Genomic DNA, 70,041 nt, shown 5'->3' with positions numbered 1-70,041 from the left:
CAGAGCTCAGTTCGCTCGCTCTCAGCTTATTGACGCCCTCTCTCCATCAAGGGGAGCAAGGGTCACCAAGGTCACCTGGGCGAGACCGGCCCGATGGGCGAGCGGGGAGAGCCGGGATTCGTCGGACTGAAGGGGGCAAGGGGGACGATCGGGCCGGTGGTGAGCTCTCTACCGAAGTACTTAAGGACTGACAGACTTAATTGTTTTTTGCAGAGTGTGGGCTAAATTTATATTTATTTCCCCAGGGTGCTCCGGGGAGAATGGGCCAACAAGGAGAACCAGGCATACCGGGCTATGAGGTAAACACTTGTGGTGTAATAGAACTGTGACCCTATTTTAAAGTAATTCCAAGTACCCCCATTCATTCACTCAATAGTTAGTTCACTCTGGACTTCAGCAACACAAAGCACCGAAAGGAGGCTTTGTCTTCTTACCAGGGGTTGCCGAGCCCCCCTTTGCTTTCCGCCAGAATGACATTATTGGCTTGAGTAGTCACCGCGCTTGTTCGGGAGCGACGAATTTTCGGGCGGACGCCCGTTCTTTCGCGTTTCGGCCCCGGCTTTTAATTCTACGGTCAATCCCTTCGAGCACTTTGACGGATCACCGCCACCTTTAATGTCATATTACAAATGCATTTTATTCAGTATCAAATCACAAAGTCTTCGGCTCCGGGTAGTGCCGACTTAATTTTGATTTCCAAGGATTTCGGTCTTTTAAATAATCCACAATTTGACCGGCGAATCACGCGTTAGTCTTCTCGGGGGTTTATAGAAAGGACGTATGCCCGATAGTACCGAAGCGTTACCGAAGTGATTTGATGTAGTGCGTAGCTCTACGTTATGAGCCTAATGTATCAGACGGCGAAGCGACAGTTGTTAATCCCCAGTCCTGTAATAAATCTGAGCTGCAGACGTCTCCCCTTCCTCCCGTTGTAGGGTCACGAGGGGATGCAGGGCTCGCAGGGACCTCCCGGGCCAAAAGGTGAAAAGGTACATTCTGACTCTCATTTGCTGTGATCCATTAAACCCCCCCTCAGAGCTCATTAGGCATTTTAACCGAGTCTAATGAGCTCTGGGGGGCTGTAATTGTGTCATTGCTCAAACCTTCATTAACTGGATTTTCTTTTCTCTTTTTTTTTTTTTTTTTGTTTTTTCGCCTATGGTCGCTGATTGCGGCACAGCTACCTTTGCTAATGTGGTGAAAATGTTGCCAGCGGTTACTTATTGCCATATAAAGCTCTCTTTCGCACAGCTACAATAAAAATTACACAATGAAAACAACGCGGGGGGTTGAACCAACACAGTAAAGTCAGCGCCCGGACAGCTCTGACATTTATCTAATGTTATTATAAAAAGTAGCTCGAAGGCCTCGGGAGTGCGATACTGACAAACAGGCCATTGTGATACTTGGTCAACTCTGGATGCCAGGGGATTTTTGCCTGTCTAATAAGTATCTTTCTGTTTTTGTTCTGTTTGCTGGTGCTAAATTTATCTCTTTTTGATCAGGGATAGAAATTAGGACACATTCATTCATCTTTGATCCGTTGCCTCCGGACCTTTTTGGGGGCATTGTAACACAATGAGTTGCGTTTACTCGACATGAGTGGCAGACAATTCAACACAGCACACCGGACTATTGTCTAACGCTAATTTGCATGTTTGCAGTCCCCTGGCAGAAGCCATCTGGATGTGGTTATCTGTTTTTTCCTCTTTGCCAGTATGCTTGAAATAATATCTTCACTTGTTCTCTAATTAAATCAATATTATGCCGTCCAGAATGTATGGCTACCAGAAGTAAGGAGGAACAAAAAACAGACAGGCCTTGCAAAAAAAAAAAAAAGACGGAGCGACTAAAAACAAAGCTGTGTTGAAATAACGAATGTTGCAATAACAATTTCGATCAATGTGAAATTCATTTATCAAAGTGTGAGATTTGCCGGGCCTCAGGCCATTGCTAATTATTCTCATTTAAGTATCCTGTTGTCCTCGCCGATTTATTAGATTTCACACACGGATAACACATGGCTATTAAAACCCTTGACACATCTGTGTTGACTGTCTAATGATCCCCATAAAGACCATGAAAAACGCCGAAATGGGATCATTCGATGTAATGGTTTACCATGAATATCGAGTGGAAAAATGTGCTTCTATTGTCTTTCGGACAAAACATGGATTGATTTTGCACAAGCCGGCCGACGGATACCGCATCGATTGCAGTTTTGCGTCCGTTGTTTTTTTTTTTTTCTCTTTTTTATTATTATTTCTTTTTTTCCGCAGGGCGAACCCGGAGACGACAGCAAAGAAGACGGGGTCCCGGGTCCCCAAGGTGACAGAGTGAGTCACATGTTTTCCGGCTCTCACCGAGGTCCTTGTTAGTGGTGGCCTGGAACGTTTGTTGAATTAATTTGTTCCCACGTGAATTCAGGGCCCTCCCGGAAAAAGAGGAGACCGAGGAGAGCCAGGCGACCTTGGAAACAGTGTAAGAGAAACAAAAAAAAAAAAAGCAAATCCAATCGTCAGTCCATGTCTTACGCAGTGTAAGCAAAGAGTTGCACTTTCCAGGGCCTGATAGGTGTTGATGGAGAGAGGGGTGAAGCCGGCGGCCCCGGGCTCCCTGTAAGTATCTCCTTGTATCCCTTAAATCCAAAGCTAGCATTGACAGAGGCTCGGATAAGCGTGAATCTCATCCGTCCCGATAATTTCAGGGGAATCCTGGGCCGAAGGGACATCCAGGGCTGAAAGGATCTAAAGGTGATCAAGTAAGGACATAAACTAAAAATGGCAGGATTTGAAATTGTTTTGTTTTAATTTCGCCTCGGGTTTTTGAGAAATCACGCATGTTTGGACCGCATTTTCTGTCGTGCACTCGTGTTAGAGCTCTGGAACATGAACTCTTTATGCTCCAGGGTCAGAAAGGAAAATCAGGGGTGACAGGCGCACCTGGAACCAAAGGAATACCGGTGAGTTGGATGTTTAAAATGAAATCAGACAAAACGGTGACATGTTTTATAATTTGAAATAAATGTCACGTATGCCCCCCCCCAGGGTCCAGAGGGTCCTCCAGGCCCTCGGGGCGTTGTGGGAAGAGAGGGCCTTGAGGGGATGCCTGGAATTGATGGAATGCCCGGTAAAGACGGCGTAATGGGAATCAAGGTGAAGCGACCGAAAACGTCGTACCTGATTCTCATCGAAACGGACGTTCGCTTTGACCGATTCCGATTTGTCCGCAGGGGGAGCAAGGAGAAGACGGAGAAGTGGGATTTCTCGGCAAACCCGGTCTGCAGGGTAAACCCGGGCAGACGGGACTTCCCGGAAATACAGGCTCCACCGGGCCGAAGGTGATAATAAATGCACACTATTACTCATTTCAGTTGTTTGAGCTTAGGGGGCAATGTTTTATTGTAATAATAATGAAATCCGGTATGTACCTACTCTGTGGGTGAATCTCATTCACCTTTGAGAAGGACTTTGAGAAGGACTATTCTTTTTTTTAGACAGCAGAACTCAGTCTTGCCTTCAACTTTGTTTCTAGTTCTATTTATAAATCAGTTGAAAGAAAATAACATTTCCTTGGGATACTACAGACGGCTGTATTGACACCAATCAGGTAACGGTTAAAGTGAAACAAGTAGCTGTAATGTTCCCGCAGTAGTTTCGGTTGTAAATATTTCCTCTGCAAACGGGACTAAGATGAAACAAAAACCTGAAAATCTCTGGTTTAAATACAGTACGCATCGATATTGGGTGGTGCGGTGGTGTCGTGTTAGCTCTTCCAGTTAGCGCTTCCGGCTAGCACCATGGAGGTCCCTGGTTGGATTGCAACAGAGTGCCTTTCTGTGTGGAGTCTCCAAGTGTCTGCTAGGTTTCCTCCGGGCTCTCCGGTGTCCCCCCACGGTCCAAAAGCCTTCAGGAGATCCCTAAATTGATGTGTGAATGACAGCTTGTATGGTTGTGCGGCCCTGCGATCGACCGAATGGCAACCGGCCGCGGAGCGACCCCCGCCTCTGGGCCAATAACAGCCGGGATAAACTCCAGAACCCCTTCTCCCGATCCCGCCTGCAGGATAAGCGGTATAGATAATGAATGAATGAATGAATGAATATGCATTGATATTCTCTGCTAGCATCTGCACAAATTACCGCCGGCTCTTCACCCTGACGAGATGTGATGTACGACATCTGGGTACGAAGCTATTTTATGTCCCTTTCTGACAGAGCACCCGCCTGCAAAAACTGTAAACACACCTCTCACCTTGTCGGTGTGTTGCAGACACACCGGAGGTTACACAGCAGCTCATGCCGATTAAACGTGACGCGGCACTGTTGGGATGGAGTGCGGGTTCATTGAGTATTCTGCATGGAAACGAGTTTTTCTAAAACAAACATTTATAGGCCAAAGGATGCAACACAGTTACACATCACACGCACACAAACTGAAAGGTAATGTGATTACAAGCAATGCCAAAGGAGTCAGTTACCTATCATATCGACTTCACCCATTTTAGAAAATCCCGCATGCATTACTTTTGGTGATAAATGATATCAGGCACCGGCGTTGGTCCTTGTTCTTTGGAGCTACACGTACTTTGTCTTCCCATGACTCAGACGCTGTAGAGCAAAAGTTTGTTTACTTTGTCTCTTGTTGCACTGCTGCAGCCTGTGAAGTACGGCCTGCCAGCTGCTGTCCATCAAACAGACATCAACACATCCTTCTCATTTCAAGTGGAAACTGCCATCTCAGCTTTATGACTAATCTGTCAGGGCCACCTCCTCTGACAGCATAATGCAGCCTTAATATATCAAGCATTCTCCCGATTCAAAGGCCAAACTCTGCATTAAGTCTTTACAGCATCCCTCAGCAGACTCCACTTGCACAGCGGGAGTCGGCACAAGTCGGTGTTGCAAGACGTTAATGACCTGATTTGCATCGCCTTGCAATTACCAAATGAGATTTACATATGCATTGCTCAGAGAGACAGATTCGCTTACCTCCAGAAGTGTTGCAGACTTTCACACCATTGTTTGTTTTCATTTTGTCATGCAGCATAGTTGTGCGACCTTGGTTCGACCACTTGTTTTCATTTTTCAACTATTACAAATACACCTTATGGCCAAAAGCATTCGTTAACCCGTTCAAATAATCGGAATCAAGGGTTCCAATCACGTCCATGGTCACAGGTGTATAAAATCAAGCACTTAGGCACACAGACTCTTTACAAACATTTGTGAAAGAATGGGTTGCTCTCAGGAGCTCAGTGCATTTCAGTGTGGAACTGTGATAGGATGCCACCTGTGCGACAAATCCCATTGTGCGACGAGGTCGCCGACTTGTGGCCTTCAGATTAGCTAAAGAACAGTGCGCAGAGAGCTTCATAGAATGGGTTTCCATGGCCGTGCAGCCGCATCCAAGCCACACATCACCAAGTGCGATGCAAAGCGTCGGATGCAGTAGCGTAAAGCTACTGGACTCTAGAGCAGTGGAGACATGTTCTCTGGAGTGACAAATCCAGTTCCCCATGTTGCGATCTGATGGACCGGTCTGGGTTTGGCGGTTGCCAGGAGAACGGTACTTGTATGTCTGGATTGTGCCAAGTGTGAAGTTTGCTGGAGGGGGGATTATGGTGCCAGGTTGTTTTACAGGAGCTGAACTTGGTCCCTTAGTTCCAGTGAAAGGAGCTCTGAAAGCATCAGCATACCAAGACATCTTGGACCATTCCATGCTCCCAATTTTGTGGGAACAGTTTGGAGCTGGCCCTTTCCTTTTCCATCATGACTGTGCACCAGTGCACAAAGAAAGGTCCATAAAGACATGGATGACGGAGTCTGGTGTGGATGAACTTGACTGACTTGCACAGAGTCCTGACCTCAACCAACCCCACAGAACACCTTTGGGCCAGGCCTTCTTGTCCAATATCAGTGTCTGAGCTCACAAATGTGCTTCTGGAAGGATGGTCAGAAATTGCCATAAACACACTCCTGAGCCTTATGGAAAGCCTTCCCAGAAGAGTTGAAGCTGTTGTAGCTGCAAAGGGTGGACATACGTCATATTGAACCCTATGGATTAGGAATGGCATGTCCCTTAAGTTCATATGCACTTCAAGGCAGGTGATTGAATACTTTGGGCCGTATAGTGTATATGAAATACTGGTTACATGGTGGCTAAGGGGTTAGCGCTCCCGCCTCACAGCAAAGAGGACCCCAGTTCAATTGCGACAGGGGGACTTTCTGTAGTTTCTGGCACTTGCGTGTTGTCCGGCTTAGCCATAATATTAGCCACAATATGGGTAATATTGAAAGCGCATGCAGCGGGTGCACTGGGGGTCCCCGGTGTAAATGAGAGCGTGCAAGGTTGTATGTCTATTCCCCATGTGAATGAGACAATGAATGTTTTTTTTGTCTCTATATGACATCTGAATGAAAGAGTGAACGGCTGTATATCTCCGTACAAATCCATGTAAATGACGGAGTGCATGGTCGTATGCCTATGAGGCCTTGTGACCGACCGGCGACCGGTCCAGGGAGAACCGTGGCTCTCGCCCAATAACAGCTGGGATAGGCTCCAAACCCCCGCCTCCCGGCAATCCGGGCTGTTTGATAAGCGGTATAGATAACAGATTAATTCATTCATTTCTGCAAATAGTGTTAGAGGAACATTTAGCCACGAGTGCAGAAATCAAACCCCGTTCCAGACAGTCGTCTGCGGGCCAGGGGCTCCAATGAAGGCCCTTGGCAGCTACCATTGGTACCCAGCCAGTTAGTGATCCTGTGCTTGTTGCTGTGCTATCGCTTCAGTTGGTTGGTCCTGCTGCCTGACGTAGGCGTAGATGCCAAGAGGATGTGTATGTACAGGTATTTACAGCTTGTTACTCTTCTTTAGGGCGAACGGGGCCTCCTAGGTCAAACTGGTCCGGCAGGGAAGAGAGGCTCCCACGGGGCAATGGGCCTTATGGGAAAACAAGGTGACCAGGGTCCCAAAGGACAACCAGTGAGTTTTTTTTTTTTGTTCTTTTGTATGTCTCTTTGTCTGTTTTGATTTTAAAATTCTCTTGCGGCGGCTGCGGCTCGGTGGGAAGTTTCAATTCCCGGCCTCTCCCGTCCGCATGCCGAATTGTCCATGGGCAAGTCGCCGGTGGTCGGGGTTAGCCCCTTGCATGGCAGCTCTGCAGCCATCATTATGTGAGAGCGCTGTTTGAGCGGAGAATGTTTACCATTTTTATTCGACAACTTCACCAGCAGCTCATATAATCATTGCCTGTCCCTCTTGCTATTCTTCAGGGGGATGCGGGCGAACAAGGATTTCCAGGGGTGTTTGGTCTGTTCGGACCAAAGGTAAGCTCTCATCAAGGCTTGATCTTGGGCAACTCTCACTTGTCCTTGCGCAGTACGGGTTTTTGTTTTCCTGACTCAACTTACAATATGAAATATCAACGTTTTATCCCTTGTCCATTTGTCGTTCTCGTTTGTGCCGCCATGAAAGATGAGCATTTTCCTACTGCGTTGGATTTTGCGCAAAGAAAATCCAAGCAAACCAATGTCTGGTCTGCTTTGTGTGGAGAAGGTTCCCGTGGTCTGGACCGGAGTTTGGCCACCGATACGCAAACCGCTGCCGAATTTTCCGGTTTGCCGTTTCATGATTAAGGGAGCGTTTAACGAAATTCAGTTCAGATCATGTTTTCGCCACAGAGTCTCCGTGCAGCGATTTGTTGAAAGACCAAACTTTACCTCTTCAACCACCCGCATGTAGCCTAGACACCCCTCGGTCGCATTTTGATGGCAACTTTGACTTTTAAAGAAATAGCGCACAATGCAATGTCTGTTCTTTATAAACCGCCTCCCAGAAAGCTTTGTATTTGAATGAATATGAATTGGGGACCTTCTGTATCCTGCAGATGCGTAACTTGGACTGCACTTATAATAACGCTTTTGCAAGATGACCTACAAAGCGATTTCTTCTTAACCTTCCTTTAGTGGTATTTTGCTTCATTATATATGTATAAATTGTCTCAAGATGCTTTACCTTATTTGGTATTGAGAAGATTTGGTACAAAGATGTTTGGTATTACTGAACTTCAGTGATATATCCTATAAGTATGATTTACTCGGGAGACTGATGCATTATAGATTATTACCAGCTGTGTAAAGACAGCAAGCTTTATAAGATGCTCCTTAATTTTTGAAACCTTAAGGCTGATGTCGGGTAAGCGGGAGGTTACTTCCGCGGTTTTTCCCGGAGTAGTCAAGGGTAAGAGGGCGAATTAATTTGTCAAGTTTTCACAGCATTGTTAAGTTATTAATCATTTCAAATTAGCCCGGGATTATTTGTTAATGGAGTCAGACGACTGATAATCAAACAGTTCCGAGTGGCTTTTACAATTTAATTTGAAAGTTGCCTTCGGTTTCCGGATTGTTGAGAAAAACGCTCGAATTGAACTGCTAATGAATTGATAAGAATTTTATTTTTGATCTCCGGAGGTGTTGATGTCATCAAGTGTTATAATACATTTGAAATTAAACACAAGATTCAGCTAATTATCGTCGGGAGCGCGAGGTGTGCGATCACCCTCGAAGCGTTCACCATCCGTTTATAAATGCGAGCGGGGAAATGGCAGACTTAATGCTCATTTATGCTCGAGTTACCCAGTAAACAGGTTTGTCTGTTTCAAAGTTGTCAAGCTTCGCTGCCCACGTACTTCTCATGCGTGCTGCTCGTCGCCATGGTTACTAAGCAACACATCCACTGGAGGGCAGCGCAGAGTTCAGAGTTCACTTCCAAGACAGACACGTAGAGCGAGTGCAATAGACGGCGGCTTGTGGACGGAAAATTCTCCCACCTGCTCGTCCCCATGCCATGTTGTCTTCTTCTTCTCTATTCCTTTTACAGTAGAAAGTCGGTTTATGAACGTCACTGTGCACGAACAAAACGGCCTACATGCAGAGTCTTCGATCAAATCTTGGATCGACCTGTGCATGAACACACGCACAAACAATCTCACTGGCTTTCCATGTTATGGCATTGTAGCTTAGCGGAAGTCGTGCGCCGTCGTCTGCCTCGTTTGCATCGTTCATCGTTGTGTTGTCCTGTTATAACGCTTGTTTTGTGTTTTATTTCGGACAGTTAGCCTTCATTATTGCCAGCAAAATAGTTACTAGTGTTAAGAAGAACTTAAGAATTACAGTCGATCCGTAAAAAGGAAATAATAGCTAAACATGAGAGCGGGGTTCGTCTTACAGATCTTGCGCTACGATGTCGACCATCTGCAAGGTCTAAAAGAACAAAAATAACAAAAATGCTCTAAAAACGACTGATGTGGCTAAAGGGCGGATTACGTTAGCAAAGCAAAGGTCTCAAGTCTTAGAATAAGTAGAAAAGTTATTGTTAGTCTGGATTAATGAAAGACAGCTAGCTGTAGACGGCGTTAGCGAGGCTCTCATATGTGAAATGGCTTTACTTTTGCTGATTTCATGAAGGAAATGCCACATAAAGAGGTTGCAAGAAAGACAGAAAGAATACCAGAAACACAGTAATAATCATGGTTATCTTGAATTCGTTTTTATATTTTTGCCACAAAAAGTACATTTTTTTTTTTTGGGAACTGGAGAATGGATCAATGGGATTTGGCATTTGGCACATTTGGCAAGGCATTCGCAGCTCTCCGAAAACGTACAGATTTACGAAGGAAACGAACGCACCCGACGGACAGAAGCCTTCCTCTGCATGGAGATTTAACGTTGAACATAAATGAGCCTTAAGGCTACATTTAAATTTATAACTGTGTTCTGTCACGGTGATAACAAAAGGTACGGGTACTATATAACAGCGGTCCCCAATTGTTTTTGTACCGGGGACCAGTTTTATGCGTAAAAATGTTTCCGCGAACCAGTTAGAGGCATGGGGGTTCAAATAATAAAACGTATTAAAATAAAAGATTACACTATTTAATCTAAATACAATGATAGAACTTTGTATTAGGCAATTACAATAATTTTGCGCTATAATAAAATAATAAATACATAATAAATAAAAAGTTTTGAGGGTTTCATTGCTTCATTAGCTAGCCATTCACCACTAATAAGGCCTAGCGAGCGCGGAGCTAGTGTGTTACCTGTTGCGATGCACCTGTAACTTAAGAAGGAATCTTTATTTTCTTTTAGATACAGCTTTCGTTTTGCTGGCAGTTTGCGTTTGCATCCTTTCCTCCGGAAAAAGCTCGCCAGCGACTTTTGTTTCTGGCTCGTTTTTTTCACGAGCTAGCTTAACAGAGTTAGGTGCGAAAACAGTCGTTTTTCAAACTAAGATTCGGAAGGTCTTGTACCGAGAAATATTTTCTTTGCGGACCAGGGGTTGGTGGCACCTGCTATATTAGCAGAATAAGCTAACTTTGTTTCTATAACACTGTTTCTATTTTGCATATTTTATACATTTTATTTCATTTTCACCTTGTTTCGCTGCTAATGGATTTCCTCAAGAAACAAAATTTTGTTCCACTCTCATCAGAGCGGAAAGACAACTGAATCCTAATTTTTTTTACCCTCCCGGTCTTTTCATCATGCCTTACCATCTCCATCAATACATATATTTGCAGGGGCCCCCTGGGGACACCGGCCCGACGGGGATACAGGGACCAAAAGGACCGCGTGGTTTGATGGTGAGATGAACGTCTCACCGGTGACGTGACAAAGTGCTGCAGCCGCGGCACTGAACTCTTTTTCCCGTGAAAAAATAAACCCGAGCTCTTTGAGATGCGTCATCGTTCGCGCCCTTCATCAATGACATGCCTCTGCATTCCAGGGTATGGAGGGAGCTCTGGGCCCTGTTGGCATCATCGGCCCCAGCGGGCATCCGGTATGTACCCCATATCTCATCCTATCTTCCGAGCTTCACGCGACGTCTCTCTTCTCTCGGGCAGTTACCGAGTGATCCTCTGTCTCCGCTCTCTCCATCAGGGGCCCCAGGGTGACAAAGGAAGTCGAGGGGAGACGGTGCGTGACTCAGTTTTGATGAATCCTCCTCCGTCGGTACCGCAAACACTATAGGACACTTAGTATGGAGACGGCGCAGCAGCCGCGGCCTCCCGTCCCCTCGGCGCTTTTCATTTCCTATCGCGCGCCGTTGTTTGTTCTAGCGCCCTCCACGACGCGTAGCTTCCGCGTGGCTCCCGTCACCGTGATGAATGTCGGGCGTATCGCCATCTTGGGCCTTTTTTTAAAGGTTCTACGCGGTGGCGTAATATATAAGCACGCTCATGAAATTCATGTCGCGGTTCACCCTGTGAAAATAGGATTGTCTATATGGAAATAGGGTTTCTTAATAGCTTTGCAAAGACAGCGGCGTACTTTTATTGTCTTATCATGGGATGGTCCACTTTTTTGAGTGTTGACTTTTTTTTTTTTCCCTTCTCCTTTCAATCTGGACCAGGGGTTACAAGGACCAAGGGTAGGTGGCTATTTTCATTTCTCCGAGCGGCCTCTGTGAGCTACCCAGCACTACAAACAGACAAAAAAAAAAAGACCTGATTAATAATTAATAAAAAGACCAGTTCTAAGTGGTGATCAATATCAAAGTCTTTTATTCTGATGTCATTTGTTTTTTTTCCAGGGATCTCCGGGTCCCCGTGGACCACCCGGACCACCAGTGAGTTCTTTTTCATTTTCTCATTTCGGTATCACCGCCAAGGAGATAATGTCTCCCGGGCCATTTGTTTTCTGAGCCTGTCAGCAGGATAACACGCTCAAAAAGAAAGCGGAAAAAAAAAAAAACCTCGGCCTCCTTTCATGGAAACTGCTGAAGGAAGAACCTATTAAGTCACTAGCATGAGTTTTTTTTTTCTTTTTTTTTTAATTGGTATTTTAAACGGGCAACAGACACACATAAAATCACAATTATCTTGTAATATAATTGGATTTTAATGGTTTTCTTTTTTTTTTTTTTTTTTTGCATTACATGAGCAAGAAGACATCAACAATCGAACTATTTAACCATTAATAATTATGGATTATTTTCTTGAGGTTGTTTTTGCGATTTGTTCAGTATCCGCTCCGGTTATCCTTGGTGATGAACACATCATATGGGGACAAACAACCATTCACTCACTCATCCAGACATCATATACAGCAGTGGTCCCCAAATTACGGCCCGGGGGCCGGATACGGCCCGCCTCTACATTTTGCTCGGCCCCTGAACAATACCAGGGATGCATTATGATTTTATTTTTTCATTCTGGCCACGTAATCGTGACTTGTACATGCACAAAAAGTAACATTCTATTTCACCCTTCTGCAGCCTGTGCTTTATCTGAAACCAAACAAATATAATGAAATGTACTGGGATAAAACCCTACCATTCTGGTGGTGAAATGTGTTGCAATAGTAGGTGTTCGGTTTCATAGCCTGCTCGCTTTCTAGTTTTCATAGTGAATTTGATATGAGAAAGCTGCAAACAGTTGTGTCTGCAAGAGAGTTAATGTTCCTTGGTCTTTTTTTTCTGTGAAAAACCTGAAAAGGGTTATTTGGTTATTATTTATTTCATAAATAGAGTTATTTATTTAATCAATAATGTTATTATCTATTTTCTGTTTTTTTTCTTCCTTTCAAGGTCCCAAAAAGGGTTAATTTTTGGTTATGTGTGGCTTTCTGGAAAAAAAATAAATGTTTACATTTAGACACCTCTGCGATCTTCACACTTTTTGTTACAAACCGGCCCGCCCCCGGCCAAAGAAGGGAAAAGTTATTAAGCCCTCGCAGGAAAAAGTTTGGGGACCCCCGATATAGAGCGATACCACAATTCGCTCATGCATTCAAACATTTCAGACATTCACTCTCTCATTCACATATTCTATAGAGGCATATAACTATTCACTCAGTCATTTACACGTCATAAAGTGACATGTAACACTCACTCATTCGTTCATTTATCACATAGTGACATATAACCATTCGCTCATTCATTCACAAGTCACTATGATACATGCAGTCATTCACCGTCTGTCACATATCGTATCGAGACATGCAATTATTCACTCATTCATTCCCATGTCATATAGGGAGGTAACAATATTCACTCATTCATTCAGACAGCACATAGACATGCAACCATTCTCAAAATATAAGAATATCATGAAAAAGTCATTTTTGTTTTTTAATCGCACTATCATGTACAGAATATTATATACATATTTATTTATTTAATCAATACGAACCCCTATATATATATATACAGGATATATACAGGACTGTGTCAGAAAATTTGAATATTGTGATGAAGTTCTTTATCTTCTGTGATGCAGTTAAAAAAACAAAGATGACTTTTTCATGATATTCTAATATTTTGAGATAGGATTTTTGAGTTTTCTTATGATGTAAGCCATAATTGGCAATATTAAAATAATAAAAGGCTTGCAATATTTCAGTTGATTTGTAATGAATCCAGAACGTATGACATTTTTGTTTTTGTAATTGCATTACAGAAGATAAAGAACTTTATCACAATTCTATTTTTCTTATTCTAATTTTCTTAGACAGTCCTGTACAACTATTCACTCCTTCATTCACACATATTAACATACAGCCATTCACTCATTTATTCACACGTCATATAGAGACATACAAATATTCACTCATTCATTCACTCTTCACATAGATACAACCATTCACTCTCTCCTTCACACACTATTCACTTTCTTTACACCTTCTCTCTGTGAGGCGGGAGCGTCCACAGGCCACTCACCCGTTGTATGCTTATATCCATATCTGTGTGAGCAAATATTGCAAATCTGAAATGCAACCGTGGCCCAGAAGTAGTGGATTGCGGTCAGATCAAGTTTGTTTTCCATCATCCAAAGGCCGGCGGCTCCGTGACACGACACAAACATTCCCAGTGTTGTTTTTGATACGTCTCTGCCCGGTTTACGAACCCCTTTTCCAATATCGCTTCGCCGGCGGCACGTATTTTCTCCACTCCACGTGGCGTCCGTGCCAGGGGAATAATTTCACGGTTCGTTTCCCCGCATTTGTATTTGTTTTTATTCATTATCGAGTGAAAATAGAGTGAGCATATCACTAACGGTGCAGATTAGGATTTAAGGGACTGCATCGACCGGCGGTAGCTATTAAAAAACTATCAGGACCAGAAAATATATAAACATGAACGGTTATCTCCCTTTGGTTTCTAGGGTCGCCCCGGTTCTCCAACCGCACTCGTAAGTGTGATTCTTTTATATTTTAAATTCAGAACTTTGGCAGAGATAAGTTATCGCACGAACTATAATGCGAAGCCGACTGTGGTCGTCCCCGCCTTATTCCCCCTCTGTGTTTTTCGGATAGAAAAACGAGGCTATCGGCGCCACCCTTCAAGTCATCATCGATTCCCACGATATGCTGAAGCCAGAGGTGAGATTCCCGGGAGAATAATCTCCACTGACAGAAGACTGTCTTTGATTCTCACCTGAAAATCCTAGATTTACCCGAAAATCGATACGTGTGACTTTTTGCAAGTATCACTTTTTTTTTTTTTTGTTGCGTTTGAAGCTGTCTTTCCAGCACAGCGTGGACTTGCCCATGCTGGACCAGGGAACGGAGATCTTCAAGACCTTGCAGCACATCAGCTCCCTCATCCAGAGCCTGAAGAACCCGCTGGGAACCCGAGACAATCCCGCCCGCATCTGCCGAGACCTTTACAACTGTGAGCAGAGGATGTTCGACGGTGAGGACAAAAGATCGCGGTGGGATAAAAGTTTTTTTTTTTTTAAGCGCTAAAATGACGGCTATTTATTTATAGTTAGACGTCGTTGTCGGTGAATTCTCGTCGAAATCTTCTCGAGTTTCTTCGCTTGAAGATGTTTCACCCCTCATCAGAGAGGCTTCGACCTAGTTTCTGCAGATCAACTCTTCCATTTACATAACAAGCCACCGTAATCTAGACCCTGCCCAAAAACCTGGCAGTTATATTTGGAAACTCCCCACAGGTTATTAGAACTGAAAAAGCCTCTCGGATGAGCAGAGGAACGAGAAGAAAAGTCAAATTCAGTCGCCAAGACAAGAAGATTTCAACAAGAATTCATCATGACCCCGATGACTTAGAACCTCCGCAGACGTGCAGCTCACTCAGCTTCCATTTGTTAGCTTAGCATAATGAATGGAAGCTTATGGCACCGTTAGCCAAGATCCATGAAATCAAGGGTTTCAAACTCATTTTGGTCCGGGTGCCACATATGGCCTGATTTGATGTCAAGGGGGCCGGACCAGTAAACTCATAACTAGAAGTAACATTAAGTCCAAATTTTTCCTTTGTTTTAGTGTAAAGGAGGTAAAGAGGTATATTATAAAAATCTTTATATGTAATGAACTGTTCCCCTAAAAAAATACATGACGAATTAATGTTAAAAATGAATATTAAACAAGAATTGATGAAATTACACCTGAAAAATATGGTTGAGTTACAAGAGAAAATCTTCTAACTGTGGGAAATTTGCCACTTGAATTTATTGGAAAATAATAATTGGTAGCATGTATAAGAGGAGGTAAAATGCTTACGAGACTAATGGTGGCTATTCTGGTTATTAAATCAATCTTTTTAATTTTGCCGTTTTTTTTTTTTTTTTTGCTGTGTTTTTTTTTTTTTTTTAGAATTAAGAAAAGAAAAGATCATTTTAACATTGTCACTAGATGTTTTTTCATCAAAAAATAATTTTGTTTTCAAATTTTGAAGCAAAAAATACATTGCAAAGTTACTTTTTTATTTTTTCCTTGCCGTTTTTTTGTTAAACCCACTATATAAAACCCCCACTATATAAAACACTATATAAAACCCCCACTTTTCTCACATGCAGAGGAAAGAGTCTGAGACCCCTGCATTAAATACACATTTCAGTCACTCCAAAACTCTTCTGTGCTACATAGTATAAAGTATTGAATTATTATGAGTCATTATTTTAATATTTGAAGGGACAAGTTTGGGAAAATGGATTTGTTGATTCTTTAAGATATGTCAAAGTGCAATATTCACATTTCGCCAGCATCGTGCCGTTGTCACTCCGCCATCCTTACACCACATTTATTAAACTTAAATAAGAATAAGAACAATTTTATTTATCCCGAAGGAAATTGTTGTGCCAGAGTTACAAGAAATACATAACAATAATAAGTAATAGTAGCAAAATTGTATAAACAGTAAAAAAAAAAAAGGGAGGGGGGGATAAGAAATACAAATAAACTATAAAGTGTCTTAAGTAACAAGTGAAAACTATAAAGTGTCTTAAGGTCTTAAGTACCAAGTGAAAGATAAGGAGTGCTGAACAGTATCAAAAAATATTGTACATATGGCTGTTATAAAGTGAAATATTGCACAGTTATGAACATATACAATTTACAGTAAATGGGTGAGATTTTTTTTTTCTTTTTTAAGGTTTAAGATTTTGAGATTCCCCGCCGCTCAAAAATACCATTTTAGCCCGTGTTTTTTACAGTGCAACCCCTCCGCTGAAAGCGTTGGTCGGCGGGCCCCTCGTCGCTTAAAAAAATCATTCTCTCCCACCTTATTACTTTCTGACAGGCACATACTGGATCGACCCGAACCTCGGCTGCTCCGCCGACACCATAGAGGTGACGTGCAACTTCACGGGTGGAGGGCGGACTTGCCTGAAACCCCTTACGGTCTCCAAGGTGACGACTGCCTCCACGTTCAGCCTCAGACACAAAAACACATATTGCTCAGATACGTCGGGTGGATAAATGCCAGATCTGCGATTGTTTCCCGTCAGCGTTGGGGAAAGTGCCGGTTTCCAAATAATTTTTCAAATCTCGTGTGGGTTGGATGAGCTGTGTGTGTCTTTCCCGTGATGAATGAGTTTGCTAGCTATAAACCGTTGCCCTCAGGGCTTCTCATTTTCCTTTTCGGCCAAGTCACCATCAAAACCCCCCCCTGGATAAATTGTCAAGCGTGCTTGATCTATAAGATATTTCAGCAGAGCGCGATGGAGCACAATGTGGCACGGACGCCGGCTGCCTGTACGGAATTTCAATTTCCGGGTTAAATCTGTAATCCAGATATATTTTCTATAGCAGTATTATTCAGTGCAGTTCTTTTATTAAAATGAATAATGGTATTTAGAAAACGGTGTTTGAATTAAACATTTATATAAGAACGGCACGGTGGTGCAGTAGTTAGCATGCTCTTTATGACGCGTAAATGACAGCCTGAATGGTTAATATCTCTATCTTAAATATTTTGAGAAGTATTTTCAATCAATATTGAATTCAGAAACTCCTTATTTTTTCCTTTTGTTTCATGAATGATTTTGAAGTTGAAATAAAATGCCAAAATATTTATATTGTAATGGTCATTTTGTTCAATTTACTTGATACCTAGTTGGCCCGAGCATAAAAATTAAAAAAGAAATGTGGCCCGCCAGCCAAATTACTTGCCTGCCCCTGCTCTACAGGACGGTCTCAGGAAATTAGAGTATTGCGATAAAGTTCTTTATCCTCTGTAATGCAATTACAAAAACAAAAATGTCATACGTTCTGGATTCATTACAAATCAACTGAAATATTGCAAGCTTTTTATTATTTTAATATCGCTGATTATGGCTTACATCTTAAGAAACTCAAAAATCCTATCCCAAAATATTAGAATATCATGAAAAAGTGATTTTTGTTTTTTTAATTGCATTACAGAAGATGAACAACTTTATCACAATATTCAAATTCTCTGAGACAGTCCTCTATATGATGTGTGAATGAGAGGGTGGATGCTTGCATGTCAGCCTAGAATGACAAAATGAATTATTGCTTGTCTATATGACGTATGGAAGAGAAGATGAATGGTTAATATCTCTATATATAAGAGAGTGAATAACTGTGTCTCTATTTGACAGGCGAATGAATGAGTGAATGGTTGCAAGTTTATACGATTTATGAATAAGTTTCTCTTTGTGGCGTGTGAATGAATGAGTGAATGGTTGTATGTTTCTATACGTCTGAATGAGAGGGTGTGAAAATGCAGGATAACCTGCATAGCTAACAAACGAATGAATGAATTAATTAATGAAACTTAACAGTCTTACTATCATCATCACCTCCATGGACACTAATGTTTCATCTACTCAAATATGTGAATGGATGTTGGCTTACAAAAGACAGCAAATCGATTAATTTTAGGATTGGATATTAGGATAATGTTAAGCTGTGGAAAAATGAATAGCAACTTTAGAATTTGTTTAGTGGAGGATTTTAAAACATTCGAAGAGGCGAAGCAGCGCGATGAATATCAATCCGGGTCTGATACATGAATAAATGTCTGTATTTAAACTAAAATGTCATGTGATCAGTTCTCGTTCTCTTGCTTCCCAGTTGGAGGTCGGAGTGGGTCACATCCAGATGAACTTTATCCACCTCCTGAGCACCGAGGCCGTGCAGCACATCACCATCCACTGCCTCAACACGCCGGTGTGGGGAGCGGGGCCCTCCTCGCAGCCGACCGACCGAGCTGTGAGCTTCAAGGCCTGGACCGGGGAGAAGATCCGGGCGGGAGACCTCCTGGAGCCTCTGGTACCCCAGGACGACTGCTGGGTACGTAAAGCACGGAGGGATGAACCATCTATTTCATATGAGGCGATAAGGTTAGCTTAGCTTATGGGGATATTTAAAGATCCAGGGGTTTGAGGAACAGCGTTCCTGCTTCCCTATTTTGCATTTCTGTGTTCTACCACTCCTCAGACCTCCAACCAAACAGAACAGATATTTTGTACTTTCAGTGTTGCAGTTTAAATATGTGGCTTCTCGCTGTTACTCCATGATACCCCCAACTCAAAAACAAAACAAAGCCAGTCATGGTGGCTATCCGCAAAAAGGTTCGTGTTTTTTCCAGCTTCAAATGACGGGTTTCCTCCGTCCCCCTCCTGTTGTTTTGGGATAATTCACGGAATCTAACCGCTCCTGTGTTTCGGTAGATGGTCCAAGAACGTCTGGGGAAATTACAGATTGGCTCTAGGGATGCGGAAAGATGGAACAAATGTTTTTCAATGCGGACACATATCATGGTATCTGCTGAGGCACGGGAAAGTCATGTGTGAAACAGAACACGGACTGAAAGAGTTAATACAGGGTTAGTAGTTGGAGCAAAAGTGATTTTATATGATTAAATTAAAAACATCCAGTGAAATATTACAAAAATATTAGAAAATATTAGAAAATTTGCAACAAAAATGGAAATACATTTCTACTATATTTCTAATATTCATTTCTTATGTACTCACAGCATTTTATGGCTATGAAAGCAATTAAATAAAGTTACAAATAAATTCAAATTTATTAGAAAATTTGCAATACACATTTCTACCATATTTTTAAAATTTAATTTTTAATGTACTCACAGCATTTTTTATGGCTATGAAAGCAATCAAATAAAGTTACAAATAAATTCAAATTTATTATAAAATTTGCAATAAAATGGACATACATTATTTCCATCTAACTACCCTTCTTTGATGTAGCTATACTTTACAGTATTTAGGATTAAGAACTCCATAACACACTATAAGTTGTACAATGTTTTCAGACTTTTGATATATTGCTCAGCTGTCATCAATGATGTAGTTGTTTAAAGGGTTTTGTACCACATGTGAGATAACGTAGCTTCGTGATTTCAACATGGTTTCGTGACAAGAAAACATTCTTGACTTCCAGATCAAAGATGGCCGCTGGCATCAGACCCAATTCATCTTCCAGAGCCAGGACCCAAACCTACTCCCCATAGTGGACGTATCCAACCTACCAGCCGCGGCGGTCGGTTCGAATTACCACCTGGAGGTCGGACCCGTTTGCTTCTTATAGTGGAGGGTCTTCGGTGGTCCTCACGGGAAGAACTACATGGAAGATAGTGGAAAGGAGAGATGGGTGCTTAGGTGGTTTCCGGAGCAGCAGAGACCACCTTTTCTTTTTTTTTTTTCTCTCCACAAAATATGCTTGGACTGCAGATACTAGGAGCGGGCGCCAGAGAGGGAGGGGCACCAGTGGAAATGCAGAGCAAAAGACTTGCGGTGCTAATCGGCCCACGGGAAAATGAACACGCTTCTATTTCAGAGACTTGGGTGCTACAAGACCTGAAAGTCCCCGGCGGAGTTGGTAGTTGTATACAGAAAGAGTGTGGTTCCTGCCGTCTCTCTGACCAGGTTGTATCATATTCCCTGCGCGGTCAGCTTTAGTTTTGCAAAATCCCAAAACATTTTAAAAGAGTTGATGTGTACAGAACTATAGAAGCGACATTTACAAATGCAATAATTACAGTGTTTTTCAGTTTTATTTATACATGTATATTTACTGTATATTGTAATATAAAGTGCGATTGTTATTGTTCAGCAGTCTATACAGTATCATCATATCACTCATTCAGGTATCCACAGTGCCTTCACGTGCACTGCCACCAGGTAAGTATTGCTGAGCCTCTAAAACCTGTCCAGTGCTGAGAGACTTAATGTTTATACGGATATCTTGCACACTCTGCTATGCGGAAGCGGATTCCACGGTGTCAACTGAAAAAAAAACAAACAAACAAAAAAAAAAAAAGCGTGTCAAGATACTACCTCGTGCTGCACCTCTCATCTCACGGCAAACACGACGCTACCTGCTACAATCTGCGATCACAAAGACCTGGTGCTGCAACAGTTGACACCCGTGTGATAAATACTTGTCTCGGCAAAGCTATGTCTGTTCTTTTCTTTAAAGGGAATATTATAAAACATGTACACGCTGGCCAAACCTATTCATTAAATTATGACCTTAACGTTTTCAATATTCCTTGTGTGAGTCTGGCATTAAGTTTTTATTGGTTGGAATTTCATTAATTTATGACTATTATTTCCTGTGATGGATTTTTCTTGAGATGCATTCGAATTCCTCAAGGAGATGGCATCTTTCGGGGGAAATTAGCCTAGTTCTCCTCTCTTTGCATATGTTAAAGTGTGAGAAACACTTTTGATTTTGGAAGCAGTGTTACATTATCACAGAACCACTTTCCCTGCAAAATCTTTGCCTGTGAAAAATGAGCTCAAGAGGACCTCTGAATGTATAATGGTACCAAAATGAAGCAGAAGTAATGATCATGATGCTGATTCTTGCAAAATATAAATTACAACTTTGTCACATCCATATGCAAGGCAAGCGAATTTTGATTTGATCAATAACTGCTGTTTGCCAAGCACTTCTGATAGCATATTTGTTTTGAAACGAGGCACAAAGGCAACCCGAGCGTGGTGAGAGGTAGAGTACGGTGTCCAAGTCACACCTACAGAGAATTTTGAGTGTTTAGTTACTGTTGAGTGTTTTCCGACTCTAGGAGGAAGACACAGAAACAGAGCAGCAGGAAACAGGAAACATGATAACTGGAAAATGAAATACTCCTTAACAGTAGTCAGTCAAAACCAATATGTAGCTACGGTGTACATGAAGTCGATAACTATCATTTGAAAAATATATTTGTGTTTGCACACTTTTTCATTTATTAGGGCTTGATGTCATCACAAAATGAAATAAAGTATTGTGTGTTTTACTGCATCATCATGATGACAAATAGCAACAAATGGGAAATGGGTGTAATTCTAATTTCGGCCAGGTGTGGGCAGCAGTGAGCTCCTTCACGCGTTCCCAGCTACATAAAAGAAGATGACTTTACGTTTCGGCGGTAAAAGCGTTCATTGTCGCCACGTCTGGTTTTCGGTGTGTCGATCTTGAGTTTTCTGTCCAGTGGATTTAACATTTTTTCCACAATCCGGCAACTCTCCCAGGCTTCCATCACTCGATTACAACTCGGCGCCATGTTTTAATCTACTTCCGCCGGAAGTAGAACTTTCTAGCTTCCCCACAAGCATTTTTGGTTGAGCTTTTGTAGACATCTCGTTTGAGCATAAAGTAAGGGATTGGAGATGAAATGGAGATTAAAATAAACACGAGTGGTCGTAAGTATATCATTTCAGTAACTATTTTCCTATAAAACTACCTTTGTTTTGTAAATATAGTCTGTATTATCTTATGTTTTACGGTTCTTCGTAACGGCTATTTAAGGCTAATGCTACGCCCCTCTAAGCTAACCTCAGGTAATCTGAATAGTCATCCTCCCCCAAGGGAAATTCAAACTTGTTAAAAGTTTTACTTGAGAAAGGAAACACATCTAGATTTCTTGTGTTCGTCTGAAATGCTTGGACTTTGCATTTTGCAAAGGCCCTGTAGTATAATAGAGAATTTTCAGATTATAGACACTAGTATTACCCCAGGCCAAAGAAAAGGTAAATTTACCTAAGCTCTGGTAAGTTACAGATCATAAAGTTTAAATCATTACCCATGTTTTTATTAATCATATTACTAATGGTTATTGCTCACTGATGCCCAGGCCCAACATCTTTCATTACCCTTAAGCTCATTGTGCAAGTTAAGTGGAATTCTATTAAAAAAAAAAAAAAAAAGTTTTTCCAGACAATAAATTGACTTTTACAGCACCATGATTTTTACAGGAATCACATCTAAGACATCCTTTGCAGATGTAGTACTTGAGAAATTGACAAAAGGGTTTTTTTTTTTTTTTTATTCCATCTAGCATTCTGTGGTTGGCACAAAAAGCTCCACTATGATGTCCAGTTCCCAAGTTTCTTTGTTTTCGGTGTTGAGTATCAAGTGGAAGTTGCCTCAGGGCTGTCACTTCTCTAGTGGTATTGTTCATGTAACTTTTAAATAAGATGAAAAATCAGGAGCCTACAGACAGAATGGAAAGGAAATGAAATAGTATGTGTGCAGAGTTAGTGCCCAATAAATACTGTGGTGTCACTGAGAGGAGGAGAGACTATCCATCACACATCTAAAGGCCCGATCCCAGCTTTTGTGAATTCTCCAGTCAGGAAGCAGCATGTTTTGAAGTGACGGCCTGGTTTTTTTTTTTTTTTGCTAAAGCTATGCACTTTGTCAATTTGTACATATTAATCTGTACTTAAAAATCTGTATTTAGAAATAAAGCACCCACAGGGACTTCTGATGTTAGAACCGCTGGTGTCAGGCGAGAGTCTGTGACCAAAGGATTTTTACCTTAAAAAGATTGAAATAACATACAATCAAAATGTAGTAACAAACATTTCAAAAGGACTGGAAAAAGAAACCATTAAAACCTGTATGATTCTTTTCGATGACAGAAGCTAAGAACTAACCAAAGCATTGCTAAGCTGATCAAGTCTTGTAAATGTAGCTGCCCTAAAATTCGCCATCCTAATAGATCTGCTGCTCACCCAATTTGCTCATTATAGCCAACCAGGTGGTTTTCAAACATGACTTCCTGTTCCTTTGTATTAAATTCCTTGTCAAGATTAACCCTGACTCTGGCAAGTGCACCACTAAGCTACCGGTGAACAAGAAAAGTGGTGAAGGCTGGAAACCTGGCGTTATCATCCCTGAGCCCGTAGGTCATCTCTCATGGTCGGAAAGTTCAGAGTCGGACCGGCAAAATAACTAGATAGGATTGAGAGTGTGATAACATGGGCATATTATTGGGAAATATTGAAGTACCAGTTAGTGATGGTCAGTTGGTACTGTGGATACTTTGAACATTTTAAATCTTTTAGCAGTAGCCCTGTGGATAAATGTTGTATTTTCTAAGACTATTTTTCAGATCTCTGTGATCCATCCTGCTGTGGGACTACAGCATTGATGGAACCTGGTAGATCCTCAAATCAAACCGCCTTTCCGCTCAGGTAAAACAACTATAAACTATTTATAAATCAACTATGTTGGTTTTCTGGTCATGTATATTCATCTGTAAATCTGTATACAATATGCAAGGTTTGAATCATTACAGTTGCGTTCATATTTTTCCTTAAACAGTGTCCCTTTATTTTGTATGAACCATGACGACAAAGATTAATAAATAAACATTGTTAAACTTTAAACTGTGCAAGTCTGCAGTTTACCTTGCAGCACCTCCAATATTTTCATCCCTATTTTTTAACCATGAAGACCAACCAGAAGATGCATGACATTTTTTATATGGATGAGTTTGTTAAAGAGACATCGGCGGTGGGTGCGAAAAACTCAGCTAAATCCAATGCTAACAGTCTCACAAATGACAAAACACAAGAAATCTCATCAAGCGTCTGTCTTTATTGCTTTTACAGCACAAGAGCCTTGTTTTGCAAACCCACAATTTTACCCAGCCCAGCGTTATTCTGTGAAGATTCCGCTACAGTGATGTGATGTTTGTGTGTTTCTGGAATGTGTTGTGTGATTTTTCCGAGGGGGTGTTTTTCTCTGGTGTTGTGGAATTCCTGAAAACAGCCCCGAGAGTTATTAATTTCACTGTTTTCCTTAGATGATGTGTATTAAGCTGTGTCACCGCTACACTGAGAAAATGGCGTAGTGTGTTTTCACACACGCACACACACACACACACACACACACACACACACACACACACACACACACACACACACACACACACACACACACACACGCGCACGCGCGCGCATATTGTCAGACACTAAAAATAGATGCCGGCAGTCTGAGAGCGAAAAAATGCAATGCAGACACAATTCTGCAGTTTATCAGCAACTTTAAGATGGCAATGACCCCTCTTTGCCAGCGGATTTGTTTCAGTGACAGATAATTAGCCAGTGTTTCTGTGATTTGTTTGGTTTATGAAAGGCAAATAATGGCATGTCTGCATTTTCATATGCATGACGTGTATACTCGCCCGCCGTCTTACGGCTCCAACTACTTTTAGTGTTTGGAAATTAAAGATATTTAAGAGGCTCTCTTGCAACCACTAGAGAAATGCTTTTCTTGTTAAGTTAGTCATCAAGAATAAACTGCAAGATCCACTCAGAGGCCTTTGAGTTTATTGCAAGAACTGTTTGGAATTTGACAACATCGTAACATTTACATTTCCTGGTCAATTATCTTTATGTAAAGCCATTTTTTTTTAAATCTTATTTTTTAAAGAATTTAAATAAGTAAGTTTATTTTAACTGTCTCATTTACTTAATTTTATTTTATTTCTTCTCAGCTTCTCAGTTTAACAATTCCAATTTTTTTTTTTTTTTCTTTTAACAACACAAATTTGCTGGAGGGTTTTACTCGCTACACATCGCAGCAGAGAACAGACGGCCCATCTAACTGTAAGAAAAAGACAAATTCCTCTTAAGGCTGGCAACACCGTCTGGGTAAAAAACAGGCGTTCGTACTTCCATGTCAGTCTCACCTGCATGACTCTTCTCAAATTACACATTGTAGACGTTTGTCTCAATGCTCAAGTTAAGGAACAGGCAGTACCACAGGAAATGTTTGTCCTATACGGACGAATGTATTTGTCTCCTAATCAGTGAGGATAATTGGTTTCGCAATGCAAAGCAGGGGAAAGTTGTGGTCCACGAAGTTTGGGCAACTGGTCTGTCTGGACCTCTCTTTTTTTTTTTCTTCTCTCTACTCAGCCAACTGAGTGATGCAACAGGTGATTCAATAAATGACCCGGACTCTGGGTTTTTTCAATCAAAGAGAAACAGCAAGGTGAGGAAATAGAATGCATTTAAACTGCCTACTTGAGGCAGTGTGTTTCCGCTGGCTTCCATTCATTTCGCACCTTGAACTGTCATATCCTGGCAGCAGCCTCCATGATAACCTTTGAGAAAAATTTGTGCCCTAAGAGCAACGGCGTGTTTATTCGATTTATGAAGAAAAAGAAAAACACTGACGAATATTTGGATTTGAAGTTGCATATATATATATTTTTTTGTTTGTCCAAAGACCGGGTTTTAGCGTGGGCACATGGCGTGACGGCCGCCGTCAACAGGCAAGTTGATGCCTGTTATGAAGCTGGCGGCGTCGGAAGCCAAGAAGGCGATGCTTTGGGCCACTTCCTCCACTTCGCCTGGTCGACCCAGGGCGTGCGTCTGCTTACACCTGGTAAGGAACTGTGGTTAAAGAAAGAAAGAAAGATGTTTCAAGTCATTCATTTGGGTTTTAGAAGGTAAAACTTCCTTGAAACCTTGAGCTTTTCATTTTTTTTTTTTTTACTGTCACATGTTCACCGATGTTAGCTAGTTTTAAATGTTTACCAGAGTCAATCCCGTATGCGGCAAGTGTTAAGGGTTCAGGAAAAGGAAATAATAGCTGGAAAATTAAAATATGAAATTTAGTTGGTTTTTTTTTGTTTGTTTGTATCTTTACTTTGAAATTTTTGATCTGTTTCGATATGGAAGATAGTTTAAATTTTAAGTAGAAATGTGCTGGGTGTTGACCTGGACAGGCAGGTCAGTGCAACACCCGCATTAGCCTGTTGTGGAGAAGATATAAGTGAGTAGAAAAGCAAAGCTCTGGGTTTACCTGTCCATTATGTTCTAACTCAAAGCCACTGTCCGAACCCTGGGTCACGATAAAAACCACTCTGATGCAAGCGGCAGAAATGAGTTTCCCTCTCTCCGGTGACTGGGCTCTGCCTTCGAGACAGGGTAGCGGCGCTTCGATATTTAAGGTATTTGTCTATTCACAGTATCGCTCAACATCCAAACATTTTGCAACAAAACTTCTTCCATTTCAAGGTGGCTGTTAGTGTTCATTTTAGTTGACCGGCTGCTTTACTCCCATGTTGTTTTATCTAATCGGCGCATCAATCTGTCCGCACTACTAGAAAGTCATTTTGTGGAGGTCGGTCAAATCCTCCAAACCGAAGCAGAACCAGAAAGAGCCGGAAACCTATCCTGAAGCGCGGAGGAGACGCGCAATTGCTGATCTCTGGCCTCCTGGGCCGCCGCCGACCGCCCTCTATCACTTTCTGTGCCTGACAGCAGCTGCCGAGCTCTGCCCCTCACCGCTGCCGAGCAGGGAGACAATCTACTCTATGTGAGCAATACTTCCGGAGCTATCTCTTTATGTATATAATTTACAGTAAAAAAAAAAAATACCGGTTTTAGCACGTATAAATTCCCTTTCTAGTAGACATGAGGGGAAGGTGTGGAGCGCCTTCCAATGTGCACGCTGAGACCCACCTGAACCGCACGATCAATTATTAGGCAGTTGGATAAGATTAGATTAACAGCGAGCGGCGGTTAGATGTTACCTGAGCGTACTGATCTTCATCTAGCCCTGCTCTCTTGTGGACGTCCGTGACGATCACGCCGGGGCTGCGGGGGCAGAGGGGAGAAATGGAAATTCACACTGCATCCAAAGGGATCCCTCTCTGAGAGAAGGAAAACATTTTTCATTACAACTTCAGAGGATCTGTGTGATGTAATGCGTATCGTGAAATGGGCGCGGGTGGGGAGGGCCTAAATAAAATAAAATAGTTTGGCTTTATTTATTTTTTTTTTCCCTTCGTGCTTACCAGACCGAGTTTACTCTCACTTGCTTTGATGCCAGCTCTGGGGAGAAGAAGAAAAAAAAATTTCTTTGGCTCTGAGGCATTTTTTTGTAAAACTTTTTTCTCTTTTTTTTTTTTACTATTCCAAACATTCAGGGAGGGGCCGCAAACTCACCGAGCGCCACACACTTGGTGAACTGGTCAATGGCCGCCTTGGACATACAGTAGGCTAGAACTCCGGGGAACTGGGGGGAGGAAAGACGGTTATTTTTCCTCAAGACGCATCATGTGACAAACATCCCTTGTGTGTGTGTGTTTTTGTAGGCTGGGAGTCGAGTCGGAGGCCAAATACTTACGGATCTTTGGCCGTTGATGCTGGACACGTTGACGATGGCGCCTTTGGTCTGGATCAGGTGTGGCACGCACAGGTGGGTCAGGTGGTACACAGATCTGAAATAGAAGGCGAAAAATGAACAGGTAGCATTTTGTCAAGGGTTGCCCTCCCCCCAAAACTACCGCAGTTTAAATAGATTTTCCAGGAAGGTGAATATACAGCCTCCATCTGTTCTGCGCCTTCTCAAATTGAAAAAGTAAAATTATATCCTTCAGTCAGTTATTGGATTCGCCGGTGTTCAGATTGACAAAGTCATTACGGCTGCCAAACAAATCCGCTCCCGCGGCTTCACGAAGGCTCAGCCTGCTGCTCTGCATGCAGACATCTGTAGGTGAGGACAGCTCAGGCCTCAATTAGTATTCCGTCTGAATATTCGCAGGGTCTTTATGGTCCGCCGGGATGGATCCGGCTGGAAAGGCAGGAGCCGGTCGCCGGCTCTTGACGACAATAGATTCCTGCTACGATTAAAAGAATATTTGAATAAATTGACATATTCTCCGAATGTGAATCTCGGGTCTAAAAAAACTGACACAAATAAACCTTGAAACTGTCAATTTTCTTCACCCTGCACACATTTCGGCTGGACCAATGACTCATCTGCCTCTCTCGTCTGCCATATAATGACATCGCGGTTTTATATGAACACTTTACAGCAGGATGTTTTGGATGTGGAAGAAATGAGCGGTTGAAATGGAGATGTGACGTTGGGTGTTCGCTTGTCAAATGCTCCAAGTTTACACTCAAAAATAGACAGTGGCTGACTAAATGATGTTGCTGTGAAATAAGCAAAGTCATACCAGTGTCAGAATCACAACAGCCTCATCAAGTGACATAATTACGATAACCCGGTCACCGAACTCATCCGCAGATCTGTTTTATTTGCGTCTGCGAGCAAATGTTTTTTTGGCCTTGAGGTGGACAGATCTGAACCCCGGGTTCCAGAACTCGGTGTCCGATACCGTTCCCCCACCTGACGTTGATGTTCATGACCTTGTCGTACTGGTTCAGGTCCGTGTCCTCGATGCTGCCCATGGCCAGGATACCGGCGTTGTTTACCAGGACGTCCAGTCGCCCAAAGCGCGCGATGACCTTCTCTACCATCTTCCGTACGACCTCCTCGTCCGTCAGGTCTCCGGGCACCAGCAGGGGCTGCGAGGTTCGAGGCACGTCTCACCACTCAGGCTCACTCTTGCAGTACATTTGCCGCAACCGCATCGGAAATCGCTTGATTCGATGAAGACAAGTCGGAATGATCAAGTCAAAATTAAAATGTTTACGCATGTGATTAACGGCCAATTAGAGTGACCTTGTCTTCCTGACTCCGTCCCTGGCAAACGGAAACCTTTATTAGCATAAGATGTAAATTTGATGGCGGGCAGGGCTAAGCTGCAAAAACAGCTTTAACTGGTGTGGCTCGCAGTTAACAATGGACCACCGCCAAGGCCAAAAGCCTTCTGTTTTAAAAAATGCAAATCCACAATTTTCAGCAAGTCACTCCAAAACGATCACACATGCATAAACCACAGGCCGGGGGGGAAAGTGAGAGCGCGTGCGTACGTCTTTTAAAATTTTCACTTTGGGTTGCATTGCAGATTTATTAAGGGAAAAAAAAATCAGCACCTTTTGGCTTTAAGGGTTCTGTCCTTTTCTCATGCTTGATATTCAGGTCTTGGGTGATAAACGTGAGTTAATCAGATCCCGGCAAACATGACGAGATGGTCGATAAGGTCATTATATGTTTTGGACATTATTGAGTATTAACAAGGAGCTCAAAAACAAACAAAAAGAGATGATACACCAATTATTAAGGGCAAATGAAACTGCTAGTTTCTAAGAGTTCACAATGTCAGAAAACATGAGTGTCGAAGCTTAACTTCATTAATGTTTATGTTTAAAAAGCCTTTGCTGTGTTTATTATCGATTGCACGTTGAAAAGAAGCTAACTCCTAATTAAAGCCTCTTTTTGCAGTTGACAGACATGACATGAAAATCCACGCCAATTAGGATTAATAAAATATTTATCGAGCGCTTTATGCACTTCTTAATTTGTCCTATTTTTCCAACTCCTAGATGTAAAGCACGAACGATGTCTCATGCAGCATTTCAACGCAGTTAATAAACCGTTTCAATATTGCTGTAAAATATGATAGCAAAAAAAAAAAGAGCCTCTCAGGAAGTAAATATTAATCAAGTGTGCAGTGAATAAACCGTTTGGGGGGGCTGGTGATGGAGGGAGAGGGGCGTATATTTGGATGAGAAGCAAAATGACTCGAGGTATCAAAAGGACATCATGTAGAAGAGTGGAGGCCAGGATCTGATCAGACAGCTCACAGACGCAGGACTTCAGGGCGACTGCTGTATTTCCCCGAATCAGGGCGCAATAAACGGCTCGGGAGAGAGTCTGGCCACCCCCGCCCCCTGTATCTGATGTAACCTGGACTTATTTAAAACAGCAATATTGAGGCTCCCCGGACGGGTTGTCGGCCGTCTGTGAGATCTCTGAGATACTCCTAATCCCCCGGGATCGCATCGTGCAGTTCAAACACCCTTAAACCGGCTACCGCTGTTAACTTTATAAACCTTCCACTGGTTCGTGGCCAAAACTAGCTCTCTGATCTTCTGCTAAAGGGTTGTTTTTTTGGGGGGAGGGAGTCCGACTCAAAGAGGGGAGATGCAGCTTTTGCCGTTAACACTAAATATCTGCGACGGAATCCCGGGAAAGGGCAAGTCTGCTGCAGCTGTCGGCTGTTTTCGGATCAGGTGCGGGGGCGGGGGAGAGGGAGAGGGAGAGGGGGTCGTCACATTTAGAGCAACATCTTAAGCATCGCTGTGACTTTTAATCCCCTCTTTGATATCGCTGATGTTTAGGTCATATTGACACCCAACAGCTGGACGGTCACGTAAACATCGACAAATCAGCTCCGTGATTCGTTTTGCCATTTTTTTTTTAATACATTCAGGTGTTTTGACTTTTACCGTGACATTAACCGTGTCTTTTTTGCAGATACCGCCATCGAGGACCTTTTGTTTAAAATAATTTCGTCCCCATAACAACACGATTTCTTTTCCCGACTTGTGAGTGAATTCTTAAGCGGCGTCTTGACTGACTGCTTCATCGGCAAAACGGTCGCTGATACACTCAACGCTGATCAATACTTGATGGTAACCTCGTATCTTCCCCCGAGACCTTTGGCCCTCTTGTTTAGCAGGCTTGATAATCTATAATTTATGAAATCTACGCGTAACTGTTTTTCTTATTTTATAAAGCGATTGCATCATTTTAGCTATCACTATCTAATCTCCATCCCCCTCTGTCTCGATCTCTCTGTCCGTCTCTCATTTATTATTCCCCAGCTGGTCGAGGCAGAAGGCCGCCCACATCGAGCTGGGATCTGTCCGAGGTTTCTGCACCAGTAAAAGGCTGTTTCCTCTCCGCCGTGGCCAAGCGCTCGCTCGTGCTGCCTCACTGTACATCATTTTAAAGAGCATGATCCATACTCTACATGGAAAAAGTCCTCAGAGAACTGGGTTGGGATTTCGTAAAATATGAATAATCTCGACCAGGCTGCACCACTCAGGAGCTCAGTGCTGCAGTGTGTAAACCAATCGATTGCAAATCTCTGCGTTCATCAATAAAGGGCTATTGCTGGACATTGATCCCCTGCTACAAACCTTTATGACCATTTCAGTATGAAAAACTGAGCTGTACACATACACACACATACACACACACACACTCAATAACTGATATTCTAGATTGTATTTATTTTTAATTCCAATAGCAAAAGTTGATGTAATAACAAAGCAGAAACTGCTTCATTATGTTATAAATTTTTTTGGGGGGGCCTTAGACGCTAGTTTTTGACGGATCGCGCGTGCGCAAGAGGGAATGCTGCGCACCGGAAGTTCCTGGCACTTTTAATCCACGCTGACAGGACATGGTCGCCGCCGGCGTCCCTACCTCAGTGGCCCCGCAGGCCGTGCACTCATCGGCCACTTTTTTCAGGTTGTCAACGTCGCGGCCGTTCAGGGCCAGCTGGGCTCCAAGCTTGGCGAACAGGACGCTTGTCCCCGCGCCGATCCCGGAGCTGGCACCCGTAACCAGGGTCACTTTCCCCCGCAGGGACGACACCTAGAGACAGGGGCAGGAGAAAGAAGAGTCCGCTCACAGCCTCTTGACACGGGTGTCATTTTTCTGACGGTGTGGCGAAAAACTATTCAACGTGGGACACGACCTACTTGAAAAACTTCCCCGGATGCCATTTCTGTAGTTCCCTGGGCGAGATCGGGGGATCAACTTCCGCCTCCGGCCGTCGCGTGAGTCTCCCGAGCAACCCGCCACGTGCGCGTCTGCCAGCGGTGACGTATGCGATGACGTCATCCAAATCCGTGCTTGGAAAATGAAACATCCCGTAGTTTATTTTCATGACGCAAATCACAAACAAGGAAAAAGAAAGATTTTAATAAATAAATAAAAAAATATTATCCCCTTTTTTGTTTTTTGAATATTCCAATATTATATACTGCTCAAAAAAATAAAGGGAACACTTGAACAACACAATGTAACTCCAAGTCAATCACACTTCTGTGAAATCATTGTGTCCACTCAGGAAGCAACACAGATTCATTTTGACTTGTTTTAAGGACATTACATCAAAGTTGAATCAGCCTGGAGTTTGTTTTTACACTTTAATTTTGAGTGTGATTCCTAATCCAGACCTCCATGGGTTGATACAATTGATTTCCATTGATCATTTTTGTGTGATTTTGTTGTCAGCACATTCAACTGTGTAAAGAGCAAAGTATTTCATAAGAATATTTCATTCATTTAGATCTAGGATGTGTTTTTTAAGTGTTCCCTTTATTTTTTTGAGCAGTGTATATTTGGTATAATTTTTACAATCACAGTGTCACTGTCAAATAATATTTGTATAGCTTAAACCTTGCCAGTCTTATTTTCTTTAGGCCACTCCTTTCAGGGGCGAATCGACCTCCTCCAATAAACCCTCACACTTAATGGATGAAAATCCATGGAGATTCCTCTAACCTGATCTGTCAGCCTACCCATCACCTCCAAAAGAAAATATTTTTTTTTATTAAAGTCTGAAAGGCCTCAACATTTTTGTTCTGAAAATAATATTGTTTGAGTTAGAACCATATTAGAAAAGTTAGAAAAAATAAAAGGTGTACATTATTCAGAAATTAGGCCGTTTGCAAGCACACTGTTGTTCATACTTCAATTTTATATTTTTTGACAGTATTACTACACAAGATTTTGTATCTATTAATTGTTACATGCGTTATTTTTAACTCACTGTATTTTTGTATTATTTGATTTTGCAATAAATTGAGTTTATTCTTAATTTATTTGTCTGTTGTATAGTATTATATAACTCCTACATACAGCTTTTTTATTTTTTCATATCCATGTATTATATACTAATTTGTTTTAAGTTCTGAATGTATTTGAACATTTGATTTCCAGGTTATTTGGTTCTTAAAATTGGTAATTTTCAATTGATGTGCAAAATTGTGATTTTTTTTTTATAGCATGAAAAAGTCAAGTGTTATAATTATATCTTTTATGCCACAAACATCAAATACATTACCATTCCAAGATTTTTTTTTTTTCTAAATTACACTTCACAACAACATATTCCATTCTTTTCCTAACATTAAAATTCCAGTAGAAAGTTAATACTGTATCCAAATGTCATATCTGTTTGGCAAATACGCAATCAAATAAAACAATCAGATCACAGTTCATATAAAAACAACTTTATTTTCCACAACCGAGAGCTTTTAAAAAATATGCATGTCAATTATCAGCCAAACAAGGTATCAGAGCTTCTATCCAGCAAAAGGGTTGGCGTGGAGGGTTACATCCTTTATCCGAGTTTCAGTCAGCGGTCGAAAATTCTTTTCATTAACGGGCAGTTTCTCCAGCTCGTCCAGTGTCTCCAGGCCGTCAATAATCCTGCATATTTCACAAGAGAAGACGTGAGCTCACATGAACCTAGCTGAGGTTCTAAAAAGCAGAGCTGGGAAATGTCGGACACATCGCATTGCAATATTCAGAGGACTTTTTTTTTTCTCTATCATCATTATTTCACCATCGGAGTTTCAGTATGAAAATATATACACAACAGAAAAAATTATAAGGCGTCTCCAAGCACAACGGAATCTGATTCCCATTTTACATAAATGCAAGCGTCTTTTTAATGTAAGTTGTGCTCAAACACCATTCACAAGTGTTTAAATATTTTTTTTTCCAAAAATGAATCATGAAATAAAGGCTGCGTAATTTTCAAGTAATATCTTGACATTTTTTTCTGATATTGACCCCACTGGTGTCCCATTTGCCAGTTTACCCATCTCATTTTTACCTCTTGGATTTTCAAACAATCCATTTCACATCGCTGAAACTAGCTATCGCAAAGGAAATGTGATAAGCTGAAATGCTCGTATTCTTGTCGGAATCTTCTTGTGGTGGCAACTGAACTTGAGAAATTAAAAAAATAGTGTTAAAGTGAAAAATTCAAGTCCAGTTGCCATGACAAGAAGATTTCGACAAGCATTCACCATGATCTTGATGACCGAGAACCTCCAGACTAAAATGCTTGTGTCCGACAACGATGCAAAGTTTTAAAATTATCTGTGTTAAAAATGTGATATGCCACTTCATATATGGTAATGTAAAAAATAGTTGCTGAAGTCTATTTAATAACAAAATGAGGGACGTACTTTCCAAAAACTGTATACTTCATGTCCAGGTGGGGTTGTTTGGCGTACGTGAAAAAAAACTGGGAGCCGTTTGTGTTGGGGCCGTTGTTCGCCATGGAGACCACTCCTCTGACATTATGCTGAAGTGCGACAAAACAAGCAAACATGTAAGCTGACAAAGCACAACTGCGACGAGAAACATTTGATAATTACGATAATTCTGCCGAGATTGAAGCTGCACCGACTTTCAGATGTTCGCTGAACTCGTCTTCAAATTTCCTTCCCCATATGCTTGTTCCGCCTTTCCCCGTACCTGCAACGATTAATGGAAAAAATACCAAGAATGACAGGTGAGATGGTGAATTCTGGCATTTGGAGTTAACGTCTGATCGGGTTGATTCCCTCACCTGTCGGATCTCCCGTCTGAACCATGAAACCTTTAATATTTCTATGAAAGATGCAGCCTTTGTAGAATCCACTGGCACACAGGGCTAAAAAATTCTGCACAATAAAACAAGGTTAGGAAGATGCATGATTACCAGATGTAGTAATTTAGGCAGTTTTGGTCCAAACTAGGGCATACTTAGTTTATTTAAGGTGATAAAAATACACAGAAACCAAAAAGAGATGTGTTAAAAGACAGATTTGTCCAAATTCACGCCTATTGGTGACAACATGCACCCTGACACCAACCCCAAGCGTTTGAAACCGTTTGCAAAGTATATATAATTGGGAGAAAAACACCTTACCTCACATGTTTTCGGAGCTCGTTCACAAAACAACTCTATTTTGAAATCTCCCAAATCTGTGTGAAGGGTAACAGCCTGAAAAAGCAAAGCACACTAGCTGTTAGCTTAACCTGCTAACCCCACGACAGAAATAAGCTACCAAATCACCGCAAAACACGGAAGAAGTCAGAGAATTTGACAGATAACTGAGCCGCAAGACACATTTCAAACGGGATAACTTTACATGCCGGCTCTTCAGGCAGAATTGACAGAAAGGAAACAATAAACGACGTAAACAGTGAACGTACCATTTCAAAAGTAGCGTCAGTGAACGAGTGTATCAGAGAAATATGTCCGACGTGGTGCAAACAACCGACGCTACATGGTTCCGCTTACAAATGGTTCCGCCCACAACAGTCGGACAACATTATCCATCCATCCATCCATCCATCCATCCATCCATCCATCTATCTATCTATCTATCTATCTATCTATCTATCTATCTATCTATCTTGGTAAATGTAATAATTTACTCTTTAGACTCACCATTACAAAACAAGGGGTTAAAGGAAAGGAGTTCATGTCACACGGCGAACAAAATCCGATGCCATCAGATGCATATGTACGCTGGTTATGAAATAATTTTTTTCAAAACAAGCGTCTGTTGTGCCAATTTCATTTCATCTCCGCAAAAAACGTATGTTTTTTTTCTGTTTGTTTGTTTTTTTTCTTTCTTCCGTAGACACAGAATAAACGTGTGATTTCATGCAGCGGCAACGATCCACTCAGATTTTAAAAGCATCTTCATTACCTCGTAATGACACTTAATGTCAAACATTTGACAGAAACGAAACGGTTTCAAGCAACGCGTTCTCTGATTTATCAAGAATTCCTCAACCCCCACTCAAGCTCTAACAAAAGAAAAACACACACACACACGCGCATCGGTTTGTGGTAATATAGACATCAATCATGGACGCAGTAGACTTTGGACCAGAATGGAAGGAAATAGAGCAGCCGGGGGCCGATAAATGGCTTTTAAAGTTCACAGCCTACAGTGTGTGGCTCATTTAACATCGTCGATAAGCCCTGCAAAGCAGCACAACTTGTTTGTAAATGCCTCTGCCTTAAAATCTCTGGGTGGTGTTTTTTTCTTTGAGTTCCTCGCCGGCGCCGGCGTTCCTGAAAGCAGTCCGGCCAGAGCTGAGGGGTCACATTCGAAGCGCTCTGTACGGCTTCCGTTTATCTCCGTAAAAGGGAAGACACTTCCTCTCAGATACCCGTTATTTCAGATTTAGGCCATTCTCTTGATTACCTCTTAATTAAGTCTTTGCTCATTTTCACATGATTAAGTCAAGCCAGATTTTATTTTTACAGCGTCGAGTTTAAAACGCTCCACCCAAGAGCTAGAGGGAGCTGCATTGTGCCTTTTTAAACCTAGAAAAAGCATATGACAGGGTGCCAAGAGAGGAGCTCTGGTAATGTATGAGGAAATCTGGAGTGGCAGAGAAGTATGTTAGACTGGTGCAGAACATGTATGCTCGCTGTGAGGCAGTGGTGTGGTGTGCTCTGGGGGTAACAGAGAAGTTCAAGGTGGAGGTGGGACTCCATCAGGGATCAGCTCTGAGCCCCTTCTTGTCGGCAATGGTGATGGACAGGCTGAGGTTAGACAGGAATCTCCATGGACCATGATGTTTGCAGATGACATTGTGATCTGTAGTGGGAGCACTAAACAGGTTGAGGTGGAGGTATGCGCTTGAAAAGGAGAAGAATGAAGGTGAGTCGCAGCAAGACCGAGTATATGTGTGTGAATGAGAGGAACTCGGGTGGAACAGTGAGGCTACAGGGAGTGGAGATCAAAAAGTTGGGGGATTTCAGTTGCTTAGGGTCAACAGTCCAGAGCGACGGAGAGCGTGGAAAAGAGGTGAAGAGAGGCGTTCAAGCGGATTGGAAGGGGTGGAGAAAAGTGTCAGGGGTACTATGTGATAGAAGACTATCAGCCAGAATAAAAGGAAAGGTGGACAAGACAGTGGTAAGACCAGCGATGCTGTATGGACTAGAAACTGTTACAATGACCAAAAGACAGGAGGCAGAGCTGGAGGTCGCAGAGAAGAAGATGCTAAGGTTCTCTTTGGGAGTGACCAGGATGGATAGGATCAGGAATGAGTCTATCAAAGGAACGGCACTTGTTGGATGTTTTGGAGAGAAGGTCAGAGAAGCCAGACTGAGATGGTTGGGTCATGTACAGAGGAAGGATAGTAAATATATTGGTAGACGGTGCTGGAAAGAGGTCTCGAGGACGACCAAAGAGAAGATTTATGGACGTAGTGAGAGAGGATATGAAGTTAGTTGGTGTGAAAGAGGAGGATACAGAGAATAGGGTTCGATGGAGAGGGTTAATTCGCTGTGGCCGAAAGGAGAGGAAGATGAGGAAACAGTCGGCGATGGTGGCGGGGAAGCGCCGTATTTTACCGATGCAGAAAACCCAGCTCCATGTGGGCGGCCTTCTGCTTCGTCAGGCTTGGGTCGTAAGAGGACGGCGAAATAGAAAGCGAGTCTGATAGACAAGAGGCATGAAGCACAAAATTATCTCTTACTTATAACAGAAGTGCTGGCGGTTCAACGGCATTAGCTGAAATGATAGAAAATAATCATCTCGCTATCATTTTGGGCACTTTGACATTTTCTTTTGTACATTTTTAATGTTTTTTCCAGAACTACTTTGCAGGTATTTAGGTTGATTTTATCTTTGAAGGGCGGCTAATTGAAACGAATGTACTCACCCTTGAATCTGAAGACACCGTGTAAATTTGATGAGCGAGGTCAAAGTTAAAAACAGAAGTAGGTGTTTTTAATAATTCAAGACTGGATGTGGACATTAAAATGGATTGTCGCCGTGTGATATTATAATTCGCAATATCACAGGCATTTATTTAATATTCATGCACATTTTGCTCCGTTTGTTCTTCTCAATAACTTCAGTCTTAATGTCTGGATATAAAAGCGGTCCAATACAGTTCTTGAGATTTTTCTTTTTCTTTTACAAAAAATTCAAAAGTAACAGAAACCTGAATAAGTGTGGTCAACCAAGTTTATTATTTTTTTTTCAAACCTCTAGCAGTAGGTGAACAGGATGTGATGACACACATTCAAACAGAATCTCCAATCACTTCATTCATGTAAATACTGATGCACTTTAAATTTCCCTTTTAATGAATTCTTTTGTGAGGGAAAAAAAAAACACTGCAAAGTTGTCCGTTTGTGGTTCCAACTTGTTTTGGAAAGCTTGAAAAAGAAAAAAAATTAAAAAGAAAAGGACGTTGAAATGTAAGGGAGTCCATCCGTCATGCAAATGCACGGCCACACTGCGCAACACTTGAACCTCACGTAGAAACGCCTCACCTGTGCTATTCAACCACAAAAACAGACACTTTTATCAATAACCAGGTGTGAAATCACGGAGTCGCCATCGAGGTAAAAACCGAGCGGTTTTCCTCAGGAAAACACAAATGAAATTTTTTTTTTTTTTTTTAACCAGCACTCAATATTCAGACACCAAAACTAGAAAAGAAGGTCTACAAATGCATATAAAAAATGTTATCACAACTGCTTAAATTAATGAATAAAAAAATTATATCCAAGTGTAATAAAAAAAAAAAAAATAGGCAATAAACTCAAAGGAGTATTTGCTGGTTTCCTGAGAATTTAGTTAAAACTACAATAATACTAATAGCTGTCAGAATGGAAAAGATCTTTTTAAAAAAGGGCAAAATGATACAAAAGGAAATGAAAAAAACAAAACAAAACGACACAATTAGCAACGTTACAAACGACCAACACAACTTATATCCTATGTACTGACCCGGGAGCTGCTGTGAGCAAACAGCGATGCTGAAACGGCTAGCACGCGGCGCTGTCCCCGCGCTCCTCGCCACCACGGCTGATTGTCTCGATCTGGTGCGTTTGGCGTGCCGAGGCGCTCGGGGTCGAGCCCGGGACGCCCCCGCCGAGACTTCGGAGAGGGGGAGGGGGGGTTACCGGTCGTAAAACCCCGCCTCGGTCCGGCGGCCGGCGGTCGTCCCGACTGCATACTTAGCGTCGTGGAACAAGTGCTGGCGTTCCACTGACAGTAGCTTGTGTGAGAGGTGCGGCGGTACGAGAGCACAGACTCTGAGTGCTCGGAGTCTCAGTGCTGACTTCTTAGAATGAGAGAAAATGCCCAAGGACGTGAGAAAACTACAACACTACTACCCTTTATAGAGTTTAAATAAAGGCAATATTGCACAGAATAACATAGTTAATATGTTACTAAAAGAAATGTACATAGTTTAAAAGTCAGTCCCTTCTCTTTGCAATCCAGTCCCTGCCCTTTTCTCTGCTGCCGTAGGGGCTAAGCTCAGCCTCTCTTCTTCTGTGTGTGTGTGTGTGTGTGTGTGTGTGTGTGTGTGTGTGTTACGACCCGTCAGGAGGTCCGTGGCGGCGCTCGCCGAGGGAAAACGCAAGTGCCGAAAAGTCCCGCTCGGGTCCGGAGCGTTTAAATCTCGCCTTACGCTGGCGGATGCTGCGGGAATAAATTACAAAAAAAAAATTGAAAAATGGGCGGACCGGATTTGAAATACAGGGAAGTCAAGAGTCTGCCAGGGAAAGTTAATATCAACATGAATGAATGATTGCAAAAATGACAGAATATTCTATATCTATGAGAAAAGTTATTTCACTTGGGAGATTTAGACACGGTTCCTCCCTGGTTTGGTGATGAACGGTCGATTTTCTCAGAATTGATCAGATGGACAGATTTTTTTGGGGGTGAATTGGATCCCGCGCAAGAAACTGTTGTTGCAAAACTGGATAGCTGCGATACACTCCCGCCATATTATTCACGTGACTATAATCCTAATAACATCGCAAAAAGAAAAGCAGCTGTTGTCGGCGCACGTAGACAATGACAGGAGATAGGAGAGCGGCGACACGGGAGCGTCGCTGCGAGGGCTAGCACAGCCGACGCGAGAACAGAAAAGGATGTCGCGTTCTAATGGTTTTCCTGACTCGACTGCTCATGTCAAAGATCACTCTTCTGAAAAGTAAAAAAAAAAAAAAAAACAAAAAAAAAAACAGACAGGCGCCTCGCCTTGCCCTGTCTCAGAGTACTTAAGGTCGTCTGATAGCTTAGAGGACAATGGGCCGTCTCCGCGGAGGGTGAAGAGCGCAGCCATTTATTTCAACGCAATATCCCGCACAATAACCACAACAGCACAAAAGACGGACCCGCTGGAGAAGCGCAGTTAAAGCGACTGGCCAGAGAGACACATCTCTTTGAAAAGAAAAAGAAAAAGAAAAAAAAAATAAGTGTGTTCTTTCTGGCTGCTGACAAAATTTTTGTTTTCTTTCTCCAATTCCCCAGATCGCCGCCGGGGCCTCCCTCACACTTAACGCTTCTGTCTTCTCATCAAACAGCAGTGTTTTAACGTCTAAACGGCGAGCGGCCTGATCGCTTTATGGGGGGTCTCTTTGTCCCAGCGGTAAATTAGAAAACACGGGATGGTTCAGATCCATTTTTGTAATGGCTACATGACTCAGCCCACTGAAGCTATTTCAAGCCACCTTTGTTTTCTTTTGAGTTACGCATGAAAAACTAAAAAAAAAAAATGGAGTAGAAAAAAAAAAAATGGAGTAGAATAGTCGGCCTGCCTTGACTTGGATTCGGCTGAAATCCCAGTATTACACTTCCTGGCAGCGAGGCGTCTTCCTGCTGATAGAATTCCGCTCCGGTTTAATTGGACGGGTTGGCAACTCCACATCCTCCTCCTCCTCCTCCGAGCGCAGCGCTTCACTAATACTGCCTCCGACGGCAACACAAACAGTCCCGTTTGACGCGCTCCGTCCTACCTGGCGTGCCCGCTCACACTCACACTCTAAGAATCCGTGTCACTCTCACTCGTTACTCGCTTCAGACTAATGGTTTCGCCTCGTGCGACGATGGTTATACTACTTCAAAAACCAAAAGGTACGGCGCATCTGCGGCGGGGGAACGACGAGAAACGGGCGCACGTGTTTGTGCGAGAGAAGCTTTGGTTGGCGTAGGCGCTCGCATACCGAATGATATCGTTCACCGATAGTGACGGATGCGGTCATTGGACGCTGCGCGTTGATATGACGCCATGTCATCTGTTGATTACCCTGTGCTGTTATTCCAGCACAGCTGACGTTCTAATCGGATTAACGGCGGTGTATCGTCGGTGAATATCGGTTCGATTTTGTTTTCCCCACAAAACTGCGGAAAGACTTGACACGCCTCCGTCTGTCGCAGTTTGATGAATAATTCCTTCGCGTGAAATGACAGTCGGGAGCCGAGGAGAACTCGACGAGGGATGGGAGCGACTGCTGCAGGCAGTGTTGTGACCTTGCCTGCAACCTTTAGATTTGAATTTGTTCTCTTAAAGAGACAATACGGGAATGGGTCGGCGAAAACAAAAAAAAAGGGGTCTGTTTATGTAGCTGAAAATTTTAAAGTCAATGACTGTTCGGGATCGGGTGACGTTTGGTACGAAGCAAAGTGGCCCCTTGTGTTGCATACTTACGCACACCATTAATGAAAAGCATGGACTGTAAACATATACCGCTAATCACTATGGCACTGTTTCATTATTGCTAAGAAGCACAATTATTGGGTCATAATGGAAGGGTCGGAGAGGTTGTTTCTGGAGTAATAAGCTCTAGCTGGACAAACGACGAGTTACAAAAACCAACTGCAGGCTTTAGGAATTTGGCGGCGCCGGTCTTCGACAGCCGGCCCGGCGGTCCGCTTCGACGTGACCCCGCCACGGCGTGCGCCCTCGTCACGTGTCTGTTTTTCACTCACGGCCGTGGATCCGTTCAAGCCTGCTCTTTGTCGGCCTTCCATAACTGTTCTTTGACCTCCGTGGGCAGGGTGTTGAAGAGGTCCTCCTCCACAACCAGACCGGTTCTCTTGAGCTGCCTGCATTCGCCCAGCTCCACCGGTAGGCACTCCAGTCGATTGCCTCTCAACTCCAGCTGGGTCAGTCCGGTCAGCTCTCCGAACCGCGACGGCACCGACTGCAGGCAATTGTTTCCCAAATTCAAAGTGCGAAGTTTCTTGCACTGGAACAGCTCGTTGGGCAGGTTCTCAATCTTTGTGTCAAGTCGGACGAATTGGGGAAGAAGAAAACACGGACGGGTTACAAACATGACAAATATGTTCAGACGTGAATATTACCAGGTCGACGGCGCAAGAGAGATGAAACAAAACCGTTAGAGGCTAATGATTATTCGGGTACTCACTCTGTTGGCAGTCACCGCCAGGTACTGAAGATTCTGAAGGAAGCCGATGTCCGTCGAGATATAGGTCAGGTTGTTGTGGCTCAGGTCCAGGAATCGAAGCTTTCGGCAATAAAACAACTGGCTGGGAATCTTCTCGATCTTGTTTCTGTTCAGGTAAAGTTTCTCCAGGTTGGTCAGCGTGCCGATCTGGATGGGAATGTAGGCGATCTGGTTATACCAGAGCTTAAGGCAGACGAGCCTGTGAAGGTGCTGGAAACTGATGATCTCCTCGATGGTCTTCAAATTGTTGTCCTTCAGGTCGATCTCCTGCAAATTGTGCAAGCTGAAGATTGAGTGCGGTATGCGTTCGAGATCGCAGCGAATGAGCTCCAGTTCGGTCAGGTTCACCATCTTCTTCAAACTGTTGAGCACCATCAACTTGGTGCCTTCGTTGTTGATGGAAAGTTTCTGGAGGTGCATGCCCACATCAGTCACCACCTGAGGTAGCTTGGTGAGATTGCTCTTTAGACGAAGAACTTTGAGCCTCTTGAGCTCCCGGAGGCCGTCGATGACGATGTAGCGGTTGTTCTCGGCGCTGAGGTTCCCCGTTAGGTGAAGCTCGCTCAAATTCTTCAGACTGTAAATCCATAAGGGAATCTCTTTGATGTCAGTGAACTTGATGTGCAGGGACTTCAAATTCTCCCGCAAGAACGCCAAGGCCGGGGCTTCGATTTTGGCCGGGGTGTGGTAGAGCCACATTTCGCGCAGGTTGACCAGCTGAGCGATGATCGGGGGAATCGTTACGTCAGGGATGAGCTCAAGTTTAAGGACTTCCAGCTCCATCAAGTCAAATACTGTGTCTGGAATGCCGCTCAGCATAAAAAGGTGCAGCTCCAACTTCTCCTGAGAATTCTTCGTTATCCTCTGCCTGAGTTTGTCCAGTGTCCACTCGTTGTTGAGGTTGAGCTGCCTTAGCTTATTTTCGCTTACTTCCGAGAGGAACACGGCAAACCGCTTAGAGTACAGAGGGTCATACTGATCGATCATGTGCAACATAAACGCAAAGTCATTCTTGACATCTGGTATGTCACTGTAGCTGCTCTCTTCCCGTATTGACTCGAAGGAATACTTCTTGAGAGAGCGTCGAAGCATCCAGCAGAGAGTGTACATGCAGATCAAGCCATACACCACGACTAAGCTAATATAAAAACAGGCCAGGATTTTAAAAAGTGTCGCCAGTGGATGAGCGCAGCGGTAAATGCTGTAGCCCGTGAGGCTCTCGATGTCCACGGAACAGTCCACGCTGAACTGAATATCGTGCACGTAATATCCGGTGTAGCAGATGATCAAAATGAACTTGATGACCTTGATGATAGTCTGGCGAATGTACAGCCTGTACACGATGTCTCCCTCCTCCACGTGGATGCGGAACTTTTTCACTTTTTCAAACAGAGCCTTGGCCTGCTCGCCCTCTTTCTTGTCCAAAACCCCGGTTTCCGTTCGATCGACGATGCCCTGCTCGAAGCGCGTCTTTGTCCTTTGGAGCATAGGGACGCTCGCTTCGACGTCCTCGCTGATAACGGACTCTTTGTGCTCCATTGAGCCGTTCATTTTCATAGGTTTCGGATCGCTCTCTTCCACCACTGTCTCGGACAGGGCCCTCGTGGTCCACGGGGAGTCGAAGCATTTTAGCAAAATAGATACAAAGTGCTCTAGTTTGGAGCTAGTCCGAGGGAACTTGAACCAAAAATTGCTGCAAGCGAGGAAAATCAGGGTGTGAAGTAATACAAGGTATGGGAAATACTTGGCGAACCAGTGCAATCGGTTCTCATAGCACACAGCATCCACGTAGTTGTACTGGTGGCGGTCGAGGTCATACTGAATCCCTTTAGGCTCCACGAAAAGGGACGCAGAGATTGTGGCATTTAGGTGTCTCTTGCAGGTCTGATTGACGACCCATTTGCAGGGCAGGCAGATCATCTTGTCCTGGGTGACCTGCAGAGTCCCACCGAATACCGAGATCATGAGCATAACAATGGAGATGTAGTCCGTGAACACATCCCACCATGGCTTCAGGATGCGGTACGCAGGCTGTGTGTCCACAAAGTACCGCAGCTCAGTGATGGGGATCATGGTTTATCTGAGGAACGACAGAAATGCAAATTTGAGACGATATTCGCTATTCCCGGGCAAGAGATCCTGAATCACTTCAAACTGGAGCCTCATCAATACTGGTATAGTGGACCTGACGCTGGGACCCATAGGAGATGCCCTTTGGGGTTGGGCCACCATCCGTCACCAACGACAGTCATTTTGATCTGTCTTGACCTCAGCATTTTGGCACAACAGTTTGAACAAAGCAGTCGTACCGGACAAACAATGTCGGTTAACTGTATTAAAACGATCTCCCCGGTGGCATCTCCGATTGCATTTCATTGCTCGGCGGGTCCATATCAGACAACAGTGAGCTCAGTTTCGGTAACTGGGTGATACCTGCCGAGACAATTAGCCGACCTATATCATTTTAACTCCCCCTTATACCGTGATGTCGAGATCTTATACATTTCCCCGTCTCAAAGTATATCATCGAACAAAAATTAACACCACAATGCCGACAAACAAAGTCGAGCAATCTGCGCATTTAACCCTGCACTTGACGACGACCAAGCTAGTCAGGAATGATGGAGATCCTTGCGTGTTGTGACACTAACTAACTTAGATAAATGACAATATACATTGACATGTTACAGGGATAGAAAACAAAACCACTATCTATTATTGTAGATATTCGCCTTGGACTCAACAGCTCAATTTTCCCCGATATGACATATAAAAGCAAAAGCATGTTACGGGGAAAGGCTCACTACCTTTAGACGGTTCAGAATGTTTCCCTTTTAAAATGGACCGTATTTGAGGTCGGTACCGTCCGCCAGCTACCGTGATGAAAGGGACATTAATCCCACAATAAGAGAGACTTGATGTTCTTCATCACAGATTCCCATCCTCTAGTAAATGATTTTGAACAGCCCGAATTCCAAATACATTCCAACTGCAATACCTTTCACTTGACTCGCGTGATGCAGCTCTGTTTTTTTTCATAGTTGACAATAGTTGTTGAACTCAGTCAGCCTGGAAAGAAACATGACTGACAATGAGCGATGGAAGTGGCTAATATCTATCTGATACTGCTGACACAACCACGGCCGAGCGTTTGATAAATGCTTTAACAGGAGGTAAAAGATCATGTGATAAAGGACTGCGCAGTTAAGATTTCTTTGTTTCAGTGGCAAAGAGGGTACGACAGCTGACACCAAACCACAGTAAAATGTTGGTTCTGAGCCAGAATGTCATCGCCCCTTCACCGATATACAATGAAAACTGTCGTTAACACACAGGAATATAAACGATAAATAAAAGACAGTCCCAAAGGAATGGAAAAGTTGCTCTACTTACACACCCCAGCCGTATGCGTGCTAAGTTGCTCCATGCATTAAGAGCGAAGACCGATCCACAGCGGCTCCACTGCCGTACATTGGCGCCAGATAAAGCCTCCCAAATCAACCCCCCTGGCCTTGTGTGTGTGCGACACACCCAGCATGTAGCTCAAGAAGTCACTCTTCTAAAGATGATGTTCCGTTTTGGCTTGTTTAACCCAAACAACACACCCGCCGGCGGAGCCATCTTGCTCTCTTGCTCTCTATTCTTAGCCGTTTCCGTTAATAATACCCAGAGTATTGTCTGTGGGGGCCTTGAGAAGCACCTCCCTTGACCTTCAGGAGGAGATCCTGTTTACCTTATAGAAACTGCTGTCTCCAACTACTTGTCTCCCTGGAATACTCAGCCGTCACCTTTTACATCCCCCGCCGCCCCCCGAACACGCACCTACACATACAAAACTAGGATGGGGAGTTGGCAATCATCACAGGCTGTACTTTGTTAGGAAATTGTAAATGGGAGGACACCTACTCAGATTCTTGGCCAAACAATCATATTTAGACTGGCTCAACTTCAGAGCACTTCACTTCTCGCACACACAGCGGGTTTTTTTTTTTTTTTTTTTTTTTTTCAGAAGTGTGGCTTGCCTTTGTCTAACTAACACAGTGTTGCCATTTATAAATTAATAATAATAATAATAATAGTAAAATGCTGACCGGTTTGAAGACGTTATCTGTGCTCCAGTGTCTGACGTTGTCGCAGGTGGACGAGCCACTCTTTGTGTGTCCATGAGTCTTCATGGACTTTTGCCCCGGTTATTGCCATCGGGGTAAAATATTGAATCTGCGGGGGAAAGGGTAAAGGGGGTGGGCAAAAAAGCAGAAAGTGATTCAGTTAACTGTGGTTTGGAAATGACATGATAACGTGTACCACAAACAGTAATCACATCCATAATCTGTCACTGATTCAAGTCGCGGCTAAAAGCAAGACCGTTACTTTACACGTTAAGTGCCCACTTAGTGTCGCTCACATTAGCATTGGGACCCCTTTGTCATCCGCTACGAGGCAGGGCAGGCTCCTTAAACTGAAAGCGAACGTTTGTGTTTGCCACCTTTTTCCCCTTCCTTCGACTGGTATAAAATGTCGACATTCACACTTTTAAGGAAACGTACTTATATCCGAGAAATGTCTTGTTTTTAGCAGCGCCGTTGGGTAACACACTACTAGCAAACTAAGCTAGAGGTTGTGTTAGCTATTAAGCTAACGCGGCTACATGTTTACCACCGGCTCTTTTGTGTCATCTGAAGTTCAACTTAACGGTATATCATGGCGAACGCTGACACGGCAGTGGCAGTGGCACATAGGGAAACCGCGAAATAGCACAAAGTCGACTGACTTACTATGTTCGGTTGGCTCTTTAAAAAAAAAATCCCGGAGAACTGCAACGGGTATATTTTGTAGTAAGTTGTGGTTGCTAGCGGCTCATGATGCTAGTTGTTGTTTATCATGCGCCGCTGACGTTCCCCGCCAGGCCGATAGGTGGCAGTATGCAGCCGCAAATAGCCGTAGAAGAAGAAACCATTTGTTATGAGATGCTCTTACTTGTCAGGGAAAGGGAAACAACGTAGTTTGCTTTGAAGATCGTGTATTTGGAATTCGGACATGTTATCATCTAACTTTTTGCGAAGTGTACGCCCACACAGGGTGTTGTTTCACTCCACATGTCAGGTGGAGAATCGAGCGGCCGCTTTTAAAAGCGTCTGCTGTCCAGTGAACAGCAGCTTCCTGAAGAAGGACATCGGACCAAGGGCCCTGGAGAAAGACAGCGAGAGGATCTGCTACATCAACATGGTTAGATCAGTCAGGAACTTTTGTGTGGGCACAATCAAACTGGACTGCTGGAATTGCAAAAAAGCTCTTGACAAAACACCTGCATTCTTCTGCTGGTCATGTAAGATAGTCCAACCCCCTGAGGAAGGGACGTCATTTTTCACCATCATGGACTGGTATGTGCTTCCCCCTCCTTGTCTGACCTGCACATTTAAATGTCAGTGAACAATCTGCTCATGTTTGGTGTGTGTCGCCTCCTCCTCCAGCGATCAAACGTTTGGACTGGACACGCATAAACTGCAGAGGAGATACTTGGAGCTCCAACGGTCCCTCCATCCTGACAACTTCAGCCAGAAATCCGTGGTAGGCAGCTGTTTGTAAGTGAAACCTAAGCAGAGATCAGACTGATTTATAGTTTTGTTACAGTTTATTACAGCGATGGACAAATTCAAAACTTGATAATTGAGTTTGTTGAAAGGTATTTATCATCTGGCAGAAAAAAATAAATAAATAAACAAGCAAAGGCAAGATGTAATCAATCGCTCCTGTGAGGATTACAACAGCAAACATATTTATATAGAAGTTACAAGCAGCTACGTTACTAACTGCATTATGTAAAATAGACAGTTTTCACATTATTTAAATAGTATGACATGCTGAAGTTGAAAGATCCATTAATAATCATCACTGTCAGGTGCTTTTGAACTTCATGCAGTTCAATTCAAGAAAACCCAAAGGCAGCCATTGGTTGAAGTTTTTGTCGCCTGAGATTTGGTAGCGAATATTTTCGACACGCGATCAAACATTGACTCTCCCGAATATTGCCGCAAGTCTCCGGTGCCTTTTGCTATTAAAGCTCAGCCCGTGCTGCGCGCTCCACATCAACTTGTCTGAGTGTTCCACCTCGTCCGACACGTCAAAATGCCATTATCTGGAATACATCAAGTGATAATATTTCAAAATGCCCATTGATTATAATCCATGTACCATAAAGGTCAGCCCGGTGTTGCTGTGTCACATCCCATTCTGTTTAAATGCCTCTGAATATCAGGATATTTATATCCTCATCGCCAAGTCCGATTGTGTGAGTGGGGAGCACTGGCTACGAATCGGCATCAAAATCGGTATAGGGCAGGAAAAATCTTTACAAATCAACTTTCTCCATGTGAAAGCTGGAGACAGAGGGAAATGCAATTGTCTGCTGTGTGGAAAACCTTCATCTCCCGTGCACTGTTCCCTGTCTGCAGGGGTAAAAATAAAGATGTATGATAGTAACAGATCACCTCACTTTAAGAGACTTCAAGGGGGAAATAATTGCTTCCCAGAATGAGGTCTCTGCGGGACTTTTTGGTTAAATATGTCGGGACAGACAGTCAGACCTCAAAAACTGGTAGATTTAAATATATAGTGGATGCCTTTAAGTCGACGCCAGTCTGATAGACTTTACCCTGTGTTTGTTGTCAATAACGCCACAAAATAAACTCCCCCGAATCAACTCCGTCTTTCAGTGACTTCAACTGACAGATAAATCCAATTAAGAATAAATCGGCCTCCGAGGGTTGCCAAATCAGACAGAAGGTTTCCATCCCTATCAAAAGAGAAAAACGTCCAGATTCAATTAAAACCTGCCTTTTGAAAAAAATGATATGAAATTGATAGATTTCCCAAGCACGCCTTCGTAAACCACGCATCAAGGGACACGACGGAAGTTAACAATTCAACTTTGTTGTAATTCTAACGTCTCACCTTTTAGTTCTCGACATTGTACAGATACTAATTCTTGTTTCAAATAGCATTTTTTTTGTCGCTACTTCAAATATTTATATCCTGATGGTTTCCCATGTCATTTTGACTATTTTTTTTATATATTTTTGCATATCTTATGTCATTTTTTATTTTTGAATTATTATATACAATAACTACACAGTTGTTTATTATTATTATTATTATTATTATCATTATTATTATTATTATTATTATATTCGAATTAGAAAAATTAAATAAATAAATAAAAATAATTTAAATAAAAGTAATAATTCGAATTATTCAAATTATTATTTTCTCACTTGAAACTCTGGCACAACAATTTCCTTCGGGATGAATAAAGTTGTTCTCATCTCTCATCTCATCTCATTTGGTGTACTTATTATTTGGTGACTGTTTAGATCAGTCATTATTTTTATTTAATATCTGCTGATATGGGGGGGGTTATGCCTTTTCCTTTTTTTAATATTATAGTAGAACAACTACGAAGGTCATTATTATATTTGAATTATTATTATACATTATATACTTTCTTGACTGTTTTGACTAAATACTTTCTTGTACTTTCTTGTCTGTCATTTACTATAATATACCTGTGATTTGGGGGTTTATACTCCTTGTATGTTCACATTTTTTAATATAATAGTTATAATAACTATATAGTATTAACACTTTTATATATGTAATAGTTTTAATAATATATATAAATTGTTTTTTTAAAATTATCTAATGTACTTTATTGACGGTTTAGTTTACTCATAATTGTTATTTAATATCTGCAGATTTGTGGCTTTATACTCCTTGCATTTTCGCATGTTTTTTTTTTTAATAAGATAAATGTACTTAGTGAAAAGTAACCTGGATGCAGACAGTTTATCAATATATCATCCAAGTAACTTAACAAAACCACCTTTATGAACAGGAATCCTATTGTAAGCACCCAAGGGGAACATATTTGTTCTAAGCCTCCCAAAATCTGAATGATTCGGTGAAACAGTGTCAGCGGTACTTGTTGAAGTGAGACGACGTTCCAGTCGAAACCACTCGGATGTTCTAGCCAAACAGACGTGGATGCACACGGCGACGTCATAACAAGAAAGCGAAATCCAGTTCCCCCTGTGTGACCTCACAGCTTCCTGTGAAATATCACATGACCTCACGACCTCTCCGCTGACAACACGTCCAACACTATAAACGCGCGTCATTAACAGTCGGGTTGGTATTTAAACCTCGTAATTGCAGTGAAAACAAAAGAAGTCCGACAGATGGACTTGAAAGACGTTGACAGCGGCGAATGGCGAGGGAGGAAGGGGAGGCGCATCCTGGTCCCGTTTGTCATGTCTGGCCCTTTCTGGCAGCCAGCTGTGGGGAAAAGAAAAAACAAAAAAACATCAGTGGGTTTGACAGACAACTTTGACGGCAGCGAACGCTGTGGGAGAATAAAACTCAGAGTTAGAGAAAGGTCAGGTAACACAGTTTTAAGAATTCTTTTTATTAAAAAAAAAAGAAAGAAAACAAGCGGCCAAACAAAAGCCGGCACTGGAGGCCTCGAACGTCTCCGACATGTCTGAGGTCGCAGATGCGAAGGAATCAAACTGGACTCGGGATAAACCTGAAAAACCTGAAAAGAATTCGCCTCTTGGCTCTTAATTCAAGCGGGAACTTGTGACCTGGAAGATTCGTAACTCTGTCAAAGACCAAAACAGTTAAAATAATTACAATTGATGAAATGATAGGCATGTCAGGTTGTCACCCCTGTTAAAAAAAAAAAGAAAAATCTAGATTTATATTAAGAAATGACATTCGCTACTCTGTCGACTTGGAATGTAGACATAATGGAAAAAAGGACGTTTTCTCGTTGCAATTGGACAGCAGAACCGTGGACCTCATATCCTAGAGCCACCAAAGCTCTCACTCCGAAGCAGGAGCATTTCACGGTTCCATAGGAATTCATGTGACCCAGGCGCTTCCCGATTGCTAGAATTCATAAGCCGCGCCCGTTGCAAGATGCTTCTTGCGGACTGCCGAGTGCCATTCATAAAAAACTGTCGCGGTCGCTGATCAGCACTTTTCTCTCGAGAAAATCGACAGTAGCAGCAAGACATGGACCGACGAACAGGTCCGAGCGTTTCTGGCCCGCAACAAACGGATTCCAGGACTCGCAGTCAAATCAGTCATTTTCTCCAAAATAAGTGCGGTGTTAGCTAGTGGTGTGGTTCTTCAAACAAAGGGAGAAGATAAAAACATTCCCATGTTATCATTCCTGCCGTGATCACCGGCAACTTAGCTCTCACCTTAGCTCACACCTGGTTTACTTTCAGGTGCGGCGCTTCAGGTGCACGTCGCACAACAAAACCTACCGCGATTCCCCTGGATGAGGCTAGTTACTTGAGCTAAACTCCAACTTCTAACAAAACGGGCTAATATCTACACTTGTCGTTGAAATGTGACTGTTCATGAGGGGATAGCCCCGAGGCCCGATATCCGTCTCGCTTCTTGTTTTGGACGATCTCAATCGCCGCTGCGAAAACGAATATATTTTATTAGCCGTCTTTTCGCCACTTCAAATGGGCTGTCTACGGGTTCACAACCGAGACGATTTGAAAATGTCACAGAGAAAAATACCCGGTATCCTGAAACACCAAGCAATTTGAAGCTTCTTATATATATATATATATATATATATATATATGTATATATCTTTAGCAGTAGATAAGAAATAGTGTACAGAAATGTTCCCACTATCTAGCCCCCTCCTCCCTCCCCTTGCGGCTCATTAGAAAACCCCATGGCGGCGCGGGGAAAGCCGGCGTCACGAGTGCGAGGAGGAGCAGAGGCGCGGCACTCGCAGCGTCGTTTATTCTGCACGCCGAGGAGCAAAAACACGACGCGTAAACTTGTCATGACGTGAAAAGAAAGCTTAACAGGATTCGGCGAGGCGGGGGGTTGCTGAGTGGGAGTGGGATTCCCGGACAGACGCAGCCTGTCCGTTACTTTAACGACTGTGTTTTGTTTATCAGCACCTCTGGCCATTTATTTCTTAATTAGACATCTTCCCGCCTCAGGGGTCTTCAGAATATATAGAAAGCTCATTACTTAGGCTGTCATTACAGCAGCGGCTCTGTGCGTGGGGCCCACCGGCCGCTCCTTGGAACTATTGATTTTTCCCACGAGCTGACGAATCCGATTACTTGTCGAATTTGCTCGGATCTGTCAACCGTCTTCCGGGTATTTTTTTTTTCCTGCACGCGTGGCTTTCCCACCATCTTTTGTGTACGTCCTGTGTCCGAACTTTTGCTTTCTCCCAAAATAGGGTGGTATACACTCTGGACGACTTGGCGGAAAATATCTTGATATTCAAGAGGGACGTTTCTCTACTGAATACATGTGAAAAATCGTGACAGTGATGAAGATCGACAAATTTGCCGAGGTAGCCCTGTTATGTAATGGTGAGAGGTTCAATTTCTGCATTTTGATAAAAGAAAACTGAATGCAGCATTTAGAAATATAAAAAAAAAATAAATAAAAAAAACAATATTCATACCAGGGCTGTCAAAATGGGTGCATGAATCTAGATTAAATTGTTTGTATTATTAACTTGTTAACTTTTTTTCACACAATTACTCATCACTCAAAATCTAATTCCTAGGTAGGATTGGTGTGCCGCTACTTTTTTTTTAGGGGGGGTATACTTTTCTGTCATATCTTGTTCATTTCCAGCCGTGTTCCTGATAGTTTTTCAGATAAATGACTCCAAATATTCAGGTAAGCTGTTAAAATAAAAGTTAAGGCAAAGGGTTACCTTTCTTTTTTTCCTCTTTTGAAAATGCATTAATTTACAGGGGGATTGCAGATAAACAAAATCAGATTTTTTTTCAATGCAAACGATAAAATGATGTGTCAATTTCCAGTGTTCGAAAATCGAAAATTCAGATAGGCAAGTGCATATATTGCCATTCCCTTGACAGGAATGACAAGTGGTTAAAAAATAACAACCTTGGATATAATTCAGTTCAACTGTTGTCTAAATGAATATTTGCGTAATGTAAGTCATAAAAGAATCAGACTAATACAAATTGGTTTCTCAGCTGTTTGAAAGCGTGGTTGTGAATTCAACCTGTGGCGGCTGGGAGAAAAACTCAAGATAAAACTTTTCTTTTCGCAGACGGAGCAGGAGTATTCCGAGCGTCAGTCGGCTCTTGTCAACAAAGCATACCAGACTCTTCTTAAGCCTTTGAGTCGCGGTCTTTACATGGTGAGTTTGAACTCCCCAACTGAACTTCTAATGAGTGGTTTGCTTCCTCCACGCCTGCAGTCTTTGACAATTTGTTTTGAAGTTACATCTTCACCGCCTGACAGTCAAGAGTAACGACGTGCTTTAACAACAAAAAAAAAAAAAAAATACAATAAGACAATGAGCTTGAAGTATCCGCATTGTGCGCTTCAGCTGGAGCTGCGGGGGATGCGTATCGAAGACGGCACAGACGCCGGCGCCAATCCCGAGTTTCTAATGGAGTTGATGGAGATCAATGAAAGCCTTGATGAAGCGCAGACTCCCGAGGAAGCCGATAAGATCGGCCGAGACACAAAAGGTAAACTCATACCGCACATCTGCTTCATTCATCGAGCGGAGTCCTGCCGAGAGATTCTTTCAGACGGCCCGTCATCAGATGGTGTGATGAACGAGCCCGGTCACTGACTGCGTCGTGATTTCCCCTTCGAACGGCATCTGATGGTCCAGACGTGGGCGTGGCACTCGGTCTTTACATCCAGACGTAGATCTTTGTTTAGGTGATCCTGATGACCGGAAAGAGGGAGGAGAATCTTTTTTTGGATTGCCTCATAAATGAAAGTATACCGATGACTGATCCGGTTGGCCAGAGCAGGCTGGCCCACCTCAACAACTTCATTCATTCATTCATTCATTCATACATTCATTCATTCAGTCACTCATTCTTTATCTATGATAGGCTCTACGACCCAATTTCATCTGTCATTGGGTGAGAGGCGGGGTTCACTCCGGATCAATCATTGGACCTCTTACGGAGACATCCAATCATTCACTCTCTCACTCGTTCATTCTCAGAATCACAATCCTCAGGTTGGATTCAAAGTCAGAATCCCAAGTTGGACCTTCTTGCGGTGAGACGCTAACTTCTGCGCCGCCGTGCCGCCCTGCGTTCACACTTCACAGTTAGCACGATAAAAACCGCCAACCATTCGCAGCTATCCAGCAGAAGCGTTTGTATACGACCGATCTCCGTCATCCCAACATAGTTGGTGGTGAAGAGACGCTTTTTTTTTCGCATTAAAAGAGAAACAACTTATACTTAGGGTAAAAACTCAAATTTTATCCACAACATTTACATAGATTCAGCCAGGAACTTGCAGTAATGTACCCAAAAGTAACGAAAAAGCCTTTTTGGAACAGGAGACATCACTTGAACATCTTACCTGGGAGAATCGAGTAAATAACAGCTTGAAAAATAAATTGAGAAAAAGAAAAAAGGAAGAAAAAAAAAAAATATATATATATATATATATATATAAATAAGGCTCTTACCAGCATCTGGAAGTGGACCCAGGTGCTGTTCAAGACAGAGCAAAGACCAGACCTGAGGGTATTCTTCGGAGATGTCCTTGCCAAGGCGTCTGGGGCCCGGAGGTGGCGAGACGCCAGTCTGGAGAAGCGACGCGAGCTCAGCAGCATAAAGCAGCTCCTCCTGTGTCACCGTCCTTGGACCTTCACAACAATATAAAGTGACTCTAAGCACACAGTCAATGGATTATCCTATTTAGAAGCCGGTAAAAAAAAACCAAATCTAATCAGTCATCTTTTGGTTTTTAATAAAAAAAAAACACCAACTATTTATTTTTTAAAAAGTCGTACCCTCCGCCAATTAGCACACCGACGTCGGCTTCACGGTTATGCTCGATGCCGGTACAGAATTCTCCAGATTCTCAGGTCAGCCGCGCCTATATATCATTAGCGCAGAAATCCGCTTCCGGCATGGATTATCGCAGCGAACCCGCCCGCCCTCCGTCCCTATCGTCTTATACGAGTGGCCGAAACAATGGGGCCGCAAAAAGTCTGCGGTTTCAAATTAAGATGGTATATAAATCTCACGTCGCACCTCAAGACACGATATCTCCCTTTCAGTTCCTCTTCCCACTTTTTTTCCCTGTTCCTCTCCAGTACTTCTTTTTAAGATAGAAAGGCTCAAAAATCCTGATATCGTTTTTTTATATTTATATTATTTCTTTTTCAAGGGGGCTGTCATCTATCCGCCGTCTGCCGAGCCAATATCATTGTGAGACGGATAAAAATCAGTTTGTTTTTTTTCCTGATTTTGGAGGTTCTCAGCTCAGTCCGCTTTGAATTTCCGTGTATTTTCCACAGGGATATTATGTAAAAACATCGGCATCAGCATTAACATGACAACCGCGCGTGATGAAGCCGCGTATCGAGGTTAATAGTTTAATTACTCGTTTATTACCAGCGACGTCAGCCTACCTCGACGTCGAGCTGTTATTTCAACCCTTGTCGATGTCACTTCACTAAAACTCGTCGCCATCCACTCCAACGTGAACGGTCGTCTACAGCAGAGTAATTACGCGACACAAACGTGGGGGAAAAAATGAGTATCGAATAAAATGGACGGTTTGAAGTATAATAGCAGCACAAACCCGAGCAGTCGCCCAGTCCGGCGCAAATGGAGGCCAAGCTGGATTCTGTTTTAATGGGTCTCTCTGGTTTGTGGAAGGAAATAAATACTGCTGTTGTTGCTGTTCATCCCACTGGATATCCCTGTGCCACAACACACTCTGTGTCAGAGGTTCCCGACCTTTTACACACACACACACACACACACACGCACACACACACACACACACACACACACACACACACATATGAGGACGCATACACACCAGAATAATAAATTGATTTGAGAGCTATTATCTATAATGATTGTGTTTTTAACCATTTTCGAATAGCAGGATCTCAAGTTTGTTCATTTAAATCCTGTTAAACTCATTTATATTATTTGATAGTTTTGTTGTATATTTTGTATTCCCTAAATTAAAATGAATGTGCGAGTGTGTATTTTGAAACATATATATATATATATATATATATGTTTCAAAATACACATATATATATATATATATATAAAATACAAAATACACATATATACATATATATATATGTGTGTGTGTGTGTGTGTGTGCATATATACACATATATATACACATATATGTTTCAAAATACACATATATATATAAAATACAAAATACACATATACACACACACACACATACATATATATATGTATGTGTGTGTGTGCATATATACATACATACATATACACACACACACACACATATATATATTTTTTATATATATGTGTCTGTGTGTATGTGTTTGTAATTATACCTACATTTTATTTTATGTATATTTTGTATATACACATCTAAAATTAATGCTTTAAATATGTATGTGTGTGCGTGTGTGTGTGTATTTGTATCACAGTATATCTTTTTTTCCTCTGGGCTGCTCCCTTAAGGAGCCACAGCCAGTTGTTCTCCTCCATCTAACCCTGTCTCTCTCTCTCCAACACACACACACACACACACACACACACACACACACACACACACACACACACACAACACACACTACTAGAATAAAAGTGATTCAAGAGCTATTAACTATAATGATTGTGTTTTTGACCATTTTCTAATAAGATCTCAAGTTTGCTCATATGAACTAATTAATTTTTTTTTTTTAATATATATTTGGGATATTTTGTATACACACATATAAAATGAATAAATGAATGCATATATATGTATATATAATATCTTCTATTATATCGTCTTTTCCTTTGTGCAGGTCTTAAGGGGTCACCACAGCCAATCGTCTTCCTCCAGAGGGTTAGACCCTCTCACACACACACGCGTATACACACACACACACACGCATACACTTCATAAATCTATTCACAATTCAAATTTTGGATTCCATTTCAAATTCCATTTTATGGCAGATGAGGAAGGTGTCTGTGTGTGTGTGGGTCCTTAATGACATATATATATTTCAATTTTGCATTTTTAGCGTGAAATCACTACAGCGCATACAATAATCTAAAATTATCTGTTATTGCCGTGGTTACCAAGAGTAGCTTTTTAGGATTTAATCGGCATTATTATTTTTGTCAGTTTTTCTCATTTCATGCATTGGATGCACAATGAAGCTTTATTTTTATTATTATTATTATTTATTTTTTTCTCTTTACCGCAATCTCATCTTTATTTCAACTGCAATTTAAACAGTCTCTCTCTGCAGTGGGTTCGCCGTTATTCTCTGCAGTAATAAAAATGATGCTGATAATAATAATAATAATAATAATAATAATAATAAAGGAAAAGTGCTGCAGCTTGTTAACGTGCGCAGTGCTCAAACTCCTTCTCCTCCTCACTTCCAGGGAAACTGGCAGGCTTGACGGAGGAGATAGACGCTGCCCTTCATAAAGGTATTATAACCCGACGTTGTGTTGAAACTCTCTCTCTCTTCCTCCCACTCCTTCCTTTGTTTGTTTTGTAATCTCTCCGCCGAAGCTTTGCTTAAAGTCGCTGAGTGAGTCACTGATTGAACTTCTTTGCACTCATCTTCTTCTTCTTCTTCTTCCCCTTCCCTTTTTTTTTTTTTTTTATCAGGAGAGCTCCAAGCTGCTAAGGCGCTGCTCACCCAAATGAAATACTTTGCAAACATTGAAGAGAAAGTGAAAGGAAAACTTTCCGAGTTTATGTAATTTTTTTTTTTTTTTTTTTTTTTTTTTACCACTTCTGACCCATTTTGGGTCAACTCATATTTACACGTATGGGAAGAATTATTTGTAAATCAGGGGGGGTCGTTAATGTACGCGCACTTTGGAAAATAAACACGGCTCGATATACGAGGGTGTATCCATCAGCATTCATCTCATTTCTCCAGACCCAATCACATCCTCTTGTACTTAATGTATCATTAAGTATGACAGAGATCTGTAATTGGCCCCCATTAAAATGCTGCTCGGGATGTTTATATGATTAGCCTGCCAATCCGTTCAGCTCCTGCCCTCATCCAGTTCCCCGGACGGCCTGTAGGGGGCGACATTATACCTGGACGGACCAGTGCTGCATGTGGAACCGGGAGGGAAGTCCTTCATCGAGGGAGACGTCCTTTTGAATTATTGATAGTGGCTTCACGCGGAGCATTAATGCGGCGGAGGACGATGAAGACGACTCCCGGATGACGACGACTCGGTGAGTCGAAGAGCCGCAATAGGGGTCATTTGCAACCCCTAAATGGACGCGCTTTGGACCTGGACGTCTGCAGCGTACCGATGCCAGCTGCAGGATATAGAGTCCTACTCCTTTTTCTTTTTTCTCCAGAGGATCATTTTCATGAATGTAAATTATTTGGCGAATTGTTATTCCAATCACATCAAGTTTTGATACGAAGAAACTGATACGAGCCCCATACGCCTGTGTCACCTCATCAGAGAGGAAAGCAGATCATATAACGCGCTAAATGTTAATGGAACCCACTCAATGCATTTTATCTCTGTATTGAATGACATGATGTTGTATATATTATTTTTTTAATATACTGGAGATTTTGTCACTAATAACGTTACCATCTGCAGCCAGGTCACTGTTTTCCAAAGCAAATATAATTGTTTCCAAATTACACGGGAAGGGGTGAAAATTAAGTTAGCATTTAATCATCTCTTCAGAAAAAAAAGACTTAAAAAATAAATGTGTTTCAAAAATCTAAATAAATCATTAAATGAAATTATATATATATAATAATAATAATAATTATTATTATTATTGTATTACATTATACCCATAAAAAATTGATAAACTTGAAATAAATTTGAAATAACTTGATATAGAATTATTTGATGTTCACTATATAGAACTAAAATCCCAATGTATTTTATGTATTTTTTGCCACTTATTCCTGATTTACCTCTTTATTTCTAGCCTTGCAATGATGAACTCTGATACATAAAAACTAATTTACCATGAGGCATTTATAGAAGGATGCATTCATTAGCATTAGTTAGAAAAAGTTTTTTACTGCCACAAAAAGCAATAAGATGGTGTTAATACAGGAAGAAAAAACTGCCCCAATTAACATAAATTAACATGTCATTGTGTGCACAGTTGATGCATTTAATGAAAAGTTTCTTGCAAACCATCGCCACCTTTTCACCCCAAAAACTTGTGTTCATTTACATGTCATCACGAGACACACGACCATTCACTGTCTCATTCACGTTTTACAGACAAATAACTATTCACGCCGTCATTCAGACGTCATATAAAGAGTACTACAGATGCAGTATATACTTTGAGAATGCTAATAGAGAAGTACAGAGAAGGTCAGGGGCAGCTGCATTGCACTTTTGTTGACCTAGAAAAAGCATCTGACAGGTTGCTGACAGAGGAACTCTGGTATTATATGAGGAAGTCTGGTATGGCAGAGAAGTATGTCAGATTGGTGCAGGACATGTATGCTCGCTGTGAGACAGTAGTGAGGTGTAACAGAGAAGTTCAAGGTGGGGGTGGGGCTTCATCAGGGATCCACTCTGAGCACCGGTGGGTTACAGGCTGACAGATGAGGTCAGACAGGAATCTCCATGGGCCGTGATGTTTGTACATAACATTGTGATCTGTAGTGAGAGCAGGAAACACGGGAAAAGTTGGAGAAGTGGAGGTATGCTCAGGAAAGGTGTGGAATAAAGGTTAATTACAGGAAATATATGTGTGTGAGTGAGTGAGCGATGCGGGGGGGTGGGGGGTGGGGTGACCCTGGGGATTTTTTTTTTTTTTTTTTTTTGCCGTACTAGAATATAGTGCAATTGCACATCCACTACAGGAGTTGGCAGTGGCGCTCTCATTGTCAGTGTACGCATGGAGTAATAGCTCTATGGTTTAGGGTTTTTTTTTTTGCACCGAGCGGGCGATATGAAGTGCAGTAAACAAACCCTCAAGAGACAACATGAAAACATTTTTAACAGGATGAAAAGAAAGGTGGAGAGAGACGAAGATAATGAGACAATAGACAGTCACCCGAAAGCTAAGACGGGGATATATGACGCAGCGTAGGTAGCGCTTGGCGTCACTGTGACTATGGTGGGAGACTAGGAAAGACTGGTGTGTTTACTGAGTCAAAAAATGTTGTCAGCAGACAGCATGAAGCCAAATAAATTAAGGCGCCACTTAAAGACATCACACCCCAATCATGCTGATAAGCCTCTGGAGTTTTTTCAGCAAAAATATGCTGAATATCGCCAAAAATCATCCCGCTTTGTGAATGCTACTACGGTAAACTAGAGAGCACTGTTAGCATCATGTAAGGTGGCTTACCAAATTGCTCAGAGCAATTACAGACTAGTAATAGTTACAGACTAAAAACAATGTAAGTTGAACTATATTTCTTCAATGTTAATAAGGATATAATTGTATGCAGCGGTGTACTTATAAGAATTTTATAGACAAATGGGCACTGAGCTACAGGGAGTGGACAAAAATTGGAGGATTTCATGCAGTTAGGGTCAACAGTCCCGAGCAAGCTTCAGTGTGGAAAAGAGGTAAAGAAATGGTCCGAGCAGATTGGAATAGGTGGAGAAAAGTGTCAGGGGTACTATGAGATAAAACTATCGTCCAGAATGAAAGGAAAGGTGTACAAGACAGTGGTGAGAGCAGTGATGCTGTATGGACTACAAACAGTGACAATGACAAAAAGACAGGAGGCAGAGCTGGAGGTCGCAGAGATGAAGATGTCCAAGTTCTCTTCGGGAGTGACCAGGATGGATGGGATCAGGAATGAGTCCATCAGAGGGTGTTTTGGTGAGAAGGTCAGAGAAGCCAGATTGAGATGGTTGGGTCAGAGGAGGGATCGTGAATATATTGGTAGACGTGCCGGAAGGAGGTCTAGAGGAAGACCAAAGAAGATTTATGGAGGTAGTGCGAGAGGATATGAAGGTAGTTGGTGTGAGAGAGGGCGATACTGAGAATAGGGACAGATGGAGAAGGTGGATTTGCTGAAGGGAAAAGGCGAGAGGAAAAGAAGTATTCAGACATCATATAGAGGACAAAATGCAATTCACTCATTCACTCCATTGACTCTCATTCACGTCATATTGAGATATGCAATCATTCACCTACTCATCATACAGAGGCGTGCAGCTATTCACAACTATATGCAATTATTCGTACATCATGAGACATAAAATGATTCACTCCCTCATTCACATGCATTCACTCTGTCATCCATGAGTTTGTTATTATTTCTTGGTTTTGATTGTTTAGCAGCCCAACTTTAGCAACCCCTTTATAACTCCGGTTAAATATGCAACTCACAAAATACATTTTCTTCTCATGCATTTTTGATATAAGTGTTATCGCATTAAAAATCACCAGGGAATAGTTTCATGCAGATTAATGGGTTCGAATAGTCCTCCTGAGTGACTGAGTGATTCGTGGGACATGCTGTAATTATTAAGTGCATTAATGACCTCCATGTAAATACAACATGAGGGTTAAAATATTCTCGCGACCCGTGTCTTAATCACAATGTTCACAGCGTCAACTTAATAGCGCCGGTGGGAAACAACAAAGATTTTCCTGCCAGAAGCCTAATACAAAAAATATCCCCTATTACAGAGCCTCTTACCACCTTAAGGGTCGAAGCAGGAACTGATGAAAAATCTCATTGACAAAAAGGTCAGAGCAGGAGGAAAAATGATTTAACGGCGGCGAGGTCGTTTCTCCAAGCGGCGGAGCAGCGGCCGCTAATGATCCTCGGCCCGAGCCTCGACGCCTGAGCCGCTGCTGTCGCGGCTCGGCAAACACGCCGAGTCGACCCTCACGCTGCGAACACTCAAGTCACGCCAGGTAGTAATGCCGTTCTAATCTAGCGCTATTAAGGTTCCCCCTCGTTCCCTAATCCCTGTTTTCATGTTGTTTGTCTCCAATCTTCACCAGGCAGCATCTCTGCCTCTCCGCGAAGCAGCAGCCGCCTTTAAAAGCTCCGACTCTACAGCCGTGCTCGCTGAACTTCTGACTCCAGGCTTAACTTGACATAGTTTCTAATACCCTCCTTTAAAAAAAATACCAAACTTTTTTTTTTTTTTTTAATTTTCAGTAGCTTGGCAAACGAGGGATAAACAGACAGAATGCAGGCGCGGGGAGATAAAACTTTCAAAACACAGCATGACGTGACAAATCTTGACCCTTGAGGGTCGACGGACGGACCTGAACATTAACGGACTCCCGCCGGAACACCTCGTGCATGAAATTGAAATTATATAAACTGTTCTTATTAATCATTTCAAAAGTTTTACTGCTTTTTTTTCATGTATAATATTTTAAAATAAATATAAAGCCCTAGTTTGGCTAATCCCGCAAAGTTGGCTAAGTGGCATGGGAGAGCCCAAAATCTGAAGATTAGCGGAATGCGCTACAGCTAAGATAGCGCAATTTAGGCACCAATGGACTGAAGTTTGTGATAGAAAAGCCAACGTGGCGACTCTTTTTGGGCCATTTACAGTCAGGGCTTAATTTCTTTTACGAATATTAAAGCAATATTGTATTGCTTTAGCTATTAGCATTAGCCTATATCTCTGTCACTCCTTCTACCCCAACCTGTCGAGGCAGAAGGGCGCCCGCATTGAGCTGGGATCTGGTAAAAGATGCCTTCTCATGGGGATACGTTGGAAAATGTCATCACACAACACGATTTGACCAAATTAAAATAAAATCTGACTGGGCTTGAAAGTTTTGCCACCTGGCGACAGGGTTTTTTTTTTTTTTTCTCCATTTTGCACATCAGCTGTCTCACCCTGAAGCGGACGACGTGATTTTTTTTTTTTCTTCCATTATTTCCAAAAAGCATCCGAAAAGTAAGGCCAACCTTTCAGAAAAATATTATGGGAATTAATTTTTTTTTTTTTTTTTTTTTTTTTAGCAAAACAGCCCCCAGCTGATGACATTATTGGCAGCACACCTCCAAATATGGTGGGCCAGTCTGGTAATGAGTCTGTTGTTTGCTGCTGCAGAGGCACCCCAGGACCGGCGCTTCGAGGAATTATGCTAACGATACATGATGTTTAGTTTGCCCCCCTCCTTATTTTTTTTTTAGATTTGACCAGACAGACCTAACTCGCTAAAGTTTTCTAAAAGCGATTTGACCTACAAGCAGCACAAAATCAACAATCTGGTTGAGGAAGTCACGCCATTAGCTGGATCTGTTGGTGTGACGGCTACACTTTAGGCATCTACGTCCTTGCAGGGCTACGAGGACGACAACACAACTCTCTCTGGTCGTGACGTCTCATACAGAAATCCTGGGAAGTCCTCACAGGTGCCGCCCATTGCGTTATTCATACTTAATATTTCATACCAATATTTCATACTAATTCATACCTAAATCCTGTCCATCACCGGCCGACCTGAGTAAACGTCAACGTGAGGTTGAAGATGGGTCAAGGAACAAACTCTCTGAACAGAACAATGTAATTTTGTTCTCATGGCGATGGGAACCAGAACAAGGTTCTCGAGGAGGATGTACGGGCCTCTAGACACTAGTTACAGCAAAAAAAAAAACAAAAAACTGTACATGAGAAAATACAGATACTGTCCTGGAGCTTCTGTTTCTGGTTCTGCAGCAGCAGGCTATTAATATATCTAATATCTATCTCCAAAAGACCACAAGCTTTGAAACACCTGTAAAATGCATTTTTATTTGCATTGTTATATTTCAGTATTTAGGTCAGAACCATGTGATGGATTACCTTCTTACTAATTTTCTGTTATTATTTGAGTATTTTGAAAGCGCCTGACGCCGGTACATGAGCGTTTTACACCCTCGTAAGTCGTGCAGACAGATTTCTCGGTTGGTTTGAACCCACGTCGCTACCGGATGATATCTATGTGCGCTTTCGGCGCTTTTGCCGCGCCGTCCCCGTACCGTCGCATTGATATTTCCCTCCAAATTTCACCTTTGACGGCAAATGGTAATTTCTCACGAGAAAAGTTCACTTAGCTTTATTACCGTGGCAAAGGATTACCGCAGATTGAACGCGATGCCTTCACCTGGTCATTCACAGAATGTTGTGCGCACGTTTATCTATTTTCATTCCGGCTGGAATATTGCGCCGGGCTTTATGCCGCCATCAGTCAGAGACCTCCTCGCCGTCTCCAGCTGGTATGGAGCACCCCTGCCTAGATTTTAACTGGCACTAAAAAAATAAGAACATATAACTCCAATACTTGCCAGTTACAGTCCCGGTGGGTTTTAAGATTTGACTTATCGTGTTTAAAATATTAAATAGCCCCGCTGTAAATTACATCAAGGGCTTATTAGCCCGTCTCCGCGTGGCCGGGTTTTCTCAGATCACCTGGTGGGGCTCCGTCGGAGGTGAGTTCCTTTTAGCTATTCTTAAAAATACAACCTCAAAGAAAGAAGATCCCTGGTTCAATTCCAAGAAGTGTGGAGTCTCCATGTTCTCCCCGTGTCTGCGGGGAATTCAAACACATGTTGGAGGTTCGATGGAGACCCCAAATTTTTGAAATGTGTAAATGGGAGTGAATGGTTATATGTCTGTACATAAAGTGTGAATGTCTCTAAGCTACATGAGAATAAGAATGTGAATGCTTGTATGTCTATAAATGATGTGTGAATGATTGAGTGAGTAGCTGTATGTATAATGAGAATGAAAGGGTGAATGGTTGTATGTCCATGTATACATCTCTAGTACAGTAATCTATTTATAAATATACCTTTTTCTTTTTTGTTTATTTTTGCTTTAAAAAAGTGATTAATTAATTTATTAATTGAATAGTCGATTAATTAATCGATCAATGGATTATTTAATCATTTTTAAAAAATGTAATCTTGTTGTTTCCAACTTTGATGCTGCTACCCTTGTGCCCTCCTTGGGGACAAATAAAGTTTATCTGATTCTGATATGAGATTTTCATGACCAAGAGTTTCTGTACATCTCCATGTTACGTGAGAATGAACATGTGAACTGTTCTATGTTTTTACGTGATGTCTGAACGGTTGAATGACAAAGTGAATTTCTGTACATCTCTGTTCCATTTGACTGACAGTGAATGGTTATAGGTCTGTATATGACTTTTAAATGAATGAGTGAATACTTGTATGTCTACATGAAATGAGAATGAAAGGGTGAATGGTTGTATGTCTCTATATATCTCTATTTGTATAGTAATTGCTATATATATATAAAATATATATAGATATAATATAAATATAAATATATAAATGTAAATATATATATATATATATATATATTTATATAATTTTGTTTCTTTTCATTTCTTCAAAAAATAATTGGTTAATTAATTAATCAACTGATTGATTATGTCTATATGAAATGAGAATGAAAGGGTGAATGGTTGTATGTCTCTATATCTTTATTTGTATAGTAATTGATATATATGTATATATATATAATATAAATATAAGTGTATATAAATGTAAATATACATAGAGAGAATTTTATATATACATATATATATATATATATATATATATAATTCTCTTATTTGTTTCTTTTAGTTTTTTCAAAATATTAATGGATTGATTAATTCATCAACTGATTAATTATGTCTAAATGAAATGAGAATGAAAGGGTGAATGGTTGTATGTCTGTATATCTCTATTTGTATAGTAATTTATATACATATGAATTATATATAATTCTCTTTTTTGTTTCCTTAAAAAAATGATCGATTAATTAATTAATTGATTAATTAATCCATTGATTAATCCAATTATGTCTATATGACATATTAATGAGAGGGTGAATGGCTCTTAGTCTCAAAATGTGTGAATGGGAGGGTGAATGGTTGCATGTCTCGATATGTGGCCTTGTGAACCACTGGTGACCCTGAGTGCAGGAGAAGCGGTATAAATGACGGAATTCCAAGGACTGCAAGGACTCCCACGTGCACACACTCCTTTATGCAGGACCCTGACCGCCCCCGTCAATTAAAATCATAAATGCATCCCCTAATTCTCTTCCCTGAATATTAATAATGGTTATCATCCAGTGTGATTATGCACACGAATCTGTGTGTCATTGAAAAAAAAAAAAGGATGTCCCTGAATGACAAATGACAAATTTGATTTAATTGGACAGCATTAGCATCAGGTTCTGAAGGTGTGTGTGTGTGTGGGGGTGGGGGGTGGGGATGTCTTGTAGCAGGAATTATATTTATGAGTGTTTTACAAATGCAGGGCTCAGAAATTTGACATTTAAATTTTAATTAGGTCTCATTATTGATCACAAACAGAAGCCGATCAGACAGCAGTCATGCCCGCCTCCCTCCCCTCCCCCGTCTCTGCGATCGATTCCTCCCCCGATCGGCTTTTACAAAGCAGTTCATGTTATTTTTGTTGCCTCCGATATCTTCTCAGAGAAACATTCGCCGCGTCTCGTAAAGTCGAGATTTAGTTTTGCGCATATGAATAGTATTTTCTGCCCCGATCTTAAAAGAGGCAAGGAGAATCTGTCTGCACTTTCAATGGACTCGTGTGTTTCTGTATCACTTCTGCGGTTCCGTAACAGTTTTTTGGCTTTCTCTCTTCGCTCTCAGGAGACACCCTCCCTAAGAAAAAAAAGAGCATGCTCTTCTCCGATATATATCAACTCCGCGTAATTTCTCGGGTTATCGGCGAGGTGAATGAGCTGCGCTGCGGTCTGACTTTGACAAACGGAGTGACAACTGTCCGAGGCCCTCGGCGGGATGACGCATCGGGCAGGAAAACACATCGCTTCAAAGATAAATGTCAAATAAATAGATACCGAAAAAGGATAGATATATATTTGTATTTGAAAAAAATATCTTAATAAAGTTTTGATATTAGGTCTACGGATGCTAATCCCCGCAGACGCTGGCTGGGAGGCGGGGCTTAAGTCAACCAACAAATACAACAAACTCCGTCTTATTCACGTGAGAGACAATTTAAAGTTTCAATGCCAGTATTGGTTACTTTTAGAGCTGGAGAACCCAAAGGAACCCAAAGGAGAGAAGGGAGAACAAGGAAAGTCCAGGGAGAACAGCACCAGACAGATCCGGGAATCAGGCAACGATTCCGGGGTGATGTTTTGCCTCTCCGTCTGCGAATGTCTCAGACCCAAACACCAGGGGGTTTAAAATAGGAGGGGGGTTGTAATATTTGACTCAGGAATTCTTGTCGTGAAAACTAGTGAATTCTTGTTCCTTTTTACAACGACGCCGTGTTGTCGTCTTCTCTGGTCCTTTGCATAATGTGCAACAGTGTCTCCCAATTTGCATCCGGTGGAACTTGGTCCTCCAAAGAGTGCAGTTCCCAACATACAGGACTGTCTCAGAAAATTAGAATATTGTGATAAAGTTTTTATCTTCTGTAATGCAATTAAAAAAAACAAAACTTACTTTTTCATGATATTCTAATATTTTGAGATGGGATTTTCAGAAGTTGATATCAAAAATCAGGGGGGCACATACGGTAGCAGAATTAAAATTTTGAACATTCAGAATAAAAAAAGAATGAAACAAATAAATAAATAAAAAAACAATAATACATATATTGTTTTTTGAGCAGTATATATATATATATATATATATATATATGTATATATATAAGTTTATAGATGTATATATGTGTGTGTGTACAGGACTGTCTCAGAAAATTAGAATATTGTGATAAAGTTCTTTATCTTCTGTAATGCAATTAAAAAAACGAAAATGACTTTTTCAGTATATTCTAATACATGAGATAGGATTTTTGAGTTTTCTTATGATGTAAGCCATAGTCAGCAATATTACAGTAATAAAAGGCTTGCAATATTTCAGTTGATATGTAATCAATCTAGAATGTATGAAATTTTTGTTTATGTAATTGCATTACAGAAGATAGAGAACTTTATCACAATATTCCAATTTTCTGAGACGGTCCTGTAAGATAAGGTAAGATAAAATAGGATAAGATCGGTACATTTTCAAGCTCCAAGTAACTTCAGATTGTTATTTAAGGCCATTCTGTGTGGTTGGAAAACTAATCATGTGGCGGTGTGTGAAGAATTTGACCTTCATCGAAGGTCAGAATACATACGTTTCTACTGGCTTTTTGTTTCCGATTAGCATCAGAGATACACGGTCCATCACCGGTTGATTTCAGAAGTTGATATCAAAAATCAGGGGGGCACATGGGCTTGCAGAATTAAAATTTTGAACATCCAGAAAAAAAAAAATAATAAAAAAAAAATAAAAAAATAAAAACAATTAAAAAAAAAACAAACATATATATATATACATATAAGATATAATATATATATATATATATATATATAATTTTAATTTATTTCTTTTTTTTTAGTTTACATATATACTATATATATACTATATACTATACTATATAAATTGCTGTACAAAATTGTGCAAATTGTGCAAATTGTAGGTACGCTTGCTCTGGGTTTGCAGGGTTAAGATAAGATAAGATAAGATAAACTTTATTGATCCCCATTGGGGAAATTCCTTTGTCACAGAAGCGTGACAGTTTTAATGTAAAAAAAAAAAAAAGTAAAATAAATATCAATATAAGTCTAAATAGAGAGACAGACGACAGAGGTTCGCAAGACGTCTACGAATAAATAGACAGCAGCAACAACATCAGGGATAATAATGGACAACATAAAGGAACAGTAAGGAAAAAAAATACACAATCAGAACTAAACAACAATATAAAAGAGTGAGAGTGACATCCTTGTTGAAATCTTCCTGTCGTGGCAAATGGACTTGTAGTTCTTCACATCAAGAGGTTCCAACCGTATTTAAACGGAAAAGTTGTTCGGCAGTAACTGGGTCAAAGAGGTTGTTATAATAATGGCGGCGTTGTTTTTCGGGACAAAGAAACAGATGAATTTTCAAAACAGAAAAAACATCTCTGAACAGAGGATGGGCGCCTCAGATGCAACCTTTTACAAACGTATAATACCGTACTGGGATCAATACCAAGAAGGATTTGCACAGACAAGCCTCAGTTCATGTGATCCAGCAGGTTTCACTCCTTTGGCTTTAGCTTTTCACCTTTCCATTCAGGTAATCCCCAAAAGTTGCTCCTTTGTCCCCCGACATCCACGTAGTTTCTGCAGATGAACACTCCAAATCGAGGACGTGTCACCCCTCATCCGAGAGGCCGAACCGAAACCTCTCAGACGAAAGGGCGAAACATCTCCGAGTGAAGAGGATTTCGGTAAGAATTCCCCGTGACCCGGATGACCGTGAACCTCCTCAGACGTAAATGACGGCATCGTCGGCGTACGTTGAGATTTCCCGGTCCTGCGAGCTGAACGAGAGGGTCCAACCTTGCGGGACGCCGGCGTCACAAAGAAGACTTTCCATTTATCTCAACCCTCCGTGTTCCATCTTCCAGGTACGACTCCGTATTCGGGGGAAAATCTACGACCACAGGCGTCCGCCCGGTATTTTCGTATTTTGC

At 41.9% G+C, this 70,041-nt stretch overlaps 5 protein-coding genes and 1 long non-coding RNA gene across 9 annotated transcripts in view; 3 read left to right on the top strand and 3 right to left on the bottom strand.

Annotated features, from left to right (window-relative positions):
- col27a1b (collagen, type XXVII, alpha 1b) overlaps positions 1-20,769 on the top strand; it is an 87,128-nt gene extending 66,359 nt beyond the window's left edge. Inside the window, exons 39-61 of the mRNA XM_086169801.1 lie at positions 52-159; positions 246-299; positions 936-989; positions 2,280-2,336; positions 2,428-2,481; positions 2,565-2,618; positions 2,708-2,761; positions 2,909-2,962; positions 3,048-3,155; positions 3,233-3,340; positions 6,879-6,986; positions 7,277-7,330; positions 10,585-10,647; positions 10,791-10,844; positions 10,946-10,981; positions 11,418-11,435; positions 11,598-11,633; positions 14,170-14,196; positions 14,321-14,386; positions 14,525-14,699; positions 16,548-16,657; positions 18,347-18,565; positions 19,682-20,769. Of these exons, the coding sequence (XP_086025927.1) occupies positions 52-159; positions 246-299; positions 936-989; positions 2,280-2,336; positions 2,428-2,481; positions 2,565-2,618; positions 2,708-2,761; positions 2,909-2,962; positions 3,048-3,155; positions 3,233-3,340; positions 6,879-6,986; positions 7,277-7,330; positions 10,585-10,647; positions 10,791-10,844; positions 10,946-10,981; positions 11,418-11,435; positions 11,598-11,633; positions 14,170-14,196; positions 14,321-14,386; positions 14,525-14,699; positions 16,548-16,657; positions 18,347-18,565; positions 19,682-19,828 (1,818 nt within the window). The 3' untranslated portion in view covers positions 19,829-20,769. The remainder of the gene's footprint in view (positions 1-51; positions 160-245; positions 300-935; positions 990-2,279; positions 2,337-2,427; positions 2,482-2,564; positions 2,619-2,707; positions 2,762-2,908; positions 2,963-3,047; positions 3,156-3,232; positions 3,341-6,878; positions 6,987-7,276; positions 7,331-10,584; positions 10,648-10,790; positions 10,845-10,945; positions 10,982-11,417; positions 11,436-11,597; positions 11,634-14,169; positions 14,197-14,320; positions 14,387-14,524; positions 14,700-16,547; positions 16,658-18,346; positions 18,566-19,681) is intronic.
- Positions 20,770-25,721: 4,952 nt separating this feature from the next.
- Positions 25,722-32,183, bottom strand: LOC147221350 (uncharacterized). 2 transcript variants are annotated; one of them, XM_086169515.1, is made up of 8 exons: positions 31,954-32,179; positions 31,676-31,846; positions 28,685-28,863; positions 27,677-27,770; positions 27,496-27,565; positions 27,345-27,381; positions 27,081-27,144; positions 25,722-25,935 (listed from the first exon to the last, which is right to left on the bottom strand). In XM_086169515.1, the coding sequence occupies exons 1-8, from the start codon at positions 31,975-31,977 to the stop codon at positions 25,777-25,779; spliced, it is 798 nt and encodes a 265-aa protein (XP_086025641.1). In that variant the 5' UTR covers positions 31,978-32,179; the 3' UTR covers positions 25,722-25,776. The 2 variants fall into 2 exon arrangements, with proteins under 2 accessions (XP_086025641.1, XP_086025643.1); XM_086169517.1 differs by lacking the exon at positions 25,722-25,935 and adding an exon at positions 26,151-26,481 and having other exon boundaries at positions 31,954-32,183.
- Positions 27,509-31,472, top strand: LOC147221351 (uncharacterized). The gene is made up of 3 exons (XR_015107849.1): positions 27,509-27,748; positions 28,723-28,877; positions 31,069-31,472. It is a non-coding gene; the product is annotated as an uncharacterized LOC147221351 (long non-coding RNA).
- Positions 32,184-33,475: 1,292 nt separating the features above from the next.
- On the bottom strand, positions 33,476-35,525 carry ppil3 (peptidylprolyl isomerase (cyclophilin)-like 3). Its single transcript, XM_086169757.1, has 6 exons — positions 35,474-35,525; positions 35,187-35,261; positions 34,845-34,938; positions 34,683-34,750; positions 34,459-34,577; positions 33,476-33,691 (listed from the first exon to the last, which is right to left on the bottom strand). Exons 1-6 carry the CDS (start codon positions 35,474-35,476, stop codon positions 33,565-33,567), a joined length of 486 nt encoding a protein of 161 aa, XP_086025883.1. The 5' UTR covers positions 35,477-35,525; the 3' UTR covers positions 33,476-33,564.
- Positions 35,526-38,241: 2,716 nt separating this feature from the next.
- LOC147221348 (volume-regulated anion channel subunit LRRC8A) lies at positions 38,242-47,412 on the bottom strand. 2 transcript variants are annotated; one of them, XM_086170063.1, is made up of 4 exons: positions 47,279-47,412; positions 46,595-46,721; positions 42,465-44,583; positions 38,242-42,314 (listed from the first exon to the last, which is right to left on the bottom strand). In XM_086170063.1, the coding sequence occupies exons 3-4, from the start codon at positions 44,574-44,576 to the stop codon at positions 42,039-42,041; spliced, it is 2,388 nt and encodes a 795-aa protein (XP_086026189.1). In that variant the 5' UTR covers positions 44,577-44,583; positions 46,595-46,721; positions 47,279-47,412; the 3' UTR covers positions 38,242-42,038. The 2 variants fall into 2 exon arrangements, with proteins under 2 accessions (XP_086026189.1, XP_086026190.1); XM_086170064.1 differs by lacking the exon at positions 47,279-47,412 and adding an exon at positions 46,909-47,162.
- Positions 47,413-47,425: 13 nt separating this feature from the next.
- On the top strand, positions 47,426-58,429 carry hscb (HscB mitochondrial iron-sulfur cluster cochaperone). Of its 2 annotated transcripts, XM_086170065.1 has the most exons (6): positions 47,426-47,884; positions 47,975-48,071; positions 53,638-53,727; positions 53,920-54,064; positions 57,959-58,006; positions 58,191-58,429. In XM_086170065.1, the coding sequence occupies exons 1-6, from the start codon at positions 47,541-47,543 to the stop codon at positions 58,283-58,285; spliced, it is 819 nt and encodes a 272-aa protein (XP_086026191.1). In that variant the 5' UTR covers positions 47,426-47,540; the 3' UTR covers positions 58,286-58,429. The 2 variants fall into 2 exon arrangements, with proteins under 2 accessions (XP_086026191.1, XP_086026192.1); XM_086170066.1 differs by lacking the exons at positions 47,426-47,884; positions 47,975-48,071 and adding an exon at positions 52,811-52,902.
- Positions 58,430-70,041: the final 11,612 nt, after the last annotated feature.

The sequence above is a fragment of the Fistularia commersonii genome, chromosome 22, assembly GCF_037954325.1.
Source record: "Fistularia commersonii isolate RoL2024-O1a breed Wild chromosome 22, RoL_Fcom_v1.0, whole genome shotgun sequence".
In the NCBI taxonomy this organism is placed as follows: Eukaryota; Metazoa; Chordata; class Actinopteri; order Syngnathiformes; family Fistulariidae; genus Fistularia; species Fistularia commersonii.
This window is presented reverse-complemented; position numbering and strand designations above follow the sequence as displayed.

Coding starts and splice junctions, on each gene's coding strand:
- ppil3 (XM_086169757.1), bottom strand. Junction 34,751..34,844: donor TCAGACGGGAGATCCGACAG/GTGAGGGAATCA, acceptor TAATCGTTGCAG/GTACGGGGAAAGGCGGAACA. Junction 33,692..34,458: donor AAGTATACAGTTTTTGGAAA/GTACGTCCCTCA, acceptor TGAAATATGCAG/GATTATTGACGGCCTGGAGA.
- LOC147221350 (XM_086169515.1), bottom strand. CDS start 31,977: ATGGCATCCGGGGAAGTTTTTCAA. Junction 31,847..31,953: donor CATCCGGGGAAGTTTTTCAA/GTAGGTCGTGTC, acceptor CCCTGTCTCTAG/GTGTCGTCCCTGCGGGGGAA. Junction 27,145..27,344: donor GTGAGAGTAAACTCGGTCTG/GTAAGCACGAAG, acceptor CTGCCCCCGCAG/CCCCGGCGTGATCGTCACGG.
- hscb (XM_086170065.1), top strand. CDS start 47,541: ATGTTATCATCTAACTTTTTGCGAAGTGTACGCCCACACAGGGTGTTG. Junction 47,885..47,974: donor TTTTTCACCATCATGGACTG/GTATGTGCTTCC, acceptor CTCCTCCTCCAG/CGATCAAACGTTTGGACTGG. Junction 58,007..58,190: donor AGACGCTGCCCTTCATAAAG/GTATTATAACCC, acceptor TTTTTTTATCAG/GAGAGCTCCAAGCTGCTAAG.
- LOC147221348 (XM_086170063.1), bottom strand. CDS start 44,576: ATGATCCCCATCACTGAGCTGCGGTACTTTGTGGACACACAGCCTGCG. Junction 42,315..42,464: donor TGGCGGTGACTGCCAACAGA/GTGAGTACCCGA, acceptor CTTGACACAAAG/ATTGAGAACCTGCCCAACGA.